General features: G+C 40.5%; 2 protein-coding genes across 2 annotated transcripts; one reads left to right on the plus strand and one right to left on the minus strand.

Moving 5' to 3' along the window:
* Positions 1-9300: 9300 nt before the first annotated feature.
* ASB15 (ankyrin repeat and SOCS box containing 15) lies at positions 9301-46216 on the minus strand. Its single transcript, XM_044988293.1, has 11 exons — positions 46131-46216; positions 42813-42907; positions 34610-34743; positions 30348-30400; positions 30130-30261; positions 29509-29667; positions 23603-23848; positions 15178-15349; positions 14097-14667; positions 12298-12451; positions 9301-9558 (listed from the first exon to the last, which is right to left on the minus strand). The coding sequence occupies exons 3-11, from the start codon at positions 34723-34725 to the stop codon at positions 9386-9388; spliced, it is 1776 nt and encodes a 591-aa protein (XP_044844228.1). The 5' UTR covers positions 34726-34743; positions 42813-42907; positions 46131-46216; the 3' UTR covers positions 9301-9385.
* NDUFA5 (NADH:ubiquinone oxidoreductase subunit A5) lies at positions 45554-53762 on the plus strand. The gene is made up of 5 exons (XM_044988304.1): positions 45554-45811; positions 46590-46634; positions 49284-49400; positions 50168-50233; positions 53188-53762. The coding sequence occupies exons 1-5, from the start codon at positions 45791-45793 to the stop codon at positions 53287-53289; spliced, it is 351 nt and encodes a 116-aa protein (XP_044844239.1). The 5' UTR covers positions 45554-45790; the 3' UTR covers positions 53290-53762.
* Positions 53763-61363: the final 7601 nt, after the last annotated feature.

The following is a 61363-nucleotide window of genomic DNA, read 5'->3' on the forward strand; positions in this document are numbered from 1 at the left end:
CCTGAACCCCAGACAAACACTTTAAAATATTTATTCACTTACTCAATGTACTTCTGTGACAAATGCAGGAATTTTGGCAACATTTTTATGAAGGCAATACATGCCTTGGTTTCCCTCTCCTCTTGGTATTGCTGTGTACAAAGCAGGAAACATGAGGTCTTTTGTCATGTAATTGTCTTGGAAAGGTTGTTAAGGACTGGCTGGGAACTAACCCATATCAGTGGAAGACACTAAAGACACAGTGGAAACCCTAAAGTCTGAACATTTGACACCTATCAGTGGGAGGCTTGCAGCTTGGCTGGGTGGAGCACACATGAACTCAGGAAGAAGGCAATGGGGGGAGGTGATAGGAGGTAATAAGAACTGGGTTGAGAGAGAGAGAGAGAGAGAGAGAGAGAAGCAGGGTACATATTTCTCTCCTGGAACTAAGACTTACAGGTTTTGTCTACACTGCCAATTGAATGACAAAACTTTTGCCATTCATAGGTGCTTTTAAAAAGCCCCCCCCAAGACAAAAGTTTTGTAATAGTAAGTGGCAATGTAAACAGCTCGTTGTTGGCAGGAGTGCTCTTCTGTTGACAATACGAACCCCACTCTTAGGAGAAAATATTTTGTCTGCAAAAGTGCTGACAAACAGCATTTACACTGCCTGACTTTTAGCAACACGGCCGTGTCGACACAGCCATGTCGCTAAAAGGTGTGTAGTGTAGACAAAGACTAAGATAAAGGACAGAGAGAGAGAAAGGAAACCCCCAAGATGGTTCCTACAGCAACATGGTTCAAGGATGCCCTGGCGTTGGCTAGTATGGACTAGATCTTAAGCTTTGCTTCTCCATGCTAAGCTAAGGACTTACTGATGTTGCACGCCAGTTGACTAATAAACCCAACCATGTTTCGAAAATCTGCCTGGTGTCACTGCAAATACTTACTGAGGTGCATTGATTCCTGAAGCAGGAATAGTCTCTGAACAGGCATCTAGCTCAGTTGGACTCAGTGGGCAGACCTCATGGGATGAAACAGGAGTGCTGGAGCTGGAGGCTCAGTCTCAGAGGCATTGAGGCCACCACTTGCTTCACCCTTGTGGAAGAGCGGAACCCCTGTGGAAGTCTGATACACTTCAAAGCGTACCTCCCAAGGACTGTTTGCATGTCGGGGCATAGCACAGGTCCTGTGGATCTGTGGCAACTAAAATTTGCTTTATCTACTATTTGTCCTGGTAACATAGTCTGGATTCTTTAGAAGAGCTTTCAGTGCAAAAGGAGAGGGAGAAATCATTTAGAACAGTGATCATTATTATTTTTAAACATATAGTGTAGAAAATGCATTAGGTGCTTTCAAATATGTAAAATGACATGGTTCCTGACTCAATTAGTGCAGCCTAAAAAACTGCAGACGAGGAATGGAAACAGGGAAGCAAATGACTGAATCATTATGGTTGGAACGTGTCTTGGTCAGGTCCATTTTTTCTGATACAATTTTCTTGAGTGGAAGTATTTATAGGATTCATGGAAGTCATGTCCACAAAGGCAGGGCTTGGAAGAGATGGTGGAAGCATAGCAGACAAGATCAGAGAGTTCCAGCTGTGGGGGCTGCATGAAAGAAGGAGCAGAAATGAGAGAAGGAAACCAAGGGGGAAGGGGTTGGTAAAATGTGCCACAAGGATGGAGTAATAGGGGGAGTGAAAAGAGATCAGAGATCTTCTGTAATCAGTTGTAACATTGTCTTTACATCATCACATAGCAAACAAAAGACACCTGTAAAATCGATATTCCAGAAGATTTTTATCTGATTCCAAATTATTCGACAACTAAGGGCCAAAATAATTCCCCCAAATCGGCACACCCCAGCACTAGTTTGTGACCACCTTCTGCCCTCCCACTCTTGCTGCCCAAGTAGATTGCAGCAGCTGCTGTACACAGGAATGATCTGAGCAAGGAAGGACAAATCTGAAGGATGTGAACTGGAGCATATGAACCACATCCCCTAATTGTAAACTCCCACCCAGAGACCCCTTCACAGCTCAGCATAAAAGCCTGCAGGGTCAGGCTTCTAGGTTTCGGGGTAGCCAGTATCAGTGGGCAAGAGCTGCTCCTCCCTCACAAGTATAACTATTTAGATCCACAACTCAGAGGTAGATTTTGGTTCTTTGAACCAGGCTGTGAATGAGACAAAAAGCAGGATCTCAGCAATAACTAAAGGTGGCATCGAAAAGCAGACGCTAAATGTCTGGCTGCTTCTGGAGCTCATGTGCCTGATACAGCTGTTTGTCTCTCCTGGATAATGGGTCAGATTTTATGAGAAACGGAGACCTAATTATACAGAAATATTTCCTCCTGTCGCCTTCCAAAAAAACCCCTATATCACTGATAAAAATGCCTGGCCTGGAACATGCCTCAGTCAATATCAGTGGGACACACAACAGCACTGGGTTGTAATAAGTTATACCCCAGGGGATCCAGTGGAAGCTCAGACAGGGGATGAAGGAGCAGACTATTTGCTCCTTCCTCTTGCTACTGTGGTTGCTGCCTCCACCCAGTCCCAGATCAGCTACTCCCCCTCTCTCCACCAACACAGTATTCAGCCCCTCAGGCATGTGGTCTAGTGGAGAAGGCAGTGGAGAGGGTGGTCAAAGACCTGGCTTCTATTTCTGGCTGTACTACTGGTCTGTTGTCCGACTTCGGGCCAGCCACTTACTTCCTGTATTTCTCCCCCACTTTGGTTGTCTTGTCTATTTAGATTGTAAGCTCTCTGGACCAGGAGCTTTGTCACTATGTGTTTGTACAGCGGCTAGCACAATGGGGTCACAATATAAGTTGGGACCTGGGTCTGCTGAATTACAAAGAACAAATAATCACAAGGCAGGGGAATTGGTGTTTTAAAGGTCTAGCAGTATAACTACCCCAGGACTGTCAACTCTCATAATTTATCATGAATTTCATATTCTGTTTCTTTCTTAAATCTTCAGCTCTGGGGAAAAGGTGATGAAACAGATCAGGTTTCTTTTAAAGAAGTTTCTACTAGGGCTGTCAAGTGATTAAAAAAATTAAACACGGGATCAATCGCGCTGTTAAACAATAATAGAATACCATTTATTTTAAATATTTTTGGATTTTACTACATTTTCAAAAATATTAATTTCAATTACAACAGAATGCAAAGTGTACAGTGTTCACTTTATATTTATTTTTATTGCAAATATTTGCACTGTAAAAAAACAAAAAAGGTGTATTTTTCAATTCACCACATAGAAGTAGTGTAGTGCAATCACTTTATCATGAAAGTTGAACTTACAAATGTAGAATTATGTACAAAAACACCTGCATTCAAAAATAAAACAATGTAAAACTTTAGAAGTCCACTCAGTCCCACTTCTTGTTCAGCCAATCACTCAGACAAACAAGGCTGGTTACAATTTGCAGGAAATAATGCTGCCTGTTTCTTGTTTACAATGTCACCTGAAAATCAGAACAGGCATTTGCACGGCACTGTTGTATCTGGGGTTGCAAGATATTTACATGCCAGATGCACTAAAGATTCATATGTCCCTTCATGCTTCAACCACCATTCCAGAGGACATGCTTCCATGCTGATGATGGATTCTGCTTGATAATGATCCAAAGCAGTGCAGACTGACGCATGTTCATTTTCATCCTCTGAGTCAGATGTCACCAGCAGAAGGTTGATTTTCTTTTTTGGTGGTTTGGGTTCTGTAGTTTCTGCATCAGAGTGCTGCTCTTTTAAGACTTCTAAAAGCATGCTCCATACCTCCTCCCTCTCAGATTTTAGATGGTACTTCAGCTTCTTAAATCTTGGGTTGAGTGATGTAGCTATTTTTAGAAATCTCACATTGGTACCTTCTTTGTCAAATCTGCTGTGAAACTGTTCTTCAAATGAACATGTGCTGGGTCATCATCCGAGACTGCTATAACATGAAATATATGCAGAATGCAGGTAAAACAGAGCGGGAGACATACATTTCTCCCCGCAAGGAGTACAGTCACAAATTTAATTGACCTGGAAACACTAGGGTTCCCTATCTGACATAGTCCACCAGCTGGCTGCCCTAAAGCTGTGGTCCCTGGAAGACCTAGAAATCCAGGGTGCTAAGGCACCACAAGCCTGGGAACTTGGGACCTGATGCTCCCAGTGTTTCCAGTTTCTCAGCTCCTTGTCAGCCAGGAGGGTTGGGGTGTGTGACATTCCCCAGTGTACAAGTTGGACTGTAGAATAGAGGTGCCCCCTTAACTCTATAGCCTGGGGTGCCTTTAATACTGCTTTGCTGCCAGAACAGCCACATTTGGCCTGCTCACATACAGCCACTAGCATGTAAAATCACTCCCAGCCACATGACCATGAATGCTCTCTCAGCCATTCAAGAATTACACACAGGGAAACACCTGCATATTCTTCAGTCCCAGCCTTGTTTCCTAGACAGAAGGAGGGGAGGTGATGTGGAAGTCCCTGTCTCTTATTTTTATACCCTCCTCCTTTCTTTGAGAATTACCCGCCCCCCACCAGAGTGTAGACAAACAGTCTGCTGTGTACATGTGGTTTGAAACATTCCTGCAATGCAATGTAAATTTCTTGTTTACACTCCCCCCTTTGCTGGTGAATGGACAGTTCAGTAGAGAATAGCTTTTTAGCACCTGGCTGGCATGCTAGTTTACCTTTGTCTCTTAGAAAATGGTTTGTGTGCATTACACAGAACTACAACATATTTCAGTAACAATCATATAGCAAAATTTCATAATCTTACATGCAGCGATGTTACACACATTTCAATCGGATAATGATATTCAGCAAATTATGAGTTTTCTAATGATACCTCACAAGGCATACTTTGTACTCCGACGAAGTGGGTATTCACCCACGAAAGCTCATGCTCCAAAACGTCTGTTAGTCTATAAGGTTTCACAGGACTCTTTGCTGCTTTTGTACAAAATATATCATAACCTTATAAAAGTGGTGAACATGGGTATAGGATGTTATGGGGGGAACTAGGAGCCTGGAAGTTCTGGTTGAGCAAGGAGATTGGGATCTGGCACTTCCAGGCTCTCTCTCAGCTCTGCAGGGGAGCCTAGAAGTTTAGGAGCTTGGGCTCCAACAATTCATAGATTATAAAACTAGAAGGAACTACTGTGATCATCTAGTCAGCCAGGTGCTAAAAAGCTATTTCTCTACTTAACTGTCCATCATCTAGTCTGACCTCCTACAGACCACATAGAACTTCCCTGACTTGACTGCTGATTGAACAACAGCATCTCTTTTAGAAAAAAAGTTCAACCTTATTTAAAAATTGTCAGTTATGAAGAATCCACTATAATTCTTGGGAACATGTTCCAATGGTTTTGTTATACTTGGACCCAGCAGAGAAGGGTATAGACAGATGGAACTAATGGATACACAGCTGTCTGCTGTGGAAAGATTATTGTTCTTCTGGCAGTAAAACTGAAACCAACATGACAGTGAGGCTTTGCACTGAGGAAGGGTGAGTGCTGAAACATTTAAAAGGATAGGACATCACATTCCTCCACCCTACTTTTAAAAAGCTTTCCAAATATATATATACACTCATAGACTCATAGACTTTAAGGTCAGAAGGGACCATTATGATCATCTAGTCTGACCTCCTGCACAATGCAGGCCACAGGATCTCACCCACCCACTCCTGTAACAAACCCCTAACCTATGTCTGAGTTACTGAAGTCCCAAATTGTGGTTTGACATTGTCATTTACATGGCTAACAAAAACTATATAACCTAACTAAAGTTGTGGGTGGTCTACTGCAGACTCGTAAATTGCAAATGATTATTTTACCCTGGAATAGCAACTCACTAACTGAACAACATATAAATTCAGGCACACAACTGGTTCTCTCACTCTCTTGGGATAACATAGTGATGGTGCTGTGGCAATTCCCTGAAGAGCAGGAACAGTTGGGGGTAAGAAATCGATTGGATCTAATACCAAAGTTTCTTTCACCAAGTCATCAAAATTAGGAGTTTTAACAGAAGGAGGTTTGATCTGAGGAACAGAAAGTCCTACTGGAACATCCCTGGACTCTGGTACTCGTCAAGATTACAACTGGTCCATATGTTATTTCTATAAAATACTATCAGATAGTTTTACCACAAACAAAAGAGGTCTGGTGCATTTTACAAGTTCTCCAAGTACCCATTTCACTCCACGGTCATAGTTGCAAGTCTACGTTAAATATCCTACTTGAAAAGCACAATCATGAGTCTCACGTCATCAATTAGTTTGCATAGCCTGGGATTTGGCTATATGTGAGACAACATCAGGATGGAGTAGGTCCCAACAGGTATGCAAAGACTGCTTAAAGAAAAGAGTTGCAGGTGACTCCTGGGTCGTAGCATGTATTGTGTTCCTGCAGAAAAGCAAAACAAATTTCTGTTTCTGTCCAGTTTCTGTTGATGACTCAAAATAGACTAGTAACTAGTTGGCTCTTAAGGCATGCTTAAGTGTTTGTACAATGTTAAATGTTCTGCTAGTCCATTTTTAGCTGAATGGTATGGAACAGAATGTTTGTGCTGAATTTCATTTGAAGCTAGGAACCTTGAAATTTTTCAGAACAGAATTGAGGTCCATTGTTACTCACCAACTGTAACAGTAAACCAAATTAGCTAAACAAGGTACGAATATGTCTAATGGTCTTGGTAACTGTAGTAGAAGTCATCCGGAAAATTTCTGGCCATTTCAAATAGGTGCTGACTACAACCCGAACCATATAACCTTCCAAAGGTCTGGAAAAGTCCACATGAATACATGTCCAAGAAGTCTGAGGCCACGACCAAGGGTGCAGATAAGATGGTCCAGGATTATGTTGAATTTGTTGACACAATACAGCACTTTGCCTTTCTCTCAATATCTTTGTCAATCCCCGGCCATAGACATGACTCCGGGCTATGACCTTCATCCACATAATGCCAAAATGTTCTTTTGAAGAGCTTCCAAAACCTGAGATTAGAGTGATCTTGAAATGATTGCATGCACTCTTCATTATATGCAACTGTGATTCACAGACAATTCACATTGACATGACATGAATTGCACACATTGGGAATTTTTTTGATCCAACACTACCTTGTAGTACCACTTCCTTCACAAGAGAAGGCACATCATCCTTAGTGGTTTCTTTGTTGATATCTGTGCTAATGATGGGTAACCTATCCATCAAATTGAGATAAAACACTTCGTCTGAAGTTTCTTTGGGTTGATAGCAATGCTGGCATGGCAGTCATCACAGCCCATCCGCATTGCCATGCTGAGTTCCTTTACTGAATTGAAGAGTATAGGAAAGAGCTGAAAGTAGCAAGGCCCATTGTTGCATATGAGCAGCAGCTAATGACAGAATTCTATGTTTCCATCCAAAAATTGAAAGTAACGTCCATTGAGCCATCAGCAAGGTAAAATGTCTATCATACAGATAGGTATGGAACTTCTGAATTCCGAAGATAATGCTGAGAAATTCTCACTCTATTTACACATATTTCTTCTCAGATGTAATAAGTTGTTTGTGAAGTGAAGGCAATTGGTTTCTCCATGCTATCAGGAAGAAAGTGAGAAAGAATTGCACCCACTTCATACTGTGATAGGGTAACCAGATGTCCCAATTTTATAGGGACAGTCCTGATTTTTGGGTCTTTTTCATATATAGGCTCCTATTACCCCCCACCCCCGTCCTGATTTTTCACACTTGCTGTCTGGTCACCCTATACTGTGAAGCATCACAAGCCAGTAGCAATGGCAACAAAACATCAAAGTCCATAAGAACTTTCACTCACATCAATAATTTCTTTGCTTACTTAAATGCATGCTCACACTCTTCAGTCCATTTCCATTTTTTCTTTGCTTGTAACAGGTCATGTAAGGCAAATACTGTCGCCAGATTAGTCAGACATTTACCATAAGAGTTAAGTAGTCCTAAGAATGAGTGTAACCGTGACACGTTCTCTGGCTGGGGCACTTGAAGAACTGCCTTCTCTTTTTCTGGCAATTTCCTTAAGCCTTTGACATCAAATATATGTCCAAGGTATCCAACTGAAGGTGTGAAAAACTCACTGTTGTCTGGATGTTTTCTCAGTCCACGGTCTTCCAAACCTTATAAGACAGCATCCAAATTCTGACAATGATCCTCTTTATCCTTTCCTGTAACAAGGATGTCATCCAAATAGCACTTTGAACTCCATTCAGTCCCTTCACAATCTCATCCATGGCTTTCTGGAACAGGGCAGGTGCCAACGTGATACCAAAAGGCAACCTGTTGTAACAAAATAAGCCTTTTTGCATGTTGATTCAGATATATTTCTGAGATGCCAGATCAATCTCCATTTGTAGGTATGCATTGAACAAATCCAATTTATTGAAACACTGTCCACCACTAAGATTAGCAAACAAATCTTCAATACGAGGTAGTGGTCAAACTGGTCTGCACATAAAATTAGGTTCAATGTCACTTTGAAATCGCCACAAATTCAAACTGAGCCATCCTTCTTGATCATTGGTACAATGGGTGTAGCCCACTCACTGTGTGAAACTGGTGACAAGACTCCAATGTTCACTAAACAGTCCAAATCAATTTCTACCAGAGGCTTTTGAGCAAAAGGCACAATTCTGGGCTTGCAATATTTTGGGTGGCTGTCTGACTTAACAGTGAATTTCACTGACAAGCACAATTGTTGCCAAAGAATACCAAAGCCATAGAAGGCTAAGCCATAATATCTTTCCCCTGAAGCTTTACAGTATGATTTAAAGGATGATTACTGTGTTTGACTTCTTTACATCTAAATAAAAAGAGAACTGTTTTATTATTTTTCGAGCACTTTTTAGTAGGACCACAATTTAAAATGCACAAAATATTACATTTCAAGCCAAACACATGAAAGGTGGCTGGAGTCAAAACTTATCATACAAATGAAACAGAACATTTTTATTTTCATCGTACTTCTAATTTCCACATGGACGCTTTTTAAAATAAATCAGTATTTTAAACATGATCTCTTTTATCATCTTCAACAGAGAACCCACTAAGAAAACTACTCGTAGCAGACATTAACAACACTTTTTTTCCAGGTTGAAGTGTACATATTACTCACCTAAAATCCAATCCTGGAGGTTTTGGGTTGCACAATGACTATCATCTCCTTCTCCATGCTCTTAGAATATCAAGACACAATGTTAAGTAAAAACAGAAAAAACAAATTGAGTTTTACAGACTACATTTTTTTTAAAAGGGTTCCCATAAAAGGTCTATTTACAGCAAATATCAAATGTTTTGAGTACATATAACAATACTAAATAATTCTCAATCTAGCAAAAAATTCTAAAGAATTAATTTACAAGTTTTAAATGACTGTTTTAAATCTAAGCTAAATTTAGCCCCTTTCCATAAAGATCATATTCTTTATATAGGATATAGTCCTTTAGAACTGGTGGAAGAGGAAGCTTTGCCATTGATGCTTGTCTCCGTAGACTCCTTAGTCCCATCAGTTTACGTATTTTCAGGCGGCACAAATGTTTTAATGGGCGAGGATTCTCTGAAAAATAGTGAGAGAAACACATCAAGGGAAAAAACAGACCATTAATTTGGCAAGTGTGTCTGAGACTTAGAATCTCAAAACATGCGCTCTAATGAAACTCACTTCAGAAATCTACCAGCTGAAAGCTCTCCTGTTCCTGTTACTTTTAATAAAATAGTTTTAATTTACTCCCAAATAAATGCACCACTAATAAAATTTCACTGGAGCAATAGTGACATCCAGTGGCCAGTTTTATTGTACTTATATGTTATTTTCATATTGGATGCTCATTAAGTTGTTTTTTTCCTGTTTTTAATTGACAAGCCTTTTTATTTTAGTTAAATTCTAAATGGTGATTTTATGTGCTATTAACACCTTATGATTGGCACTTTTCCTTTAAAATTATGGTAACACCACGGTCTCAATTTTTCAAACGTGGGCACCTGAATAGCATATCCAAATCCTTCATTTGGATGCTTAGATCAACACATCAATTAGCACAATAAATGGTGACTAATTACATGATCTATGTACTCAATCCTGAAAGATGCTAAGCACCTTCAATTCCCACTGACTCAGTAACACTTGAAGGTGCAGTATTAGACCCTGTGTGTTTGAGTTATTGCAACTTCTAAACAAAGACTACAAATATCACAAGATAACTGATATATCATGCCACCAGAGAGAGTTTGTTGTAATTAAATGTTTTATATGAACACCATATTTCAAAATACTTGACCTTTTGAAGCAGTTAGCACAACCAAATTACTTTGAAGCTGCTGTGACACCAAACAACAAAATCCAAAAAAGTAATTCTTTTGCGCACCAGTGTGAAATACAAAAGCAAAAATAAAGACAGCATCAGCTTTAATTTTGAAAATTTTGACTTTTATCAGTTGATATTATAATCTCCACATTATTCAGATAGAATTTTGTATTTATTACCCTAATAGAAAGAGAACTGCTTTGGTGAAGGTTTATAAAAGCATAAACACTTGTACTAATTACCTGTTAGACTGAAACAGCTCCAAAGAGAACTGTACCAGATAAATATAGACAAACATATTTTCCACAGTTCAGTAAATTAAAATGTATTAAATAGATCTTCATTTCAAAGTACCAATTCCAGTTTGTGTGCACATACATATAGATATATTTTAAAAATAAATGTAGATGGTCAATAGACTAACAGCTCTATCACAATATAGCATATAAATATGTATTTAGACATGTTACACATACCCTTAGGAAATTGTTTTAGGACATCTTCCTATACATATCTAATGGAAACTTTTCAGAATTTAATTGCAGCTGCTTTAAAGTGGCACTGAGATAAATATAATAAATTAATTCCTTGCCTGTATTACTAATAAACTAATGAAACTGGGCAATTTTTTAAAATGTAGGACTAAAGTGTCCCTTACACATAAGCATATACGTACGTAGCCTATGTAAGGGACAGGAAACTTTGTGAATTCATAATTATGAGGTGAAATCCTGCATATGTTTATGCTTCAGCTGGGTGGTGTGATTCCCAGCTCAGGCAGACAGACTCATGCTAGTTAGGGCACAGCTAGCACAAGTCTGTCTATCTGTGCTACCAGCTGCAATATAGACATAACCACTGAAGTCTATGACAAAATTCCCATTGACTTCAATAGGGGCAGGATGTCACTCATGGTGTTTCTGCTGGCAAGGCCGACGAGAGGGTGTGTGGGGGAAGCCGGTACAAATTACCAGGGCCCAGTGGTCCTGAAGGGGGCCCAGGGCCTGGCTTCCCCGGCTTTGTCTGCCCTGTTTAGCCAGTCCACCCTTGCTGGGGGGCCCGAAAAATTTTTTTCACCGGGGCCCAAACCCGATCTCGGCGGCCCTGTCTGCCGGATCGATCTAGTAGGAGGATAGGATTTCCAAAGGGTCAGGCTTCCTTCCACCCAGAACCAGAAAGGGCTTCTGTCCTAAACCTGAGGATTCTTTCCTAAGGTCTTGGCAGATCCTGAATGATCTACTGGGTCAAGAGCAATCTGCATGAAGTTCTCGTGCCTCCTCAGTGCTTCTAGGACCCCCCTGTCTCCCTGATTCCCAAATTGCTGCTGCTCCTGAACCCTCTCGGTCCTGGGGTTAATATTGTAGAATGTCCCATCTAGTTTATAAGCCTTTTAAAGGACAGGTATACACAGGAACCTGTGAGAGGCTCAAATAAAATACAAAAAATGATACCCCGATAATGCACATTGTGTAAATCAGATTTAGGACATTGTGGCATAGTAAATGCCAACATTTTATAGTCACTTCTCATGTTGGTCTCTGAAGAGCTATTAGGTGAAGGAGGGAGTAGAACAATGAAAGCATGGGCAAATGCCCCTCGGTAAAGGGTCAGTATCTCACAGGATTACACAGTGATGGGTGCGTTAGAAATATATATGTCAGTGTAGGGTGAGATTCTGCCACCACTATTCACCTGGAGGTACCTTGCTCTTCAGATGAAATAAATGGGGCTTCCCCCAGAACAAGGTACTATTCAGTGGGGAAGATCCTTAGCTAGTATAAATTGTCTTAGTGCAAAGATGTCAATGGAACTAGGATGACTGATTCTACTTGAGAATCTGCCCCAATCTGAGAGAGGGTGTCAGGAACTGGCCCTTAGATGAGGTGATGCAAACAGAACATGTCAGAATTAAATATAGCTGGTAATAGTCGTAATTTTTTTACAAACCTTTAATACCAGATCAAATCATTAAACAAATGTTAGACATTTACCTAATATCTGACGTATCTCTGGCCATTCTTTCTGTGCTTCTAGGACACACTTTAGTTTTGAGCACAAAGGAACATAATCCATATAGTCTATCAAAATGCGTATCACATGTCCAACTAAGTGTTTCAACCAAGGAACTGTAATAAAGGCACAGAACTGAAAGGAAAAATACAGATTACTTTTAAAACTCACCCAGGGAAATGCCAAAGTGATGGAATTTTAAAGAATTTATTTACAGAAATATCCTGTAAGAAACAGTCCTGTACTGACATCCCATGGGGATATAATGGATCACCTAACAAGTCATCTCCAGCAATCTCTGACTTCTGATTCTTTGTTTGAACAGAAACCTGAAGGCCACTTTTCATTATGTCAAAGATGACAATATCTTAATAACTTCCTCATTGTTTTATTCCACTTTGGTTTTAGGAGTAGGATTAAACATCTTTCTCTAAAAAGTACACTTTCATTACATGTATGCTGAGCATTATTGCTCAAACAATAATCTCAAACTCAGAGGAAAACCTGGAGGACATTAACTCTTAGGCCTTTATCATTTTTATCTACTACTATCATAACTCTACACTTTTCGGCTATACTTTGCATTCAAATTTGCTTGAATATATCCCTGAAAAATGAGTTTGGGGTGAGACTCAAAACCGCCTATGAAATAATATGGCACCCTTGGAAATCTTTGATCATAAAGCATCCAAAGTATAAAATCCTCAAACAGTATCTTGTGTTACCTGTGTTACTAATAACAACTTATCAGTATCTTATGCACTCTAATTGTGTGGGAATGCCTGCTGCTAGCAGAATGCTAAAAGGCATCCTGCTCCCATTGAAGACAATGGGACTTTCATCATTGACTTCAGTGGAAGAGGGATTGGAACCAAATACAGTTATATTTTTTCTTTTAAGCCCACCATTTTATACAAAAGATATAAATGTTCCAAGAATTGTATCTCATAAGTACTGTGTTTAATTGTACTGACACCACTTTATAGTAATGCTTTGCACTTACATAACTACAGAACCTTTTATCTGAGGATTTCAAAGCACTAGCCAAACATTAATAAAGTAAGTCTCACAGCCCTCTTGTGACAGGTAGATATTATTATTCCCTCTATCCATATGGGGAAACTGAAGTACCGACAGGTTAATGCCTAAATTTTGAATTTTTTCCCACTATCTTTGTGTGTCTCAGTTATTGGGATACCCAGGACCTGATTTTCAGAAGTGCTGAGCATCCACAGGTCTCATTTGACTTCAGTCAAAGTTTTGGATTCTCACTGGCTCTGAACATCTCAATATCTCAAGCTGGGCATCAAAAATTTGGACATTTCATAAATTTGGTCTAACATCTCAATCCTGCAAACACTTACACATACATATAACTTTATTTGTGTGAGTAAATCCGTTGATTTAGATAGGTTTACCACACAAGCAGATATCACATGCTTAAGAGTTTGCAGGATCATGCCCTATGTTTAACCCAAAATATGCTGGCAAATAATTGGCTGAGTTGGGAATAGAACCCATTTTCCTGCCTTCCAGCTCCCTCCTTTAATTGCTAGTCAAAACTTCCTTGCTACAACCTCTAACTCAGTTTCAAAACTAAAACTACTCTATATGTGTCATTTTCTCTATACCAGAATAAAACTGAAGAAAGGTTATGGAGGGTGGGAATAAGTATTTTGATATCAAGAAATCTTAATTCTGCATTAAAATATAAAATAAATTTAAAGCAAGGTTACATTGAAGAGAAAAATGAAGAGAAGAAAATGAGGAATGTGCTTACTGGAGTATCTTTTATTACACAAGATGTCCATCCTGGTAATACCTCCTCTTCTGGAAGTGACCACACAAAAGAACTTCCAAAGATGTTGCCATGCATACAATCAAAACACCTCTCTGCATTATATCCATGATTCAACAACAGCCTTAGCATTACCTCATCATTCAAAGCATACTGAATGGCACTGGGGAAATGGGTGTCATTCACAAGCATGAAGTAGCAATTGACATTTGCTCCATAGGATAGAAGCAATCGTACGATTTCATGGTTACCAGCTCTCACTGCTACAAGAAGACAATTTAGAGGATCCTTGTTTGGGTCTGCACCAGCTTTGAGTAACACTTCTGTGCAGAGAATGTCATTGTTAGAAACAGCAAAATAGAGTGCTGTTTTCCTTTCATCATCATAGTTTTCAGAAATGTGTTCAGCCAGGAGAGTATTGACATCAAAATCATTTTCAATGAGGAGCTCTAGACACTGCACATTCTGGCCATCTGCTGCTGAGTGAATGGGGCTTAACCCACTTCTCTGGATTGCAGTCTTGGATGTAACTGGAATTAGATATTTCAGTGACCTAAAAAGATAATGAAGAAAATTTTCATCTGGCTAAAATCCATCAACTTCTTCCCCACCCTGCAGCTAAAATCCACCCAGGCATAAACCCCTTCCCCAACCTCATGAAAACAGGACATCCAGTTGTGACTTTCTACTACCTAACTGAACATTTCACTCGAGAAGCCAGATTCTTCCCTCATTTACTCCTGAACAACCCCAACAGACAAATTTCTGTCCTGACTTATACCACATGGAACCTTTTTGAATTAAATGGAGTTGTACAAAGTGTAAATTAGCACTGAATGTCCTAATTACTTTCTTTTAGTTCTGCTAGGGTTTGTTTTTTGTTTTATATTTCCTATTGTATATGCTAAGCCACATTTAAGATTTAATTAAAAATAATTTAATGTACATACTTGTCAAATATGAATGATCTTTAAATTTGGACTTTTCAATTCAACCCTTTAATGTGACATAGTGCTAGATGCTGTATTATAGGGGAGAATTTGAAGCCTACAGTTATACTCACAAATAATGTCCTTCATAGGCTGCTTTGTGTATAGGGAGCTGTCCTGCCCTATTAGGCACATTACCACTTCCTCCATATTCCAAAAGAAGAGCTACACAGTCTGGATTACCTCCTCCAGCTGCTTCAAACAGTATTGATGCACCATCATCTGCTAAAGCATGAACATCACCACCTGGTGGAAGGATATAAAGGTAATAGTTAAGTCCAAAGGAACTCGGAAGATATATCTTGTCTTTAAAATATCCTGAATTTCTTTTCTCTTCATGTTCAATTATTAAAATTGCACCTCTAAGAACAGAACAGAAAAGTTTATAGTAACCAGTTTAGAAATTAAATGTAAAATTTAACCATCACAGATACAAATGTATATATATTGGGAAAGTGGAGAGAAATCACTTGAGTGACATTTGCTTTGAGTTGAAATACTAAACTGAGAATCTGCAGTATTCTGAAGTCCTTTCAAACATGCTTAATCTCAGATCTGCATGTTGCTACTTTTTTTAAAAAAATTGATGTAGGAGCAGAAGTAGTCCCTTCTTGTCACTTCTAACATATATATTATTGTAAACCTTTTATTTTCTTCCAGTGGAGCAAAAACATTCCCATGTGATGCCTTCCTCCCAAAAAAATCCAATCTTGGGAAAAAAACATGTTCAGTTACAGTAAAACCTCAGAGTTACAAACACCTCGGGAATTGAGATTGTTTGTTACTCTGAAATGTTTGTAACTCTGAACAAAATGTTATGGTTGTTCTTTCAAAAGTTTACAGCTGAACATTGACTTAATACAGCTTTGAATCTTTACTATAAAAATGCTGTTTTCCCCTTTTTTTTTTTTAGTATTAGTAGTTTACGTTTAACACAGTACTGTACTGTGTTTGTTTTGTTTTCGTCTCTGCTGCTGCCTGATTGCGTGTTTTCGGTTCCAAATGAGGTGTGTGGTTGACTGATCAGTTTGTAACTCATAACTCTGAGGTTCTACTGTGAATATTTCCTTCTGAGCCTTGGAAGCAGGGCCCAGCAAGGTAGCTGGAGACAATTTTTGTTTTGTTTTGTGCAGTTACATATTCTGAGGTGAAGATTTCAATGTTAAGTTTAGCTTTTAAGAGTCTTATATGAATTGAGATAATCCCTAGAGTGCTTTGGTTCCATAAACCAAAGAGTGAGGGTCACATTTTCCCATTCTGTGTCTGTTAAATCATAAAACCTTGTAATCTGAGTTAAAAGCTTGAGATCTGGCATAGTTATAGGCAGGCTGCTTTGCAATATGGAACCATTGTGGCAGCGCATCCTAGTGGCTATGGACAGGATTAAAATATAAGTATATATCACACAGTTTTATCTTATTTGATTATCCAGTATTAATCTATCTATTGAGACACTGGTGCAGCTCACATATTGGGTATTTGTCCCGGACCAAATAAACTAACTCTCATGGCTCTCATTCTACATCCACTACATGTGTTCTTTATGCACAGAATCCTCCCAGTGATGTATCAACTATTCTGCTTTGGAGTTTGTTGGACATTAGACAGAGCACACCACAGGTTAATGCTTTGATAAATATAGCCAAGGTGCTGTGGGATTCACTCAGAATCCTGGTGGTATTTAGGCGCTGGATACTTACAAGGCCTGAAATATGTCAAAAAGACTCATTCAGTAGTTTGAAGAGGCAACCTTCTGCACCAAGGGAAAAAGCACATTAATGTGAATAAGCAAAAAGTATACAATTAATTGTCTTTTACAAAAGAAGGTCAGGCACTGGTATTTGCCTGAATATGTGGAAAAACATTTAAACAGGACAATGATCAGCAGTGGTAGTGTAGAAGGACTGAAGCATAGGGTCAGCAGTAAAGGAGGAAGGTTGTGGGGAAATATATTGATAGAATGCAACTTAAGACATGTACATCTGACATTTTCCTTACCTTCTGTTTGCTTAATCTATTTAGTTTGTGAGGGACCATGCCCATATATGTGTTTGTTTAGCATTTCCCTCAATGGTGCTACACAATCATGTAGCAAAGATTATTTCAAAGCACACCTTACAGTACTGAAAAATGACTACATTTTTCTCATACTTGTCCACAGCATACAACTCTTAGCTTAAAAAAATGAGACCCTGCCATGGCTGTTTCACTGTCGGTTTGTTGAAATAAGAAGGCACAAAATCAGACCACCTTTAGTGCTAAAAGTTCCAAAAGACACCTCACAGAAGGATGCAAAAGAACTGCATGATGCTTCCATAGTTTAAGTGCTGTTGCCAGGATCAGCAAAGGCATTTCAAGATTTTAACAAAGGCGTAGGCAAACTACAGCACACCGATACGCGAGCTGATTTTCAGTGGCACTCACACTGCCCGGGTCCTGGCCACCAGTTCGGGGGGCTCTACATTTTAATTTAATTTTAAATGAAGCTTCTTAATCATTTTAAAAACTTTATTTACTTTACATACAACAATAGTTTAGTTATATATTATAGACTTATAGAAAAATAATAATAATAATAAGAGATATACCTATCTCCTAGAACTGGAAGGGACCTTGAAAAGTCATTGAGTCCAGCCCCCTGCCTTCACTAGCAGGACCAAGTACTGATTTTTGCCCTAGATCCCTAAGTGGCCCCCTCAAAAACTGAACTCACAATGCTGGGTTTAGCAGGCCAATGCTCAAACCACTGAGCTATCCCCCCCCTCACCTTCTAAAAACATTAAAATGTATTACTGGCACGCAAAACCTTAAATTAGAGTGAATAAATGAAGACTCGGCACACCACTTCTGAAAGGTTGCTGACCTCTGTTTTAACATAATCTCAGGACAGCTGGAGCCACTGGAAAGGCTGGAGGTTGTTTAAGATGTCTGCTGATCAAGTTTGCTGAAAAAATTTGCATGGGAGAAGAGATGCGAGCCTGTAATTGGCAATCTTCCTAGGAACAGGAAAGTCTACCAGGATGTAGATCAGAATAAAACAACTGTTTCTTCTAATAGAGCAGAGGAGACAAGTGAAGAGTTGTGCAGTATATTTAGGGAACAGGTGCTTTGCTCACCAGGGGGAAGGGCACAAGCCACACATAGCAGTGCAGCCAGAGAACACTGATATGTAAATTGCTGCACACGATAAGCATGAAGATACCACTCAGCATGGCTTTCATGGAATCAAGAGGAACACAACAGGCACAGATGATATGGGTCTAACAACTAGAAAATATTCAAACAATGGAAATATGGTTGACTATTGGAAAATACTTTGAGTGTTCTGCAGTACATGAAATTGTAAATAATAATAATTAATAACAAGGAGCAATGACTACAAAAGCCTTACCCATTTTCTGTGCCTTTCCCATCTCGTTTTGGCTACAAGACATAAGCAAATGGCATAGAAACATACATTCCCAATGGTAAGAGATGTATCTGCAGTGTTGACCTCAACATCAGAATATATTCATAGAATCACAGAATATCAAGGTTGGAAGGGACCTCAGGAGGTCATCTAGTCCAATCCCCTGCTCAAAGCAGGAACAATCCCCAACTAAATCATCCCAGCCAGGGCTTTGTCAAGCCTGACCTTAAAAACCTCTAAGGAAGGAGATTCCACCACCTCCCTAAGTAGCCCATTCCAGTGCTTCACCACCCTCCTAGTGAAAAAGTTTTTCCTAATATCCAGCCTAAACCTCCCCCACTGCAACTTGAGACCATTACTCCTTGAGACCTGCTACCACTGAGAACAGTCTAGATCCATCCTCTTTGAAACCCCCCTTCAGATAGTTGAAAGCAGCTATCAAATCCCCCCTCATTCTTCTCTTCTGCAGACAAAATAATCCCAGTTCCCTCAGCCTCTCCTCATAAGTCATGTGCTCCAGCCCTATAACCATTTTTGTTGCCCTCTGCTGGACTCTTTCCAATTTTTCCACATCCTTCTTGTAGTGTGGGGCACAAAACTGGACACAATACTCCAGATGAGGCCTCACCAATGCCAAATAGAGGGGAATGATCACGTCCCTCGATCTGCTGGCAATGCCCCTACTTATACAGCCCAAAATGCCGTTAGCCTTCTTGGCAACAAGGGCACACTGTTGATTCATATCCAGCTTCTCGTCTACTGTAACCTCTAGGTCCTTTTTTGCAGAACTGCTTCTTAGCCATTCGGTCCCTAGTCTGTAGCAGTGCATGGGATTCTTCCGTCCTAAGTGCAGGACTCTGCACTTGTCATTGTTGAACCTCATCAGATTTTTTTTGGCCCAATCCTCTAATTTGTCTAGGTTCCTCTGTATCCTATCCTATTCCTGATTGTCTGTGTCATGGTTCCTGGTAAACTGCCCCGCTAAGACTCTCTACCAGACCCCTGAGTACACTCTTCCAAAGGAGGTGTGGAGGCACAGGCCTGTCACTTGAGAAAAGTGCCTGTGGACCAACCATTCCCTGACTGAGTCTTTAAGTTACATGTTGGGGCACAGCTGGCTCCCAGCCTGGTCATTTGACAACCCAGCAAGCTCAGCTGGGCCCAATGAGCCCTCTCCTAATGGTTTTGCTTCCTGACTGAGCAGGGGAGCCAGCAGCCTGCTACTTGAGCCTTGCGGCAGCACCACTACAGCAGCTGCTCAATGTGAACCATGCCTGTAGCAGTGCTTACACTGTGTGCACTTTGGCTTATTGCCCCAGCCACAGCTTCCCTTCTCCATTCTGGTTTCTGACTCCTAGATCCAACTCCTGGTGACATCCCTGATTATGACTCTGGCTTACCCTTTGGCTTAGACTTTGACTTCTGACTTCAGTTCTGACCTTCTGCTTGGCCCCTGATTCCTGCTTCACCCTGGAGTTAGTGCCTGATCCCTGGATGCTCATCATTACCTGAACTGCCACCACAACCACCAGGCCAGGTCCTGCTCCACCCAATAGGTAGGCCTCACAGGCCCTGGGAGCTTATGTTATACCCTTCTGGTTACCAATCATATTACTTAGGAGGCCAAGTTGGCTTGGCACCTGCAAAAGTTTCCCTCAGGGAGCCTTCAGCCAGTAGCAATGTGCAGTGACACATCAGCAGCTTTTCCAGAACAAAGGATGATTTATTATTTATTTTATCCCTCTTCACAGCTATAAATCTGGCTATGGTGTTTGAGAGGAAGCTCCTTATCTAGGTCATTGTTTTATCTTTCCTGCCTAGTTTTGTAACCAATCCCTTTTCATCTAACTCTGTGCATTCAGGAAGGGTAATGTCACCCAGGTACACTGAGGGCATAAGATATTTATTAAAAAATACAAATATTTCCTAGTTCTCCACAGTTTGTATGGCTCAATCATTTAAATACAAACAAAGTTTAATTCCTTCTGACCAAAACAGCTGAAGTCTGTGAATGAAGCCAAGCAACAGCCAATTTTGTAGAGCAGTGTGATTTAGTGGACTGATTTTAGGGATGGAAGCAAGCAGCTCCTGAGTTCTAATCTATAGTCTGCTATTGTCTCACCCTTGTGTCTATTACCCCATCTATAAAATGGGGGTAATAATACATACCTACCTCACAGGCATGTAATGAGGATGTCTGTGCAGTGCTTCGTTACTGTAAAGCGCTATATAAGTGTAAAATATTATTCTAAATAGTCAAGCACTTTGGAGAATAATTCCAATGCTGCACTGATACACTACGTTATGCATGCTGCCTGCCAAAGTGGACATATTTCAGGACCATCTGGAAGGGTTGACACTACCCATTCAGATGATTGGGACTATGAAAAGAGAGAGAAGTCAGGATGGAAGGCACTGTGGATTACCAAGTTTGGGATACATTTGTACAGTGCTTTGAAAATATAAAGTGCTACATAATTTCTAAATACAGTTAGCAATTAATGTGTGCTATAAATTGATACACTGTACACATGAAACAGCTTGCAGAGGGCAGTATAAATAACATACAGTCAATGCTAAATATACTGAACTGTAACTGAACTGTAAAGCCCTGATGGAAGCTGCTATGTAGATTAGTAATTTAATTGCATGCCAGAGCAATAACTGTAAAAGACTGTTCTTTGAGTCTGCAACTAACAAACTTCAATCATTGCTATAAACATGGAATGCTGACAATGATATGAACTCTAACAGAAACCCTAAACACATTACAACAGCACTCTGTTACGTTGGTATTGGGAAACTAGATAGTATGAAGCTTAAAATATTAAATATAGCTTAACATAAGTAATAAATGAACATCTGAGTAAGCGAGTATATTGCTGCTGTGCACAGGTGAAAATTGCTCCGTGTTGGTAAAAAAGTATCTATCTAAAACACTCATGGGTGTCGTGTAATTCTTTTTTGTTTCTGGGATACACTTTCAACTGTTGTCTCTTCTGTCATTTAAAACATATTTAACTGTGATAGAACTACGCCCATTGTGTAAAGGAGGGTTTATGTAGTTGAGTCTGAATCTGTATTCTAGACCCTCCTAATATGCTGGGTTTTTTTAAAGAAAATAAGTGATATTGGAAATATACAAGTATAAATGAATATTAAAAAAAGATTGACTGTAGATTGACATTATGGACAGTGAAGATTAGTTCCTTTTATTGCCATCCGGAGTGTTCTATTAGGGTTTTCCTATCGGAAAAGAGATCAGCATGTACCATTGTATTACCACATTGCGTTTCATGCTTTTAACCCAAAGTCCAAGGGTTTCACTGATTTATTGCTCAATATAAAGGGATAGCTGAGATGGACATTGGGAAAAATTAGGTTATGTATACTTAAAACACTACAGCAGTGCAGTTACAGCATTATAGCGCTTCAGTGTAGAGTAGACAGTCATTACAGTGACGGGAGGGGTTCTCCCTTTGCTATAGTTAATCCACCTTCCCGAGATGCAGAGGCGAAAGAATTCTTCCCTTGACCTAATACCATCTACACTGGGGGTTAAGTCAGTTTAATTACCTTTTCATACCCCTGAGTAATGTCCTTGGGTTGACCTAACTCAGTGGTGCTCAGACTTATTGCACAGGAGGGTCTCTATAAACCTAAGCACAACCTTGTATGGGCCAAGCAAATTCTACATATTTTAATAAGATTTAATATCACCTGTACTGATTTACTTTTTAAGTTCAGCTTATTCCATAGGTATTTAGATAGGTTGTTTCTATGTTCAGTATTGTCTATTTACACACTTGTGTAAACTAAAATGATGTCAACACGATGACAAAATGCTAATGAATTGGCCATTGTGTTGAAGCAGGCCCCAGGCCTTATGAAATGCTCTGGTGGGCCATAGGTTGGGCACCGCTGACATAACTTTTTAGTGTAGACCTGCCCTTTAATCTTTCTTGTGCGTTAACTGGTCAGGTGACTGAAAAGAAAACGTGACACATTTTTCAAACTATCCAAACAAAAATTGTGGAACTAACGAAGTGCCTGTTCAATTTCATTGTATAAGCACATCTCTTTTAGTCACACCCATCCCTGATCTTTCATTGGAAAACTATCCATTTAGATTGTGAGTGCTTCAGGGTAAGTATGTTGTCTTCACACCTGTCTGTAAAACATTTAGCATACTATGGCACTAGAATACAAATTAACAATAGTGTTTAGCAGTTTTCTAGCACTTTTACCCATAGATCTTAAAGGAACATTGTCCCTGTTTAACAGATGGGGAAACAAATCCAGAAATATTAAATGATGTGACAGAAAGGAGAGGGAGAGACTGCGGCTTCAGAAAGAGGGGGGAAGCAACACACCTGAAAGAGTCACAGTTCACTGAGGCTAGAAATTAATGCTATCTACCCATTGAAATCCAGGATTCCTGACTTTCTGTGGTGTCAAATGTTGGTTTCCACTCATGGAAAGTCATGGAATAGGCTTTAAAATCATTTTCTGGTTATCAGCTGCCTCTTGGGGTACGTCTACACTGCAATAAGAAATCTGCAGCAGTGAGCCTCAGAGCCTGGGTCAACTGTCTTGGGCTTGCGCTACAGGGCTAAAAATAGCAGTGTAGACATTTGGGCTCTCAGATCCTTCCCTTTTGCTGGGTTTCAGAGCCCAAGCCCAAACATTTACACTGCTATTTTTAACCCTGTAGTGTAAGCCCAAGTCAGATGACCCAGGCTCTGAGACTCGCTGCCATGGGATTTTTATTGCAGTGTGGACACGCCCTTGCCATCTCCCTGGTGATCACACAATAAATAACCCCAGCAATGAGTAAGTTATGTTTGGAACCAAGATGAAAAAAGAGAAAATCAAATGGAGAACCCCAAACAAGCTAAAATTAAAGTAGATTTTTTTAGACCAAAGTTGCTCTCTAGCTAACTGTGATCTTCAATATTTATTTTTTTAAACACAGTGTAAGACCAGTGACACTTACTGCCCTTTTAATGTGATCAAATATATGTGGCCTCACATATGCTCTAGTAACCAGACAATATGTATGCAGCTGCTGAAGCTACCTGCCTACGTACCTTTATGAATAAGATGCTCCAGCACATCACAGTGTCCATATTCAGCAGCAACTCCTAATGGCGTTACCCCATATCCATCTTTCAGGTGCACATTTCCTCCATTCTTCAGAAGCAGAGAAACAATCTCTTTGCAGCCTTGTTTTGCAGCTTCATGCATTGCTGACCAGCGTTTTACACATGGCTGGTGGATATGACAGTTGTATTTAATCAGAGCCAATACCATTTCGTAAGAGCCCCGTCTCACAGCTTAAAAATATAGAAAAAGAAGAAAAAAAAAGACACCATTAGAGATCTCGTTACACATGCTGAAAGATGAATTGTGAGGCTTACATTTTTTTCAGTGTTTGGAGAAAATTAAGCAGTTCATCCATGTGGGCCAAATTCAGACCTCTGTCCTAGCAGTCCATGGACCAAATACACTGGCAAGTAAAGGCTGGTGAAAGTTACATGCTGGGTGTAAGCTAGTCAGGCAATCATTGTACTTGCATGCAAATGGTAAAATAGTGTAACCGGCACTGATTGACATTCAGCGTGTATGCAAAATGTATGTTCTGAGGCTACAGAAGCAGGAGTATTGCAAGAAAAGCAACAAATAGAAGGGTAAAAGCAAAAACAGAAGGGTACTGCTTTATCTTACTCCATCCAGTTAGTTGCTTTTGCAGCCAGATCACTTTTCCTTCCCCCTTGGCAAGTAAGGTACATTCTCACGGCTTTGTTCTTCATGTATGGATCTCCCAAAGATTTCTATCATTGTTCCACATATGCAAGGCATGTAAGATTGGCCTTCCACTGAACACTATGTTGATATACATTTGCTACTTAACATGAACACCCATTCTTCTTTCCAACTTGGATCTAGTGTATAACTTGCACCACCATTTGTCATAGTTGAATACAGCCCTTTGACTTCAATGGAGTTTTAGGTACCCAGCTAAAGAGTCCTCTAATCTACGGCTCTCTTGTAAAGTTAGTGCAGGAATAATTAAGTTAAATGAAAAGTAATTCTCAATTGCAACTTATATTGAGTGGTAAGCGCTTGATGATGCTCTCACTGACTTCAGTGTGACTAGGATCGAACTGTAAGGTGCAGAACACCCTCCACTCCCATGGACTCGATTACAAATGACAACAGCCTCAGAGAGTAAGAAAACTACATGGACAAAAAACTCTACCTATCAAGAAATCATAAATAGAAATATGCAGGAGAATAAATTTAGTGGGTAAGAAACAAAAATCCTTTTCCTTCAATTCTTGTAGGAGTTTACTCTTCCTGGTATTCATCAAGCAGCAATGGCTAATAATCTTATCTTAAAAGTTCTATGGATTTGCAACTACTGGAAAGAACTGGAGAAATACAAAGCAATAAATCTAAAGTAACTTTTATAGATCCTTTGTGGCTCAGACCTTAATATTTTAATACATTAATTGCTTCATTGGGTATTCTTTGTGGTTAGAATTGACAAAAGTTAGTACCCATCAAATGTAATGTTTTAATAAGTCTGATCATTGTATTTCGGTATGTATGATGTGGGAATTGTATTAATTTTACAGATTGATTTTCTTCATAAGGCCTTGAGTACTTTCATTTTCAACAAGAGCTGGAAGCTGGTGCACTTAAATTACTAATATAGGGTAAAGCTCATTTAAATATATCAGCAGAAGACTTTCCAAAAGAATAATCTGGCTTTGAACTTAGTTAATTCTTAGTAATTGTAGCAAGCATTTTCCACAAATTCTTTCTGAAAGTGAAAATACCCAACTACTCCTGACAAATCCTGTAAAAATAATAAAATTCCATTATATTCTCCAGTAGGCCACCCACAGTCATAAACAACTATTTGTAAAACATCCAAGATTTCATTAAAATTTGTGCAGCCTCTAGTTAAACCCTCACTTGGGCTATTGACCATTACTTGTGCCTTGAGCCATCACATGAGGCCAGATTTTTAAAGGTAATTAGGCACCTCTGATGGGGTATGTTCCCCCACATTAGTCCTGAAGGGGTCAATTTAGGCCACATAGGCCAATTAACCTGTAAGGCTGCAAACTGGGGAATATTTAGGCTGAGAGGCAAGCCCTAATTAAGGGAAGTTTACCTGTACAGGAACAGGTGGGGCTTCTATAAAACCAGGGAGCTGGTAGCAGAAAGAGGGCTGTGGGGAAGAGGGCTGCAGGCTCTCTCCCTGGAACAAGGGATACACAGATTTAGACCCCAGAAGAAGGATTTGTCTAGTAGACCCAGAGGAAAAGATTTGGCTAGAGGAGTGGAGAAGGTGAGGTAGGAAACACTCCGAGTGACAGGATGGGTTGTGGTTGTCTGGATCTTTGCTGCTGGAGATAGGGCCCTGGACTGGAATCCAGAGTAGAGGGTGGACCTGGGTTCCCCTCCCAGCTACTGAGTGAATGGCACAATTTGGGCAGTGAACTTGGAGGCTTTCTGGGGCCATGTGTTCTATGAGTAAGTGGACCACCCAGGGCAGTGGACTTAAGGATTGCCTGGGATGGCGAGGAAGGTGTTGATATTCCAGTATTCCTGGAAGGGGAAACACCATAGTGACCTGGCAGGAGGGCTGAGTCACAAAGAAGAAGCTGCTACTCCTGGAGCAAGAGAGGGATTGCAGACAGAGAGAGACAAGGAGCCGAGGAACCGCAAGAAGGACATTGGGCTGGAAGAGCTAATCCCCAGAGTGGCCATCAGGAGGCCTCAGGTGTGGTGAGCAGAGGGCCCCGTGATAGCATTTTAAGATGCAGATTGTCACGTAGAATGACATCAATGGGAGTTAGGCACGCAGGTGCTTTTGAAAATCCCATTAGGTGCCTATCTGCATCTCTAGGCACCTAAATACCTTTACAAATCTGGCCTGTGGAGTCTGATCTAAAGCCCAGTGAAGTCAATGGGAGTCTTTCCATTCAAAGGACTTTGGGTAACTAAACATGTACAGAAAAGAACTATCTGCTTCCACCTACAGATGGTCCCTCTGTTTCAGGGATAAGGCACATTGGCAAGGCAGTGTAGGAAAATTTCAGCTGCCACTGCCTGTGCTGTGTCTATTCTGTAAATAAGGAAACAAACTCAGTTTCCAGGAACATCAACCCTGCATCTTTTATATGCACTAAATTCATATGAAAAATTTTAAAAAGAAGAGTTCTACCTAATCAAATGGAACAACAAAAATAAGGGGGTAGCCGTGTTAGTCTGTATCCACAAAAACAACAAGGAGTCCGGTGGCACCTTGAAGACTAACAGATTTATTTGAGCATAAGCTTTTGTGGGTAAAAAAACCACTTCTTCTACCTGTGAAAGCTTATGCCCAAATAAATCTGTTAGTCTTTAAGGTGCCACCAGATTCCTTGTTGTTTTTAACAAAAATAAAATGCTTTACAATATTTCTCCAGAAAAACAAAGCAATAGAACTTCCAGGTGCAACTATTTTTTTTTATATGTGGGACAACCTCTGTGTTCTGTTACATAACATAATAGTTGCAAAAAGCAAATGCATCTTTTGGTCAAATCCTTGCAACCAATATAAGAATGTTCTACCAGGTGCATTAGAATTTGTGATGTCTGCCCCAAATCTTCAAGGCAACTCAGGATACACATTCCAGAAATCATTTGATCAGAGTCTGATTGCATCTCAAATTCACTCGAGCTGTAAGACAGCCAGCCCACCCAACTGAGTGTTTGTTGTGACTCATAGGTGGGAGTTTGGTGCTGGAATTTAGGTTGACAAAGTGCTCTGATTTGCTGAAACGGTAGCAGGAGAGAACGAGAAAAGATGGAATATTGGAATAGCATCTATTCAAAGTTTGGGGTCCATACCTAGTTTTCTCTCAGGAGAATAGATGAAAGACTATAAAGGTTACTTTTGTAATTCATGTGAAACAAAGAATAGAAAATACTTTATGCAGGGAGACAAATGTTGCCTTTCTGAAATATAAATCTCTCATCTCTATTACAGAAAGGTTCTTTTAAAATGTTCAGCACAAACTCAGTGTCAGTAAATTTACCCCCTCAGTTGTTCATACAGCATGAGAGTGGAAATTCCCCAAGATGCCTTGGCAGTCTCTTAGTGAAAGGTTGTTGGTGAAACTTCTTAAAGACAGAGGACTCCTTATGACTTTGCACTCCATATGATTTTATAAATATATGTAAATGAGTGTGAATATAATATAACTGGAATATGCATCATGCAAAAAGTCTCTTATAAGGTATAATTACAACGCTTTTAATCTACTTTAGACTTGCATATTTTATTTTATTTTGCTTGGTAACTTGCTCTGGTCTGTCTGTTATTACTTGGAACCACTTAAATCCTACTTTTTATATTTAATAAAATCACTTTTGCTTATTAATTGACCCAGAGTAAGTAATTAATTCCTGGGGGAGCAAATAGCTGTGCATATCTCTCTATCAGTGTTATAGAGGGTGGACAATTTATGAGTTTACCCTGTATAAGCTTTATACAGAGTAAAACAGATTTATTTGGGGGTTAGATCCCATAGGGAACTGGGTATCTGGGTACTAGAGACAGGAGCACTTTCTAAGCCGTTTTTAGTTAAGTCTGAAGCTTTTTGGGGCCATGGTTCAGACTTGGGTCTGTGTTTGCAGCAGGCTCAAAAAGACAGGGTACTGATGTCCCACGCTGGCAGGGAAAACAGGCTCAGAGATAGTCTCAGCACATCAGGTGGCAGACTCAAAGGGGTCTCTGTGACCCAACCCATCACACTCCTAATTACTTAAAGTTATTTTGAAGTACTTTTCCTGAATGTACAAAGGTATTCCTTCTGTTTAGCATATAGATCAACTCCTTTTTATAACTGTGTTCCTTGTACTTTCTTAGTCCAAATTCTATTAGTTCAGTTTAAGATTATATTTCTTTCATTATTTTCACCTACCTTTGTCTGATGTTTATAACTCTAAGGACATAAATTAATTACAGTGGGAAGAAACCTAACATGACCACTTCTGAAACATGCCCCTATAACATCATGCAGGGTCTCTTCCTACACCCACTTCAGTTGATAGCAAAGCTCTCACAGATTTCAAGAGTGAGGGATCAGACTCATGTTTACACTGCAGGATTAGGAGAATTTGAGTTAGCAGACTCTGGATTTGTTAACCTAAGGCTTGAGTGCCTGTAGTCATTTGTAATCCTGGTTAGGAATTGAACCCTGAGTCCCAGTCTGGGGCTTCAGTTTCTACACTACATTATGTAGGGCTAAATCCTACCATCCATATCCCAGACTTCCTAGCACCCTCTCAAAATGTGGCCCCTATAGCCCTTTGTTTGTGGTGCAAGCATGGGAAAACTTGACTGTTCACCAAACTTGTCTGTCCAGAGGACAAAGAAAGTTGACTCGTGGGATTGTGAAATATTTTTTGCAGACTCCCAGAGCATGAATCCAGTGGGGCAATATCTACATTATAAAGCAACAGGACTTGAACCTGAATCACAACTTGACTCAGGCTCAGACCCTCCACCCCTGTGGGGTCCCGGGTCCCTGAGTTTGAGCCCTGCGTTAGCACAATTTGTGTGTAGACAGAAGGGGGGTTAGACTCAAACTTGAGTTCGAATGCTGGGCTTACATTACAGTGTAGACATACCCATAGGTACCAGAAAGTCAACAATTAATCCTGAAAATTTACTCAAGCAAAATTAACATTATATAGTGGCAGCATAATCCATTTTTATTTTCCCTCTAAAAATTGAATAGCAACTAAGCCATTTTAGCCAATTGGAATAGTCGAGTAAGGACTAATCACATGAACAAGGGTTTGCAGGAGCAGGCCCCAGATCCCCTTGTTATGGTTGGCTTTGGGGAATGCAGGAACTGGATAGAATAGTTTAGAACACTGAAAACTCTGCTATTCATGTTGGTTTAATTCATAGAAAAGAAGGAATTACCAATGAGAAGAGGAGTTTCTCCTTTATTGTTTGTGGTATTAGGCCAAACACCCTTTTCCAATAACGTTCTTACATTTTCCACAAAACCAGCTTTTGCTGCCAAAGTTAAAGGTGTTTCTCCATCACATGTTTTGTATTCCCACATTGATTTATAAGATGCTAGAGTTCAGAAAGTAGAAAACAAAACACAAAATTAAAATGACAAGCATCTAGGACATAACACAAATGCCATGTTTATAAATATCTGCATGAAAATGAATTTACAACTATTTTAAACTTTGACTTACTAGTTAGTCCTGCCACATGGCTGACTATTGTAGTCAGTGATTAGCTCATGCAGCTCTTCTCTGAATAATTGTAGTTTTCTGAACAAAGTCATTCAAAACAGACCAACCTTTCTGCCAGTGTACATAGGTGGAGCTTCACTGAAGTCAACAGAGCTGTGCCAATTTACACCAGCAGAGGATTTGGCCCATATGACTGACCAAGCCGTGCAACAGTGGAGGGTTTTCTCATACATTTTGCAGTTATTGATTCTGTTCTTGTGTTTGTCTATTTATTGCTCCTTGTCTTGTATCTTTCCAATCTCATAGCCCTATGGGGTGTCTTGAGCTCACTTACCATCCAGAATGATTTCAAGTATTTGCTGAATTGGCTGAGCTGCAGCCTCATGAAGTGGGAACCAGCCTCTTTCATCAGCTTCATCCAAAGCATATTTATGTTTCACATAGCTCTGAAGATCAAATACTTGACCTGAAACAAAAAATAGTGCATATCTGAAAAAAAATAGAACAAGCTCAGTGCTTTGCACAGTGAATATTTTATTTCAATATTTATACCTTGTCTTATGGCTGCTATAAGTTTCCTATTTTGATCACTGGGTGGTACAAATCTGTTGAAGGGATGACAAAAGATATCAACTATACACAATATAGATACATTACATTAAAGCACAATTTTTAGTGGTTTTAATCACCTGGTTTTAATCCACTGCTTTTCAACTTTAGGTTTATATCACCTCAGTTACAAATCCTGATTCACTATGTGACCTGACAGAGGACTCAGGAATGTTAGATACAGGATGAGAATCTGAACAGACTCTGGACCCCAGGCTTCAGGCCAAAGATGACCCGGACCTGCCAATAGTAGGAGTGGGGGCAGCCGACTTCAGCAGTGTTACTGAGCCTGCTTAGTCCATGTGAGCATGCTCAGTACAAGCCAAGCAGCAAATCTGGGTGTGGCATATGATCCCTACATGCCCCCCACTCGTTACCTAGGCTCTGCCTCAGACCAGTGATAGGTCTGTTTGGTTGTGTCTATGCTAGCCTTTTTTCTGAAGTTTCTATCTGCAGCTAACATAATACAGTTCCAATGTATATAGACAGTTGCCAACATTTTTAACAATGCCATTTAAACCTATTCAGAGCAGATATATGTGATACAGTGGTAAAAATGTCAATGGCTGCCAGGACCCTGAGATACTATAACAACAAGTACAACAGCATAATAATAGGAATCAGCCAAATCATAGATGAAAATGGACAGTGGCACTGTTTGACAGTCTTCAGTGAAGAAATAGGCTCTGACTTTGCAATAGGAAATAGGAACCACATGTGGACCCTTACTTTCTCAGAGTTCCATTGATCCCATTATAGGATCAAAGTCATAAATTGAATTGGGTGGTTAACATTTGTCTGCCTTCGCCTTCATTTTCAAATACTGTACAGCATTTTACAAAAAGTCCTTCAATTTATAGTGATCAGAAACATATGGTGGGGTTTTGCCATACAACTCCGATTAAAGCCAAGTTTTGTTTCATCAGTAGGGGTAGCTAACAGGTAACATTTTCAAAAGCATCTTAATGACTTAGAAAATGAAGACCAATTTTCAAAAGTGATGTGGGTACTTAGAAACCAAAGTCTCATTGAAAGCCCATGTGACCTGTAGGCTCCTAAATCATTTAGGCACTTTTGAAAATTTTACTCAACATCTACAACAGAAATGCTACCTACATGTCATATCTAAGGGCAGTTGGCTCAAATAGAAAACAATCTATGCTAATATATACTAATGATTTTTAAAATACTAACCATGTCTTTAATGCAAAACTCAATTTTGTTTTTCACAATTTAAAAACAAATAAAACTGTACTACAGTTTTATCAGTTTTGCTGTTTTAGGGTCCAGTCCTGCAGTTCCTCTGTGTGGGTAATTCCCATTGACTTCAGTGAGAATTTTCTGAGTGGAAGTGCTATGAAATCAGATAGTTAAATATAATTTCTTGAGTTACTATAATTGGGTGAAATGTTGGCAGTCATTGCACAATTATCCATCAGAAAATCCATGGGGTGTGATGGAGGCATGAGGCAGAAGTTGTCTTCCTGTATTCTGGGTCTTCCCAATACCTGGCACAGGCTGCTCTGCAAGACCTCTGCTATAAGGTGGAGTCTATGAGTCAGAGGTATGTTCTACACATTTGGGCTTATGCCCAATAGTCCTTGCACAGAGCTCTTCCTTTTCTTCCCACCAACATAGACATGTATTTTGCATTGAGCTTCTTAGCTCTAGATTCTGAATGCACATTAAGGACACAACCCTGAAATCAATGGGACTTACTCACATCCATAAAGTTAGTCATATGCATAAATCTGTGCTTCATCAAGACCTAATGTTTCTTTTACAGAATATATATGTGTCAGTGTGGCTGCTACACCATTTTCTGTACACTTGCAGAATTCTCCCCAGAAAGCCTTTTAAATGTGGTTATAACTATAGAATACTTAGGGTATGTCTACAGTGTAATGTAATACCAGGGTTTGAACTCAGGCTCAAGCCTAAACCCTCTTCCATCTACACACACTCCGCACTAATCCAGGGCCTGGGCCCAGGAACCCAGTGGGGTGGAAGGTCTGAGCCTCAGGCCTTGTCTACTGGGGTAAGTTGACCTAAGTTATGCTCCTCCAGCGACATGAATAACATAGGTGGAGTTGACGTAGTTTAGGTCGACTTACAAAGGTGTCTACACTGCGCTGCGTCAATGGGAGATGCTCTCTCATCAACGTATCTTACTCTTCTCGTTCTGGTGGAGTACTGGAGTCAACTGGAGAGTGCTCTGTGATTGATTTAGCGGGTCTTCACTAGACCCACTAAATCGACCCCCCCTGCATCAATCATAGCAGCATCAATCCCTGGTAAGTGTAGACATGGCCTGAGTCACCCAGGGTTCAAGACCTATTGCTTTGCAGAGTAGACGCAGCACTACTGGACTTGTGCTCTGGGAGTCCGCCAGAAGTATTCCACGATCCCATGGCTGACTGACTTTGTCCTCTGGACAGACAAGTTTGGTGGACAGTCCAGTTTTCCCATGCTTGCACCACAAACAAAGGGCTAGAGCAGTCACATTTTGAGAGAGCATTAGGAAGTGTGGGATATGGGTGGTCGGACTTGGACCTGCATAATGCAATGTAGATGCTGGGACCCACAGGTCAATAATTCCTAACCTGGGGCTACAAATGAGTGTAGATGCTCAGGCACTAGGTTAACAAACTCCAGGTCTGCTAACTCGAGTTCTCCTAACCCTGGGCTTACATTGCAGTGTAGACATACTGTGACACTACATCACATAATCTTCATAGATATAGTGTTATAATATGATTAAAGCATAACTATATGTTTTGTGCAAGATAAGGCATGAGGTATCATTGGAAAGGTTATGATTTGCTGAATATGATTATCCTATTTGTATGCATGTCTCATTTTTGTATCTAAAGTTAGGAATATTGACTATACATCTGTACTACAAAAGTATTTGCAATTGGGGAACGCCCACCAGACTGAATGCAATCAGTCTGCTTGGCTAGCTGGGGACAGTCAATGGACCATTAGGGAGAAAAATAGGTCTTTGAAGATGCTAATCTCCCACCTACCTGAGATGCTACGAACAGCCTTTGAATCATGGCTGCTTTGACACTGGAGGGTCATGTGATCATATTACCTGGTACTGGACTCAGTGTTACAATACCAGTATTTTTCCACACTGGGGAGAACCACACTGAAAAACAAAGGATTCCTGCCATATATAAAACCTATTTAAGGCCAGGGAGTGACATAATCAGTATTCGTTCTTCACTGATGACTGCTTTGAACATCTAAGAAACAAAGACAAAGGTGGGGAGAAGGACTGAGACAAGGCTGGGAAGGTGTCTGGCCTGTGAAAGAAATACCTGAAGTTTTAAGCTGCAAGCAAGAGCAGCTTGCATGCAAGAACCTCTGCAAACTACCTAAAACAACATTTAGGGTGAGAAAATACTACTTGTAACCAGTTTTTTAGTATTTTAAGCTTATATTGCATTTTTGTTTTATTCACTGGGTAATCTGCTTTGATCTGTTTGCTATCCCCTATAATCACTTAAAATCTATTCTCTGTAGTTAATAAACTTGTTTTTGTTTTTTCTAATTTGTAGAATTCATAATGAGGGGGGGAGGGGAGCTGTGCATATCTTGCTCCACATTGAGGGAGGAGGAGGATTTCATGAGCTTATGCTGTATTGTTCTCTGTGCAGCATAAGACAATACAACTTTGGGTTTACACTTCAGAGGGGGTGTGCACTTGAGTACTGGGCAATTCCCTAGCTGAAGCCTCCCCCGTACTGCTTATTTCAGTCTGTGTCTTTCTACAGCTGGGTGTGTCCCTACCTGTGTGTGTGCTGCTTGAGGGCCTGGCTCAGCAGGACAGTGTAAGGGAGCCCCAGCTGGTGGAACAGGAGGGCTCAGTGGTACCCCAATACATCAGGTGGCACCCCAGGGGGGGGGAAACCTATCACACATACCCAGAGAGTACAAACAAAGCATCATCCATTTTCTTCAAAGAGAGAATTATTTACTAGCATGTAACTAATGAAGAGAGTTATATTGTGGTTTGCTGTATTCAGTCATGTCTTCATACAGGGCCTGGCTGTAAACACAAACACAGATAATAGCCAAACTAAAATTAAAATGCTAAGATGACATAAAGAAATTTTTAATTTCAACTGTTGAGAACACTGAAAGAATTTGCTATTTTCTCATCACATGTATGTGTTTTCTGACTTTAACTAAAGTACCTTTCATGGTAATGGGAAGTTGTTGGTTGACTGGCTTCAATTGATTCTTGAATACTAAGCTGAATTGCATAAGCAGTGAGATGGTCTTCAATAGAGTCCTCATTTCCTTCCATCATCTTATATGAAAGATTGAGCTGTTGTCAAGAAAAAAAAATTGAAAAATGTACTGTTAGGGGCCAGATTCTGCCACTCTTATTCACGGTGAATGATACTTCACTCTGAGGGCTTGTATTCATGGCAAGTCACTATATAGAAGTCCAGAATGTGAATGCATCAGCTTGCAGCACAGTAACATCCTATGTAGACACTACTATATCATAGTTAAGCCCCTTTGTTTTCAGTTTAAATTAGGGCTGTCAATTAATTGCAGTTAACTCAAGTGATTAATTCAAAAAAATTAATCGCAATTAAAAAATTAATCACAATTAAGTACAGTGTTAATCACATTGTTAAACAATAGAATATGAATTCAAATGTATTCAATATTTTGGATGTTTCTCTACATTTTCAAATATTGATTTCAATTACAACACAGAATACAAAGTGTACACTGCTCACTTTATATTATTATTTTTATTACAAATATTTGCACTGTGAAAGTGATAAACAAAAGAAATAGTATTTTTCCATTCACCTCCTACAGGTACGGTAGTGCAATCTCTTTATCATGAAAATGCAACTTACAAATGTAGATTTTTTTTGTTTGGTAACTGCACCCAAAAACAAAAGAATACAGAACTTTAGAGCCTACAAGACCACTCAGTCCTACTTCTTGTTCAGCCAATCGCTAAGACCAACAAGATTGTTTACATTTACAGGAGATAATGCTGCCCACTTCTTATTTACAATGTCATCAGAAAGTGATAACAGGCATTCGCATGGGACTTTTGTACCGGCATTGCAAAATATTTACATGCCAGATATGCTAAACATTCATATGCCCCTTCATGCTTCAGCCACCATTCCAGAGGACATGCTTCCATGCTGATGACACTTGTTGAAAAAATAATGCGTTCATTAAATTTGTGACTGAACTCCTTGGGGGAGAATTGTATGTCTCCAGCTCTATTTTACCCGCATTCTGCCATATATTTCATGTTATAGTGAGCTCGGATGATGACTCAGCACATGTTGTTCATTTTAAGAATACTTTCGTTGTAGATTTGATAAAACACGAAGAAGGTACCAATGTGAGATTTCTAAAGATAGCTACAGCACTTGACCCAAGGTTTAAGAATCTGAAATCTTCTAAAATCTGAGACGGATGAGGTGTGACATATGCTTTCAGATGTCTTAAAAGAGCAACACTCCAATGTGGAAACTACAGAACCCAAACCACCAAAAAAGAAAACCAACCTTCTGCTGGTGGCATATGATTCAGATCATGAAAATGAACATGCATTGGTCCGCACTGCTTTGGATTGTTATCGAGCAGAACCCGTCATCAGCATGATCACATGTCCTCTGGAATGGTGGTTGAAGCATGAAGGGATGTAGGAATCTTTAGCACATCTGGCATGTAAATATCTTGTGACGCTGGCTACAACAGTGCAATGAGAACGCCTGTTCTCATTTTCAGGTGACATTGTGAACAAGAAGTGGGCAGCATTATCTCCTGCAAATGTAAACAAACTTGTTTGTCTGAGCGATTGGCTGAACAAGAAATAGGATTGAGTGGAGTTGTAGGCTCTAAAGTTTTACATTGTTTTATTTTTGAATTCAGTTATTTTTTGTACATAATTCTATGTTTGTAAATTCTGCGCACATTTTCAAATTCTGCAAAATTCTACATATTTTATTTGTCAAAATAACACAATATAATCACACAAGTTTCAATTATTTTTGGTCATTTATTTCAAAATACCTGTCAGACACCAGGCTGTTGTGGGGAGCCCTGGACCCTCCACCTGCCCTTAGTGGCATGCCCCGGGGGGCAGGAACATGGGCCAGGGTCTGCTCTTGGGCACCCCAGCCCCCTGCCCAGGGCAGGTGGAAGGTCTGAGGCTCCCCACAGCAGCCTGGGCTCCAAGTTCCAGCCTGGCCAGGGGGCGGGACCTTGACGGAAAGAGAAGGGGCAGGAGCTTGGGAGAAGAGGACGGGCAGGGGGTGGGACCTCAGGCAAAGGCAGGGGCAGCAGTGGGGCCACAGAGGGGGGCAGGGCTCCTGCAGGTATCCCACTTTTGCCTTTTGAAAAGGTGGCCATCCTGGGGTGGGGGGCAGTACCCCTTGTCCACAACCCTCATAATTTGTGCCACAGACAAGATGCACCCTGAAGCACATCCAGACCTTTTGTTTTATTCCCTGAATTGCCAATCTGTATCACTGGATGGTCTGAATAACTATACTATGAATTTTAAGTCACTGCATTATTTCTGCAGTTCTGAGAGGGCCTAGACATTCACAATGCCTTTACACAAGTCAGTGCAGTGTTCGACACCTCTCAGGGTTAGGCTCTTAGTGACTGTTACCAAAGTGTGTGTGTGTGTGGGGGGGAGGGACAGTCGGCTGTCTGAGTGGATCAATAATGGGATCTACTGCATCTTTTAACTATAGTTAAGTTTGAATTCACCCTATCTAGCTTTCCAGCTTAGTGCTGGTGCTAGCCCATTGGGAGCCCTAAGCAGGAATATTTTGGGCCCTCCCATCCCCCACAACACATACTAATCATTAATGGGGAGTCTCCTTCAGATGCTTGGGCCCCTAAGCAATTGCTTAGTCTGCTTATGTCTAGTGCCAGCACTGCTCCAGCTCTCTGATCCTGTAGCATGCATTTTGCTAGTGATAGTACATCAAATAATAAACCCTGTCAGTAAATAACAATTGCAAAATTGTCCTTCTGCAGAGAGTCACGTAAATTCCCTTTTTACTATATTCTTCAGTTTTGCAAAGTTTAAAATGTGGTATTTTATATCTTAAAAGGAACAAAATGTAAATATTAAATACTTTGAAAAATAAAACAGTATACCAAATAATACCTAACACTAAAGGCCAGCTCTGTGTTCCATCAAGATCTCTGTGACTGATGTGACATAAGACCATAAGAATATAAGAACAGCCATACTGAGTCAGACCAAAGGTCCATCCAGCCCAATATTCTGACTACCGACAATGGCCAATGCCAGGTGCCCCAGAAGGAGTGAACCTAACAGGTAATGATCAAGTGATCTCTCTCCTGCCATCCATCTCCACCCACTGACAAACAGAGGCTAGGGACACCATTCCTTACCCATCCTGGCTAATAGCCATTAATGGACTTAACCTCCATGAATTTATCTAGTTCTCTTTTAAATCCTGTTATAGTCCTAGCCTTCACAACCTCCTCAGGCAAGGAGTTCCACAGGTTGACTGTGTGCTGTGTGAAGAACTTCCTTTTATTAGTTTTAAACCTGCTGCCCATTAATTTCATTTAGTGACCCCTAGTTCTTATATTATGGGAAAAAGCAAATAACTTTTCCTTATTCACTTTCTCCACATCACTCATGATTTTATATACCTCTATCATATCCCCCCTTAGTTTCCTCTTTTCCAAGCTGAAAAGTCCTAGCCTCTTTAATCACTCCCCATATGGGACCTGTTCCAAAACCCTAATCATTTTAGTTGCCCTTCTCTGAACCTTTTCTAATGCCAGTATATCTTTTTTGAGATGAGGAGACCACATCTGTATGCAGTATTCAAGATGTGGGCATACCATGGATTTATATAAGGGCAATAAGATAGTCTCCGTCTTATTCTCTATCCTTTTTTTTTTTTGACATCAACTGCTTAGGGCATGTTTGGTCTTTATATTAGTGGGGCTTAGCTAAGAGGGACTAGAAGTTGTGGAACTTAAACTACCACTCCTACCAATTAGCACTCTCACAGTGCCTTACTTTTGTCAGTGCTGCACAAAAATTAATCAATCAAATTAAATGAGCATTATGTTGACTACTTTTCCTAGAATGGACAAGGGGGACATCCAGCATATTGCTAATGCGGCTGTAATTTTGTCAGAAGGATTTGTAGGTCACTTTTTAAAGCAGTTCTTCACACATGAAGTGCTAACCTGATGTCTGTGCACCGGATGTTTTGCACTGTAGCACTAAACTAAAAATTGATTTTAAAAACATCATACACAAGTGCTGCAACCCCATACCTAAATGCTTTACTATTTATCATATTGTGATAGACCCGAGGAAACAAAAACTGATCAATAATGGCATAGAGTCAAGATGACTCAGACGCTAAAAGTGTCATTGCAGGACTCCAATTTCAGGCTTTTGCAATACTATCACACTAGCACTGAGCATGAATTCACACCTCTCCCAATGCTCAGACATAAGGCTCTTGGCCAACACCGTCATCCATGAGGGTGGGCTCTCTGAAGGCAAGTGAAACACCACCACAGCCCCATTGCCTTTAAAGGTAAACATACACATCTTTTGCTTTGACCGCCAGCTCTGACAGCAATAACTTCCAAAAATAAAAAATAGCTTTTGCAGACACATAAATCTTTTTTTTTTCTGCTCAGCAGACTTTATGTAGCTCATAATAGACAGGGATATTCTAATGGAGTCTCCTCCCCCTGCTTTTGTGTCTCAGAGCCAGGCTTCAACATAGTTATTTAAAAAAAGATTCACACACCAGCTGAATATCTGATGAACTGGTCAGCAGGGTACAGAATCATGTTCCAAGGCCCTTCACACCACTGCACAGGCTTAACCAGGAGCAAAAGATCCTGTTTGCAACATTTCTGTTCAATCAGTCAAATCCTGAAGTCCTAAGTTCACTCCCTGTGCAAACAAGGATGACTGTAAAGATTCGAGGATTTGACCAAGATTCTTGGAAGGATCTAATGCAATATAAACACTTCCATACTGTTAATAGAAGAATTCCAGAGAAGTTGTGAAACTCCTCACAATGCAAAAAGGTTTATCAAAGCCTTTGGAGTTTGATCCCACACAAAAGAAAAAGGTAGACAAATATTTTTTCTGACAATTTCCAGGCTTTGTTAGGCAAAAGAGGAAGAAATTCAATGTTGAACTTTGAAAGAGGGTAGTAGAAAGGATTTTTTTAAGCCTACAAAGTAAAGTGACTGACAGTGTATTTTCCAAATCTCTTCCCCAGGCTCTTATTAAGAAATCCATAAATATGTCAATATGTGGAAGAGCACCTCAAGGTAAATGCATTATAGATTAAATCACATAGACATTTTCAAATAGCATTAAAAGTTGGCAGCCTGACTTAAATGCACAAAAGCAAGAATATTCAAAGTTAAGACTGAACTTCTGCCTTTCATCTCATCCTGTTGGAAGTACACTTGGTTGGCATATAGGAGAATTCTTGATTTGAAGTTCTCTCCTGGGTTTATTTTTCTCCTCATCTTTACATCTACTTCTATACTTTCAGTGGCATGTAAAAAAATCCCATTTGCCTCATTGAAATGTGTCAACTAGATACAAAGAAACCAACAAATGTACACTGTTATGTAAAGGACAGATATACCTTGCAAGCAGTCGGGGCAGGGAGTCTTTAAAAAGTACTGAACCAGTAATTTATAGAGTATATCCCAAAGCACACAACGCTAACTTATCTCCTCCATATACACAGCTAAAAAATTAGAAGTTTTTAGAGCAAGTTCACATGGAATTTTCACAATGAAGCCATGTAGTTATTTAACTCAGGTGTTTCTATAGATGTAATATGAGAAAATGAATGGTATTCATCAGTTCTGGCTTCCAACCAGAACAGTTCAGTGGTGCTATATGTACACTAGGCTGTAATATAAAATGTTATGCCTTCCTTCACACTTTTCCCTACACTTGGAATTTCCCATAATACAAGGACTGGGGGTCACCAAATGAAATTAATAGGCAGCAGGTTTAAAACAAATAAAAGGAAGTTCTTCTTCATGCAGCGCACAGTCAACTTGTGGAACTCCTTACCTGAGGAGGTTGTGAAGGCTAGGACTATAACAATGTTTAAAAGGGAACTGGATAAATTCATGGTGGCTAAGTCCATAAATGGCTATTAGCCAGGATGGGTAAGAATGGTGTCCCTAGCCTCTGTTCCTCAGAGGATGGAGATGGATGGCAGGAGAGAGATCACTTGATCATTGCCTGTTAGGTTCACTCCCTCTGGGGCACCTGGCATTGGCCACTGTCGGTAGACAGATACTGGGCTAGATGGACCTTTGGTCTGACCCGGTACGGCCGTTCTTATGTTCTTATGACTCCACCATGGATGGGTAGGCTTCATGTATGTCAAGTGCCCTCCCTTCTCCTTCAGGAAACTTCTGAAAATCCACCTGCCTATGAAGCAATCTAGCTATATCAAATCTGTATGAACAGGCTTTATACCCACTACTCTGCCTGATTTGGAACAAGGACTTGAACCAGGGTCTCCTTTGCCCCAGGTGAGTGACCTTCGTTATTGGCTGTTCTTGTGGTGGTGATGGTGGTGGAGAGGGTCCCTTGGTTTCTCTTCCTTCCCCTCTTACACATACAGAAATTTCATTCTGGACCTGAAAAAACTTTTGTCAAAGCTGATATATTACCTTGAAAAGTTTGTTTTGATTGATTGGCATTTTCTCACAAAAACCATTTGGTCAAAAAATTCCTGACCATCTCTATTCCCTTATACCTTTAGAGCCTGATTCAAAGCCCACTGAAGTTAATGGAAAAACTCTCATTGATTTCAGTGGGCTTTGGATCAGGCCCATAGATAGAAAGCACCTTGAACAGGAACACTATCAGTCGTTTGGTACAATTTACGTAGGGTAGATGTTCATGTAGGGCTCAATCCAACAAGGTACTGAGTACCCTCAACTCCCATTGACTCCAAATGGAACTGAGATCACTCACTACCTGGCAGGATCAGGATTTTCACACATTGTAGAAATACAAATAATTTAATAAAACATTACAAAAATTCCATTTACTTCAGAAAAATATGATGCATGCCCAAACCAACCTCAGCACTAAAAGAAAAGCTAAGCAGGGACTTAAAATTATTATAAAATTATATAGTTTTTCTTTCTAGACCCACAAGGTCAATACCTGCTTGGACAATAGACTTCTTTTCTGCTGTGATTTCTCAGAACTCTGCTGGAGCACAGACTCAGCCTATCTGGGGTCAGGTAAGCGGTGGCTTTGGTATATATTTTCTCCAAAGTGTCTTTCTAGACATTACCACTTATCCTGTATGAGATTATGATGATGATAATTAATAATAAAATGGAAAAAGTTAATACAGTGGCCAAGAGGCTGTGACATGGTAGAACAAGTATGATAAAGTAAATAACTCACTAAAGTGCATGCGGTGGACATTGACGGAGGTTTATAAATGCTTTGGGTGCCTGATTTGCTATATCATTGCTGGTCAGATGCTGTGCTGAGGTGATGACAATCTGTTGAAGTGTGAATATTCCACTAGGATCACAATGGAATATGGCTGAACACTGGTACATTGGGCAGCACAAGAAGAATATTTTGTCTGATATACTTGTTACTTGCATATAAAGTAGCAAAGAGGCTGTTAAAAGATGCAGCGGCAAATTCCCTTTCCTTCACCCATGGAAAACGTGTTCTTCATTTTTCAGACCAAGCTCATTGCTAAATGAGACGGTAGTTGCTTTTTGTAGAAAATACTATTGTTAAGGCACAGACATAGTAGTCTTCATAAGATCAATAATATTTTTCCAGAATTTTTTAATAGACTGAATTGTTTCATTTTTATTTTATCCTGAAAAAAAAACAAGTTCCCAAGAAACTACTGACACTGTAGATTTTTTAATTTTTGAGTATTTTTGCATCTTAAACCTGAAGGATCAATTTTCATAGAAAAGAATTTGTTCTAGTTAAAGCCACTCTCTTTCAGTTCAAAAGATTTGAAATACTCACAAATCATGGAAATTGAGTCTTTGCTTAGAAACAGATGTGTCAAGAATTTATTACTATTAAGCATATCAGGCAGATGTTTAGTGCTATGCGAGCGAGACATATTAATCTGATTTCACATTTTTGAAATAAACTAAGCAGTTCTAACTTTGTTCTCTATAACTGGAAGGCCTTTAGGTATCCAAGCCTGAAGACTTTATTCACACCAATACAGTAATTTAATAGCAGTTTAAATATGGATTCACTCCGTTACACATTAGTCACAATTTTAATCTACTTCACCATTAGGCTAATTGGCAAGATACAGATAAAACATATTATATTCTCACCTTTTCAACCCATCATCTTGTCATTGTTACTCTGGGGCCTGTATTTTGAACAGACAGGAATAGTACCCTGCACGCTGGTGTGTCTTGTGGTATTTCTAAAATTAAGTATGTAGTTGGGAGTTAAATTAAGGTCTGACCTCGTACAACTGTAACATAAGTAGACTCCACCCCACAGAAAAGTATTACACATGACTTCTCTAGAATCTTATCAAAAGTAACATGAGGTCTGACTGATATAATAAAATAATCTGTGCCTTGATTGGTTCAAACAGCTCTCGTTAAGAAAATAAATGATCTGCCAACTTAGACTCACTAGCTGTATTAAAAAAATTTAGTAACATATATACATAGAGTTAAAAAGAAATAAAACCAAGCAAGATTTAGCTGTTGTATGAATATTTAGTCTTCTACAGTGACAGATCTTGTCACATCACTTTATGTCACAAAATAGCTCCCAATCTCTCACTATTCAAACTTTTGTAGACGTGGTGAGCCTGATGTGATGCCAAGATGTACAGATTCCATGATAGCGAGTCCTAGTCTTTGACTAGATTTTAATAATTTCCATTTTAACACAGAAGCTGGAGACGCAGCATCATAGTCAATGTTGACAAGTCTGACCAAGAAGCTCTGAGTAATGCCATCAAGGACATTAGTATCTAGCAAGTTAAATCACAGCCACAGTGTGAGTGGCAAAATGGATTTTTTCTCCATTTAATTTATTTACCTACACAAACAAAGCTCAGATGCAGAATGAGTTACGTCCTGTTTTTTTTTATTATCCATGTTTTTTTTATTATCCATGTAGTGAGTGAGGCACAAGTACCTAAACTAAACTCATCCCAGATTAGAGATGAGGACCACAAGCTTCCAGTATCTCTGCCTTTCCTTTAACCACTCTGATCAAATTAATTTTATTAGATTTTAAACTGAGGCTGAGACAAATTGTCATAGCTCCATTGCCCCATCTTCATATCTGTTTGTACAGTATAAAGCACAATGGGGTCCCCATTCTAAACAGGGACCCTAGGCACTACTGCACTATAGAAAAGTTCATAGAAGCAGCTAAAACATGAGATTCCTGGTTTTTCCCGTTGAAGTTTCTTAAACTAAACAGTTCCCATCTAGAAGCTAGGCCAGCTATCTTTCATGTAGTTGGGCAGCACTGCAAAATTATATTCAGATATACTATGAAAAATAGAGCGAAGCATAATGAATGGATGAAGTGAGTAGTGCGTTAGTTAAGTGAGGAAGCAAAGTTAGTTGTTTTTTCTTCATCTGTCCTTAGTAACCAAGTTTATAGTGGCATCTAATCCAGAAATAACTGATTTGAACTTGTTACCAACACTATTTACATCAAAATAATTGCTGCAGGGACACCTGCAGAATCATTCTGGACTGCAAATCTTAAACATGTTCTCAGCAGTGTATTTTGATGTATTCCAAATATATGTAAATAATCCTTTGATTCATTAGCTAATATAACTATCAAACTGTAGGTGTCACTAAGTGCTTCCAAAAACCATATAAAACACTTTTCAGAGACATAAAATGTTATTAATGTCCCATCCTGCACAGAGAATGCACCTGCCATAAACACACATCCCTACCACCATCAAGGGCCTGATCCCGGTAAAAGAAAACCACCCATTGGTTGCAAAGGCCTTTGGGTCAGGTCCTAAGAGCTAGGCTTGGACCTCACTGAAGTCAGTGGAAAAATGCTCATTGACTTCATTGGGACCAAGAATTGGTTCCATATATTCAGTCTTCACAACAGAGAAAGCTTGGAAGGCAGTTCTGGTGTTCACCAAAAATTACGTCTTGCATTGAGGATGGCAGCGGGGGGGGGCTTAATTTTCCATGTTTGTTTCAGTGTTACAAAGGGTGGGTCTTGAAAATCACCAAAAATGTATTACATAAATTATGGACAGCCCCAGACTCCAGTGGCACATGTGAAGGAGCAGCCCAAGGGAAGAACCCTCCACTGAGCGTCAACCGCTGACAGCCCTGGAAATACAGTACTAGATGTACTGGAGCATAAGCTTTCGTGGGTGAATCTGATATCATGCGTCTGACGAAGTGGGTATTCACCCACAAAGGCTTATGCTCCAATATGTCTGTTAGTCTATAAGGTGCCACAGGACTCTTTGTCGTTTATTAGAGGATCCAGACTAACACGGCTACCCCTCTGATACTTGACACAGTAGTGGATGTACTTCAGTAGGTACCGGTGACTGGTGGCAGGGAGACAGAGGACTGGCTGCTTACAGAACCACAGAATCACTTTTCTCTGGGTGGCACTGAGATTGTCAGTGTAACTGGCACCCCGGAGATGGGTGCAAGTGCAGCTCCCCAGGCTCTCCTGCAGTGTGTTCATGGGGCTGTGGGCCTGTCCGTGGTGCTGGGGGATGAGATTCCCCCATCACACAGCGTGTCAGGAGGGGCTGGGGGCCAAGATCCCCCGTCGTGTGGCGCATCTGGGGCTGGCAGAAGCCGGCTCACTCCAGAGCCCCAACAGGCCCCATTCTCGCTTCATGACACCTTGATAGTGTAATTTCGTGTGCGGGCGGTCAGCCCTCCTGCCGCTGTGACTCCCCCTCCACCCGCCAGAGGGCGCCAGACACAGGCGCAGCCCTGCACCAGCCGCTCATGGGCTCGCTCGCTGAGCTCAGGTAGCGCATGCTCATTTTGCTACCGACGTTCTTGCGCAGAGAGCATGCGCATTCCTCATACTCTCCAATCCTCCATTCTCGCGCCCGCCCCGCTTAGAAACAGCACCTGCGAGTACCTTACCGCATACGCACGCGCACTCAGACACAGAACTCTCAGGCCCGGCCTCCTAGGCGCATGCGGCCTTCGTCTTCCACCGGCTTGTCCTCTAACCAACAGCCAAAGCCTCGCTGATATGACGAGGCGCATGCGCGTTTTTGCTCCGTCCTAGGCGGTTGGAGTCAGCGCTGTACTGCTTGCCCGCAGCCATGGCCGGGGCGCTGAAGAAGGTGAGGGCCGGGGTCAGGGGCTTCTCCTCCACCGCCAGCCCGGGTCCCTGAGGGGTCCCCTCCCGGGGCTGCTTGCCTCGGGCTCCCCGCCCCGCCCCCCCCCGGTGGTGAGCCTGGTAACCCCCCCCCCGCTCCGCTTCAGATTGCAGCCAAGGATCCTCGGGACGCGCCGAGCAGCCGGCGCTGGCAGGGGCCCTTCCCAGGGACCGTCCCTGACGCCGAGAGCCCCGCGGTGCTGGCTGCTCGTTTTGCTGTGGGGGCAGAGCAGAGCAACAGCCCGTGTGAAAGCCGGGGAGGGGGGGGGACGCGTTAATTCTACCGACTGCGTAACGTGAGCGGCCCCCTCTTCTCGGCGTGTTTCGCTGCGCTGGCTGCGGCCCGGTCCGCGCTGCAGATCTATATCGGGATAACTAAGTTGCCTGGGCTGTGGATTTTGAGTGACATAGTTATACTGACCTAACCCCCTATGTAGACAGCGGTATGGTGGCCGGAGAGCTTCTCCCATCGACATAGCTACCACCTCTTGGAGCGGTGGATTAAGTATGCAGACGGGAGAAGTGCAGTTGCAGTGCTGTAAGTAAGCCAAGTAAAGGGAGATGGAGGATCTTTGCCTCGAGCCCTCTGGATTTGTGTGATTTTTTTTTTCTGACCCTTAACTCCAAATATTGTAATTCCCAATATATGTTTCAGTTCAGCTGACATTAGGAGTCAATAGTGTGTATTACAGCAAGACTTGAAATAAATGCCTTGGCTTACTAAATGTGTTCTGTTTGTGCAGACCACTGGGCTCGTGGGACTAGCTGTATCTGAGAATCCTCACGAGGTAGGTTTCAAGTATATTTTAATATCTAATTGACATAGACTGCAAATCAGAGTATTCAGTTGTTTTGCTTGACTCCCCCCCTCAGGGTAGGGGGGGAAGGACCAAGTGATAGCTCAGTGGTTTGAGCATTTGTCCTGCTAAACCCAGGGTTGTGAGTTCAGTCCTTGAGGGGGCCACCTAAGGATCTGGGGCAAAATCAGTACTTGGTCCTGCTAGTGAAGACATTCAGTTTGATGGAGAATATTGGCTACGGCCTGGAAAGGTTTACTTTTAAAACTAAAAATGGCAGTTCTTCTGCAGATATTTTTTGTTCTATAAATATAAAAAATTGACTTGGTAGTTGCTTCTTAGAAACAATTAATTTCCAAAATTCACTTACAGTAAGGCTTTTTTCTGAGCAAACATGAAGTAGTAATAATTTTTCTCTGTAGAGCCCTAAAATGGTGAAAAGAACTCTAACTTATAAGATGGAGTGCAACTATTTAGGTTTGGTGGTTTGTAAATTTAATTACTATTCCACATGCACAGATTTTCCCAGATGAAATAATATATTCTTCAGCCCCATACTAATGTTTCTGTAAAATGTAATACAGTCAAACCCCGCCATAATGCGCCCCGCCATAACGCGAAATCGCATATAACGCGATCGCAGGTTGGCTCCCCTTTAAGGTACAGTATAATACAGTATGGTACTGTACCAATGGTCCTCAACACCATGGCAAGGGAGAGAAGCTGCAGCCCCGCACCTGTTGGTGACCGAGAAATCCGAGGCAGTTCTGTCCCCGGCAGGTGCGGGGCCATGGCTTCCCTCCCGCTTCAAGAGGAGCCACGGCTCCCCGCATGCCAGGGACAGAGAACTCCGGGGCTGCGGACGCTGGAGTTCTCTGTCTCCGGCAGGCAGGGAGCCATGGCTCCTCTTGAAGCGGGAGGAAAGCCTCGGCCCTGCACCTGCTGGGGATAGAGAGCACCGGTGCCCGCAGCCCCAGAGTTCTCTGTCCCCGGCAGGCGGGGGGCCATAGCTCCTCTCCCCTGCTGGACATTAGGCACCAAGGGGACGAAGCTTTGGGGAGCACCTGACTGATTTGAAACCCCGCTATACCGCGACCCCGCATTTAGCGCGATGGGATTTTTTGGACCCCAAAGGTCACTTTATAGCTGGGTTTCACTATACCTGATCTACGGGGCAGGAGCGGTGTCTAGATTGCACTCTTTGGAGCAGGGACCCATATTTTGTTAGGTGTGTATAGTGTTTAGTGCAGTGGGGCCTTGGCTCAAGACATGAGCTTGTAGGCACCACTGTAATACAAAGAATAAATCTCTTGATAATTCTCAGTGGCACTCCTAAGGAAGTAGTTTGCTAGTTCATCTAGGATAGAGGTTTCCAATGTGTGGGATGCACCCCCTGGGGGGATGTTGTGGCCTGGAGCAGCCCCCACAGGGAGGGAGGAGGAGAGAGCAACACTCAGCTCTGCTCCTGCCCCCCAGCTGCCAGCTCTGCTCCTGGTCCCGCCCAGGCCCCCCAGCCTGCCCACACGGCCTTGGTTGCCCCCAGCCTTGGCTCCCTTACCCCTGTCTGATTCCCCCCCTCCCAGAGCAGTGGCCTTGCTTCTGGCTGTGGGGGGAGAAAGCAGGCAGGGGAAAGAGGGGGTGCAAGGTAAAAGTTTGGGGGCCACTGGTCTAGGACATAAGATTTTCCACTAATACATTTGAAAGGACTCTTAGATTGTTTAATATTACAGCAATCCCATATCTTTCTCTAAAACGTTGAAATTTTCAGACTATGCAATAATCCCACTAGGGAGAGATGATGCCAGTGCCACTGCTACTGTTGCTTGGAAAGAGTTAACAGGAGTATAAAACTCCTGCAGATAAAGAGCCATATCTACAGGGCTGTCTTACAACTTTTATGAGAGTAAATTTAGGGCTGCAATTAACCCCTTGGTCTTAACAGGGCTGTTTTCCTTCTCTTCTCCTGCTGTTGTCTGTATAATTCTGCTTCTGCTCCTTGCCCTTCCCACTCCTATTCCTTCCACTCAGAAGTTACCCTATTGGTTCCACTGTCCACCTTCTCCTACTACAACCCGATCTCATCTGTTTCCCAGCTGCTGTGAATTTTTCCTAACCCCTGAAGTTTCTTAAAAACATGCTGAGGGTGTTCATTCAAATCCACAGACTTTTCTACGGATGAATGTAAATGAAATCCTAACGTCAGCACCGGTAATAGGTGCCCTTTTTAATGGAATCGGGTGGGGGGGGGGGAGGTGGCAGTATCTTTGGTTTTGATTATTTGCTTTTTTTCCTTTAAGGCTTTGTGCCAATTAACATCTCTGAGATAGATTAAGGGCCAGATCTTGAGAACAGATTAAAACATTCACAGCACACTTCATGAGGAAAGTAGTAAACAAGATTAGCAAGGTAGTTCTATACTCTACAGATGAGTCCAAACTGGAATCCCGAATTGAAACACATCCTGGCCCAAACCCAGGTCAGAATTCTGCAGTCAGACCCAGCTACTTTATTGGTATAGCCAGTGTGAATTTGAATGTTGTAGTTCTCTATATTTTACTTTGTGGGCTTGTTGATTATTTAAATATTTCTGTTAACAGTCATTTACTATTTACACACTTCCACGTCTTCCAATCATTTCAGCACCTGAGAATACTGTATACAAAAATCCTCACTGCTCTGCAGAAGATCCCCAAAGATGCAGCATATAGGAAATACACTGAACAGATTGTAAATGAGCGGCTTAACATGGTAAAAACAGTAAGTATAGCACTACTTGTAAATATTTTATATACGAAATTTGTACAACAAAGACTAGTATTCTCAAAATCTCAGTTTATCTTCAAAGAACATATAGAAGTTATCCGTTTCAGAGAGATGATCAAGGTCACATACTCTTTCTGATTACATAAACTACTATTCTTTTGTGTATTTAACTAGAAAATAGCAATGGTGTCTCATCGCTGATTTCTGCTAAAAATAGAAATAGAAAGTAATTATCTGAAGATTTGCAGAATAGCAGACTTCTGGGTATTTTATTTACCCTCACTTATTCTTTTAGCTCTTGTCATTCAGCATTTTTTTTAAACAACCACTTTTCTATCGTGCAGGGTCAAATAGCTCATTCTAGTGTTGCATTCTTGCTTTTGTTTGACTACAGTGACTTATTGAATGGATGAGTATCTTATTTCTCCAGAAAGCTCTGATCACACTTTCTGTCCACAATCTGTGGTACAGCAGAATGCTATTTTTGCTTCTCTGTACATCTGAATTGCAATAAAATAACTTTTTTGGGGGTATTTCTCTTTATATTTTTAATGAGACATTGCTTATAGCAGGAAAGAACAGTACTGGAATCATGTATTCCTGCAGTGTAAAATAGGTCACCTTGAAGCTAACTCATTTGAGTGGTTACATTTAGGAAGAATTGGACACTGTGTGTGATCTATTTTAAGTTCTGTCTTTGAGTTCTGCACTTGATATTTTAAAATAAAACTAAACATTTTTTATTTTACCTGAATTCACAGGAACCTAATGTGCAAAAACTAGAAGACAAAATGAAAAGTGGTCAGATAGAAGAAGTGATAATACAGGTAAAGTTTGATACTGTTTAAAAATGCCTTGCTGAAGAGCAACAACTAGATAGGAGTGCTTTCTTTCTCTTCTGTGAAAACAGAAATTACAGGTATTAAGAGTGTATTAAATATAGACTAGCAGCATCCCTTTTGAAGCTGTAAGAATACAGACACACAAAAATTCCCCCAGGAATACAGAGTTAAAGAAAACCCTGTTTCTCTGCCCCCCCCCTCACCCCCCTCCAGCGGGGGGGCCAGAGACTCGTGCTCCCTACCCCCCAGAGCCCAGCCATGGCTCTCTCCCAGCCCAGACACTTGTGCCCCTTCCTTCCCCAGAGCCCAGCTGTGGGGTGCCCCCAGCCCAGAAACACCCAGAGCCCAGCTGCAGAGCTCCCTCCTGCCCAGACACTCATATGCTGTGGGGCCCCCCTAGCCCAGACACCTGCATCCCTTCCCCTCCAGAGCCCAGCTGCGGGCCCCCCCCCCAGCCTAGACACCCACACAACCTAACCCCCAGAGCCCAGGGAGCCAGAGGGAGAAACAGCCTGATGTTGGGTCCTGGGCTTGTGTGGAGTTTCCTGCATGCCACCTCTTTCCTTCAGCACATGCTGGGAACTGCAGCTGCCAGGAACCCTCCAGCTCCTCCTCCCTCCCCACCGCAGCAGTGTCTTCTACTTGCAACAGTTCTGCAGCCTATTTCTGTGGTGAGGGAAAAAGGAAATTCAACACTCAAATGTTAATTTCAGCACAAATTCTGCATGCGCAGTGGCACAGAATTTCCCCAGGATTATCTGTCCTACCCACATACAAACCCTAAGAGGGATCCAAGCTTGGCTTAGAGGAACAATGTTAGTGCTCAAGTATTCCTGTGGGCCAAAGAGGAGAAGTGTACTGCTTGAACAACCTTTCCTGCTTGTTAAGTTCTCAGACTGCATGACCATGATGTGGGAGGGAGAGAAGGCAGGAAGGTGGGTGGTTTAAAAAGAGGTGTCGGGCATTCTTTGCTCCGCAGTTAGGAAGCACTGGGGTTGGGAGTACGGAATAGTGGGGGGAGGGATAGCTCAGTGGTTTGAGCATTGGCCTGCTAAACCCAGGGTTGTGAGTTCAGTCCTTGAGGAGGCCACTTAGGGATCTGGGGCAAAAATTGGTCCTGCTAGTGAAGGCAGGGGGCTGGACTCGATGACCTTTCGAGGTCCCTTCCAGTTCTAGGAGATTGGTATATCTCCAATTATTACCTTTATAATCTTTGCTAGCTCCCTCTCGTATGGGTGCCAGTCAGACAGGAGAGGTGACAGAGCAGCCCTTGGAGCCTGGAGTTTCTCTGTGAATTGTTTCCCCCCACAGATGTGGATTGAGTTGCTCTGTTGGTTACATGGAGCTAAGACCATTTCTGCCCTTGGAATGGTCTTGAACTCCTTTTAGGCGACCTCACTCTCAGTTTGGGAACCAATATGGTGCAGTGTCACTTGGAGTGGGTGTTGAGTAATCTGATCTTGGGTTGGCAGGGTAAAGGTATGTTTGTAATGAATGATCTCATTTATGCTATTTGGGATTATATAACATAATTCTACAATTTGTTTGAATTTAGTTATAAATAGGCCTTAATTCAACATCTGATTAATCTCCTTTTACAATTGGATTGTAAATTCTTCAGGGCAGAGGAATCTTTTCGTTATGTTTGTATAGCACCTAGTATCTTGGAGCCTCTAGGAATTATTGCAATACACATAAGAATTTACATTTTCTGCTTGCCTTTAAGAGAAGTTGGGTTGCTGCTATTCTGTTTTTATTCAGAGTTTTTTCTCACTCATGTTCAACTAATCAGATAATTAATCTGCAAACTTCTAGCTTTTTAAAGTAGAGGTTATGTCACAAATAGAGAATTCTTGTAAGAACATACCGCTCATGACATAACTGTAGCTATAGGTAGGGCCCTACCAAATTCACGGCCATGAAAAACACGTCACAGACCGTGAAATCTGGTCATCTTGTGTGCTTTTCCCCTATACTATATAGATTTTACGGGGAGACCAGTGTTTCTCAAACTGGGATCGTGACCCCAAAAAGGGGTTGCGTGGGGAGGGGGAGTTGCAAGATTATTTTGCGGGGGTCACAGTATTGCCATCCTTACTTCTATGCTGCCTTCAGAGCTGAGCGGCCAGAGGGCGGTGGCTGTTGGCCGGGCACCCATCTCTGAAGACAGTGCCCTGGCAGTAGCAGCACAGTAGTAAGAGCGGCAATACCATACCATGCTATCCTTAACTTCTGCACTGCTAGTGGCAGCGGCTCTGCCTTCAGAGCTGGGCTCCCAGCCAGCAGGCGCTGCTCTCTGGCTGCCCAGCTCTGAAGGCAGTAGTAAGTGTAGAAGTACCGCAACCCCTCTGGGATAACCTTGTGACTCCCCCCACAACTCCTTTTGGGTCAGGACTCCTACAATTGCAACACTGTGAAATTTCAGATTTAAATGGCTGAAATAATGAAATTTACAACTTTTAAAATCCTATGACTTTGAAATTGACCAAAATGGACCATGAACTTGGTATGGCCCTAGCGGTAGGGCAGATAGGAATGCAAATTTCTGCATTTTCTTAATTTACTGCAGTGCCATTACTTACTCTTGTAAATTTGAACTCTATCATAATTACAGTGGGCTTCATGGACTGTTTAGACATGTTTCAGAGTAGCAGCCGTGTTAGTCTGTATCCACAAAAAGAACAGGAGTACTTGTGGCACCTTAGAGACTAACAAATTTATTTCAACATCAGACATGAGAGAATATATTTTATAGCTTTGCTTTGTGATCCATTGGCCCAATGACTGAATTGCTTGCAAAGCACTCTAGATGGAACTTTGGTATCCAAAGAGCTTGTAAATTCATAAAATATGTTCTCTAATTATAGATTAGTTAGACTTAGATTAATATTTCAGAATATAATTAAAATTAAAAATCTCTTGTATATTTTTATCAACAGGCTGAAAGTGAGCTCTTTCTGGCAAGAAAAATGGCACAGTGGAAACCATGGGAGCCTTTAGTTGAAGAACCTCCTACTGACCAATGGCGATGGCCAATATAATAGTCAGCATTATTTCAGTAACTACTTGAGAATCGAAAAAAACACTTTATTAAATATTAGTATCATGTTACTGAAAATTGTTTGTCTTTAAATTAAAGAAAATAGCTTTTTGTATATGATTTGTTTTGCCTCTATTTACATTTAGCAGGATGTAAAGGTCCAGTCTGACTTTCTTGCAAAAATGCATTACTAAAACTTTGTTAAGCTATTGGCCAATCTGATTATTTTCTTTCCTAGCTTGTTGATTTAACAATGTATTTAAGTAGAAGCAGAAACTTTCTTCTGTGTAATTACCCTTCTTTTCTTGTCTGATCCACTTCTTGACATTTTATCAGCATGGAAGCAATTTTCATGTCTCAGACTCTGGATTGTGGCTACACTGAACTGGCTAAGGCAAGAAGAGGAAGGGGTGAACTGCATTTTATACAAATGCTTGATGATCAGCTATGGTGAGATAAATACAGATAAAACTGTGTGTCCGTTTGATACTTTTGATTAAATTGGTACATTTGTAAAGTTTTGGAAGTCACTCTGGGGAAAAAGGAAATAATAAAAAACAAGTCTGCAACCAAAATTATTTAACTAATGGAGGCAAAAAGTACTAAACTTAAAGTTCCACTACCCTTCCACACGTGAATTTTGTTTGATAGTGTGCTGGTAATTTTTAAGGATTTGAGAATCACTGAGGATAATCCTAAGAGTGTACAAATGCATCTGTAACTCAGCTCATGCTGTGTTGATGTGAACTGGCATATAGCCGTCAGATAAAAGAACTTGACATTCATAATTGATCGTTTGGGCCACATTGTTTTCCTATTTACTTAAATGGGAATAGAGTAAGACCATTTGTGAAGAAAATATTTCAATGTGCTTAATAAACCTATAGAGTTCAACATTGAAAAGCATAACAGAAATCACAGGGATCAGAGCTGAGGCTATTTTTATTTATTCTTTCAGTACCGTGATCCAAGTAATGCTTTCAAGTTTGCAAGTGACATATAGCCTCTGAGGAACAGTATGTGAGCTAACAATGCAGTTTTATACAGAAGAACTCACAGTGAGCATTAAAGATTTAGATTAATAGACTGCCAGTACAGTCATATATAAAACAGCTAGTTTTGGAGAGGCCATTTCCTTAACTAAAAATGGTTGCATTTAGAGACATGGATAATGTTGCAGGAGAACTCTTAATATGCAGTTCATCGTGCAGGTACCATGAAGTTAGCAAGCAGACTACAACTAAGATCCTAAAATGTTGGGTAGTTACGTGGAACTTACTTCACGTTACTTGTATATACTAAGGCAGTTGACCTCTTGTGGGGGATAATTAACAAGCCTAAAGAAAGTCAGTGATAGAGGCATTTTCAGCTTAGGATATGGCAAAGCTAGAACTCTGTACACAGTATGCATGTTTCATTTGCTAAGCCCACTTGATTAAACTGTTCTTCCCAAATGCACCACTCCCCACACTTGTTTTGCAAAGGCTATTTGTTTTATTCCCATTGGAAAAAAATACATAAACTGAGAAGTTTTAGCACTGCTATATATAGAAGAATATTATTACAAAGGGTTGGAATCCCTGCTATGAAAATTGATTACGTATAAATGCTATTAGACTTGAATGCTAAAGTAAGGGATTGTCTATATGGCTATCTAGTGCACATGTGCACTGTAATATTTTCAATACAAGTATTTTCAGGTAAGGAGTAGCCAACTGCATATGTGAAATATTTCATGTACTCTTTTAAGCAAATTATCAGATTATACTGGTAAACTGACATGGATTGGGACTCTGCTTTGAGTTGATACTCATATAAAAATAAGAGCTCCAGAATGTTGAGATTCCAGGTTGTGGCTGAGGAGATAAAAGTATTGGGCAACACCAAATAAACAGTTATGTGCATTTTCAACATGAGATGTAAAACATCTTTTCCATACAAAATTTCAACAACTTTTAAATGAAAAGAGTCTAAGTCTGTATCTTTTTGTGACTAAAGAATAGCTATTCATACTTCAGGCAGGATTTGATTTGATTTGAATCAAACCTGTGTAAATATATCGAAGTGTTTTGACCTATAAACCTGTGAGGAAACAAAGGAAAATAGGGCTTCAGCTACTGAGTGGTATTTTCAGTAACAAAACTGTACAACCGTTCGGTACTGTGATTGGATTTGATATTCAGGAGGTAATTGTAAATATATATTTTGGATATTCAAAATGTATTAATGGTTGGATATGGACTCGACTTTTAGGAGTTTAATATAGTGGTGGACTTTTCCTTATGAATTTTCACATAAGTAGTTTGATTTAACCTATGCTTTTTTTGTTATGAGGAACTAATGAGATCCAAATACCTAATATACAGGCAAGAGCAAGCTTAAAGTTATATACATTTAGGATACTGGAGAAATAGTAAGGAGAAGATCGTTGGGGAAAGTATACAGGAAAAGAAACTAACTAGACTTGTAGTAGTATCATCCTACTATGTTTTGCTTTGTATATTTTTAAATGTTTGACATATCTGTTTAGAGTGCATATTATTTGGGGAGGGTGTGAATTTTTACAGCACCAAGCATGTATTTGGGAAAGTACTGCAATACAGAACAAAATATATATTAATTTACTACATTTGTAGAATTTCTAAATATTTCTAAAACTATATTTATACTGAATTGAATGGACAGAGCTGTTACAGTAGCTGACCAGTTGATGTTTTCAGGACAAAATTCTAGTTTATATTTTGTAAATATCTGAATGTTTACATTTTGAATAATGAAATTCTAAAATATTAATTTTAAAAGATTATTGCCAAGTTAAAGTATCTTTTGGTTATGTTAATGAGAGGTTTTTAAAACTCTTCCAATTTTTAATGGGTTCCATAGCTTAGCTGGATTTGTTTATTTGTAGTATTGCTAGTGATCCACAATATATTTTTTTTTTTATGGTAAGGGCTAGTATCTTCCAAGATAAAGCCACTAGATGGCATTCCACATGAGGACTGCAGTTAGGTAAAAAAATGCAATTTTGTTAGATGACAAATGATTATAAGCTGAATGAGGGTGAGCAATGTCAGATGATGAAAGAGGAATTAAAATAAATGGTTTTAGATAATGGGTACTGAGCTGATGTGAGATGAAGATATGCAAATTAGTATGAATTATGATATTGCATTTAGTAGTTTTCCCATACACATAAGAAAAAAAACTTTTCTTATCACGTCTCCAAAGTGCAGTAGCAACTGAAACACAAAGAAAAAATCTTGCGCCAACTCTGCTGAAAACAAGAAAAGGGATGTAGTAGTTAAGTAGAAGTATGTGTTGTAGTCTTCAAAACTATCTTCCAGTCCTTTCTCCCTTCTTCACGCACACAAGGTATGTCTGCACTAGTGTTTTTGACTTTGGTTAATTGGCAAATTACCTCAAGGTGGCTAACATTTTGTAAAGTTAGCTGTGTTAGTCCTAGGACATGACACAAGGCGGTGAGGTAATATCAGTTATTGGACCAATTTCTGTTGGTGGAAGAGACAAGCTTTTGAATTTCATAGAGCTTCTTTCAAGCTTCTTCAGCTTGTCTCTTCCACCAACAGAAGTTGGTCCAGTAAAAGATTACCTCACCCACAGTTCCAGGTTACAATAATTTCTAGGTTTTTTTTATTAAAATGGTATACTTTTAAAGTTTTGGAAATCACTCTGGAACAAACAATTGGTGAGTGTCTAGACTAGCCTGTACAAATACGTTAACTACCTGGAATTATCTGGGAATAAATTAATTAGTGGGTTTGTTTGTTATTTTTTAAACACTTTAGTGAAAACAACCCTACAATTTGCTAACATGGGTTTTCCTGCTTTTTTTTCCTAAACTGTTACTACAAGTTGAGAACCCATTATGGCTTATTCCTATATTAAACCACATAATGAAAATAATTGCAAGGGGTTTAATTATCTCGGGCTGTATCTACACTATGGAGATTGTGCTAGCTGTACTGTTGATATTAACTCCTTCCATCAGTGCGTGTTTTCTGTTGGTGTAGGAATGCCACCTCCCTGAATGAAGTTAGATATGGCGACGGAAGCATTTTTCCATTGACAGTGCTCAGTGTAGATGCAGCTAGGTTGGCATAGTTATGTCAGCTGGGTGTGGGTTCCCCGCATTCCCCGCCCTGACTGATGTGGTTATGGTGGTAGACCAAGCCGCAGAAAACAGCAAGTAAATCATGTGTTCTGTATGATAAGACTGAAAATGTAACTCATTTTATGTTGTGGATTCAACATTAAATACCAATTGCTGGTAATAAAGTGGGGACAAGTAATGAATTAGAGCTCTATGATGAATTAGTGTGTGCTATTTTTTTTTAAGTGTCCATTTTCATTTCACTCTTTATGCTATCCAGCAAAAAATGCATCCTTGCAGAAAAGGGAAGTGTAGCAATTTTTTTACTTTACACACTAACTCACTAAAATAAATGTATATATTTGGTATTTAAATCAAAATCACTGCAGTAACCAGCAAAGTGTACACACATTTTACAGAGAAGAGTTAATTTGTCAGATGTAATATTGTACATCTTATCTAAATTAAAAGTAATTCATTCTAAGACAAATGTGCTAGCAGAGCATATTTTAAAGAGACTGATTATTTTGGCAATCTGTTAGCACTTGATTGTCTCCTATTAATCATGCTGGAAATATGTAATAAAAGAAAACGTTATAATTATCTGATGTAGTACTGTATGGCAACTCAGAGCAAATTTTAAAGTTAAGAAACCTCACCTCTTTAAAACACTTTGAATTTACATATTGACTTTCATCAGAAAATCTCAAAGTATTGTGTAGAATGGGACTTAATGCAAGAGTTAAGAGTTTATTAGACCACACAATGTACATATTGCCATGTAACGGCAACTGTGAGTGAGGTCTCCATTGCTATTACCTGATCTGTTCGGGGTAGCTATGCTCTGAATGTGACCTAGGTTTTTTTGTTGTTGGCTGCAGGAACTCTCCAGGGTTTGTGTATTTAAAAAAAAAAAAAAGACAATTGAGTGCTAACATCTACAAAACATATTGCAATTTTTTTCTTTATATACAAGTGAACAACTGTTTCCCTGTCCCAAAGAGCTTGCAGCCTAAGCTAAAACATATAAAACACTTTGGGGAAGGTGAGGGAGAGGAAACAGTGGACAAGAGTTGGAGAAGGAAATGAAAGGCTTGTTAAGCCGTCATTTAGACAGCAGGGAGCCAAACACAATGAGACAGATGGGAACTAAGTTTTTGTAGAGTTTTGAAGGTGAGAACTATGGGACTGAATTTGATGCTTAAAGTGAGAAGAAGCCTATGAAGGAATTCAGAGGCACTGGCTATGGTCATTGTAGTAGGAAAGTGGGTGATTTTTATAGCTGTGTTTAAAGTGGAGAGGCCAAGGAGAGTCACTAGAGAGAATGAGTTTGCACCCATCCGCTGTCAATAGCCTGACCTTCTCTAGTCAGGATTTAAGCCAGGTCTTGGAATGGAGACAGCTGTTGGGATATCTCCATATTTCCACTGATGAGAAGGCCCATATTCATACCTGTATATTTGTCTATGATATGTGATACTATAGGGCTATGGCATACTATCTGAAGAATACCAAGGGAGGTTACACTCTCTTACCACTTCAAAAGTTTCCTCCCTTTGTATCCTACTGTTAATTGATTTATCTGGTTAGACTGACCTAACAGTTGGTAAAGCACCCCCATCCTTTCATGTATTTATACCTGCTCCTGTATTTTTTTATTTCATACATCTGATGAAGTGGGTTCTAGCGCACAAAAGCTTATGCCTAAATAAATTTGTTAGTCTCTAAGGTGCCATAAGGACTTTTTTTTTTTTGCTGATACAGACTAACATGGCTACCACTGAAAGCTGTTGGATGCTTAAATAGCTATAGCTGCAAAAACACCCCCTCCTGTTTTTTTAAATTTAAAACATCTGCATGAAATTAACACAGACTATAACTCTCCTGTTGGATTATTTCATGAGCCTCTTGATCTCCAGGTTGGATTAATGCAACTCATTTTTCCTTACTATGAACATGCAGCATTTAAAAACAAACCCTTTACGCCAGAATGCAGCAGACTGCCAGATCACCACCACCACCAGCCACTGATAGCACATCACCTCAGTGGTCCAGTCACTGTTCCTTACAGAATAAACCATCAGTTTCAAAGTCTGGCCCATTCTGCAGGGCCCTCCAGAGAAAGTGGCCCCTGATGTCTCAGAGACTTTCTGTGACAGTGACCTCTCAGCTTCATTCCTCCAGATCTATGAAATTGTTATCCTCAAGGGTAAAATTAAGGATGTTCTCAGGAAGGGCCAAGGCTTTGGAACACATGGCTGAAGGAAATTATAATGACCTTTGGAAGGAAGTGTAAAATTCATACCTCAGCTTAGGGTTGTACAACTAATTGTAGCAAGAAAGAATCAATCAACAGAAGCAAAGTCAAGGATAGTGTGAGAGAGGGTAAGAGAGAAGAGTAATACATGAGGATGATGGGGAAAATAGCCCAGGCTGGTGTGGGGAAAATGGGGAGAAAATTATACAGCTGACCTGTTTTGAATATGGTTATTCACTCTTTGGGAAGCACTGAGATACTGTTATAATAACCTATATAGATAAATGAGGTGTGAAATGATAAAAGGGTTTAGTGATGGAAATGGAGAGGAGAAAAACATGACTTGAAGAGAAGACAAAAGTGATAGTGCTTGATCTTGTGGGACAGGAAAGGTAGGGTTGCTGAAAATAAACAGGAAAGAAATGATGGAAATAGATTTGGAAGAAAGATGACTTCATTTTTCCACTGTGGCTTCAATTTTTCTGACATCCAGGAGAGAACAAAGCTATGAACAGTCAGGCATGACTGATTCACCTGATGGTCAGTGAGGAAAATCTGATCTGTCATGAATTCTTGCACTAGGCTTCAATGACTACTCTTTGGAGCAGTGGTTCTCAACCTATTTACCGTTGTGGGCTGCATCCAGTACTACCTGTATGGCCCTGAAGATGTCTCATGGGCTGCAGCTGTGTGCTGACTGGACTGCAAGTTGAGAACCACTGCTTTAGAGGCAAGTGAATGTTTGCACAGCACTTTGAACATGTAGGGTGCTATGGTAAGTAGTAGTAAGACACACCAGAAAGTCAAATGGTGGTTGTGTTGGTGATGAAGGTTTGTGATGAATGAGGGGTGTCTCCATTCCTTTAAAAAGTGTTAAGACTTTATATTAATAGATCAAAATATTCACATAATGTCAACAAGTCTGTCTTTGCACTGTAATTTGCACAGTGTAGTCAAAATAACCAGAATACTTACTCAGGATATTGTTAGTAACAAGTGGAAGCTCATTAGGGGGTCAGTTCTGCATTAGCTGTAAAATGTTTAAGCTGCAGCACTGCCAATAGGTCAACTGCCACTATCTTGTGGCATCTGAACAGTGTGTGCACACATAGTACATTAAATTAAAAATAATATATATGTGTCATTTAGGTTACAACATTTGTGGGCTCATTCAGATAATGCATTTACTTGTTTGATAAGCGTCAGAGCAGGTTCTGTGTGTAACGAAGTGACATCTGATGAAAGGTCGCATTTTCAAAAATATGGATGCACAATTATAGGTTCTGCACGCAGGGATGAATACAACTCACGCAAATGAGGTGCGCACTTGCATCTCTACGTGTTCTTCAAACACCACTTGAATCTAAATTGCGTAACTAATCACAAATGCTGCTCGCACAGCACCCACATGGCTTACGGTTCAGTGCAGGTGACCAGCACTGTATTTAGTGACAGGGCCGGCTTTGGTAAGTGCGGGGCCCGATTCAAACAGTTTCAACAGGGCCCTGGCAGAGATGACTTAAAAAAAAAAAACACATTAAAAAAACAGGCTTGTACTCGCCGGGCAGTGCTCCTAGTTTTCAGCGGCGGGTCCTTCACTCGCTCCGGATCTTCAGCAGCACTGAAGGAGCCGCCGCTGAAGTGCTACCGAAGCCCCGGAGCGAGTGAAGGACACACTGCCAAAGTGCCGCCGAAGAACCGGAGCAG

The sequence above is a fragment of the Mauremys mutica genome, chromosome 1 (assembly GCF_020497125.1).
Source record: "Mauremys mutica isolate MM-2020 ecotype Southern chromosome 1, ASM2049712v1, whole genome shotgun sequence".
NCBI classification, from domain to species: Eukaryota; Metazoa; Chordata; order Testudines; family Geoemydidae; genus Mauremys; species Mauremys mutica.

Excerpts from the sequence above, each read along its gene's own strand:
- NDUFA5 (XM_044988304.1), top strand. The coding sequence starts at position 45,791 with ATGGCCGGGGCGCTGAAGAAG. Across the intron at positions 46,635-49,283 it reads TATCTGAGAATCCTCACGAG|CACCTGAGAATACTGTATAC; the intron begins GTAGGTTTCAAG and ends CAATCATTTCAG. Across the intron at positions 49,401-50,167 it reads GGCTTAACATGGTAAAAACA|GAACCTAATGTGCAAAAACT; the intron begins GTAAGTATAGCA and ends CTGAATTCACAG.
- ASB15 (XM_044988293.1), bottom strand. The coding sequence starts at position 34,725 with ATGATGGAAGGAAATGAGGACTCTATTGAAGACCATCTCACTGCTTAT. Across the intron at positions 14,668-15,177 it reads GCCTATGAAGGACATTATTT|GTCACTGAAATATCTAATTC; the intron begins GTGAGTATAACT and ends TTATCTTTTTAG. Across the intron at positions 12,452-14,096 it reads GTGTAATAAAAGATACTCCA|TTCTGTGCCTTTATTACAGT; the intron begins GTAAGCACATTC and ends TTTTCCTTTCAG.